The following is a 71,102-nucleotide window of genomic DNA, read 5'->3' as shown; positions in this document are numbered from 1 at the left end:
TGAAAATCACCACAACATTTCTGACAGTGTCATGGTTAGCTATGCTAAATTACCTAATCTAAGAAATGAGTGCGATGCATGTTAGCATAGCTAACGTTAGCAACGATGATTTGGCTTAATTCGAGCTAAGCTGAACTAGCATGCTAATTAGCCAAATATGGACGGCGCCACATTGATAATGTGAGCGGCCACAATTTAGCTACCAATTAATGTAGCAGGCTATTAAATTAGCAGCACACAAACCAACATGTAATCGGATATAGGTAGCTAAACGCGAGATAACTGAACTAGCTAAAAAGCGATCTCCCACTGTCTTGGGTAGCCTAAACCGAGCAAGCAAGCTAATGTTAGCTAGCCTCTAGCAGACTAGTGTTAGCTGACGTTATTTAAAAGAAACATAAATGGTGATATGAAAGGTAACGGGGGCAGAAAAGCAGCAGGTCCAGCGAAGAGTATAGTGCTGTTACCATTTATGTTATTGTTTAAACCAGTAACTTATGTAACGGTATTTTTTGGCCCCGTAACAGAATCGACTTCAGTGCTAACATTAGCTATAAACGATAAAATGTGGTTATACAGCTAACATTGAAAAGTTCCATATTCCCAAACACTTGCCAGTAGTTACTGGACATCATACGCGCTATACAGTCATTTACAAGTACATTTGTAGGCAGCTGTAAGTGAAACAAAAAGTATTCAGTAAATACCCACCATCCTGATCCGCCATAATGATTGTGTACAATTTGCAATGTGCCTGATGGGAACCTTACGCGCCTGAGCTCGGAGGTTGAGCTTGGGGGCCTCCGTACCGACCCGGCGTTGCGCAAATCAAAGGTCTTTCATGCTGGAAACATGGCAGCGTCGCTTCATGAACGCAGTGTGCGTACGGCGTTTTGGCGCTGTTTGAGTCTGCGCACTAGTGCTGCAATCAGTCAAAAAGCTTGGAGCACTTAGCTACAGAGTCCGCTGCACTGGAGTGCATCAATTTTTTATGACTAAAATCTTTTTACAATAATTTTTTCTTTACACAGTGACAGTTCTGGATGTACATCAAGTATATGATTCTAAATGACAAGCACAAAATAATAATAAAGTAAAAAAATAAAAAATATATATGTACATGGGGTATATTTCAAATGTCTCTTTAAACAAGTCTGGATTACAGCAATGATTTTATTTAACCAACATACAATGACGTAGACACCACACTCTATGACAGGCAAGCTCAAGGAGCAAAATAGGCAAGTTGTATTGGGGTCCTCATTGAAAATTCAAACATTGTGTGTGCACACACACACACACACACACACACACACACACACACACACGCACGCACGCACGCACACACACACACACACACACACACGCGCGCGCGCACACACACACACAGACCTAGAATCTAGATGAAATGGTTTTGGGTTTCAAAATTCTAAGGGGGAGATAAGGATATGTTTGATACTGAAAAGCAGCTTAATCTTGATCCCACTGAAAGGGTGGATTCAGGATGGATTCAGGGTTGATGTTGGCATATGTGGGACACATCGCACATCTTTAATAAATTGTTTCATCCAGTGATTGCGCATAAGTTAACCCTTGTGCGGCGGACATATTTCTGTTACTCAGGACCTTTTCGCAGGTCTGGTGGACCCATACCATTATTGGGGTCTTAAAACAATACAGTCATAACAATTTATGTAAAAATACTTCACAGATGTTGACCTTATCTTAATTACAATCAATATAGACCATAACATATAGCATGTGATTTTGGTCAAACAAATCAATAATAATCAAAACTGGAAGGAATAAATCATGTTTTTCTTCAACAAATATAAAGGAGAGAAGGCTGTCTTCAATATTGGTGTTTATTGATTTAAATAAAATTGAAATTAGGATACAGAACACAAATTTAACAATGAACACATGCCCACAATAAGGTGGAAAACAGCAAAGCTTTCTGGGGCCCAGCCACAAGGAGGGGGCAAATGCAGTCCAGTCATAAAAAACTGGAGGGCCCTTTCACTGGACTTTAGTTCTGAGACCCAGTCATTACTCAAACGGCCCTGATTGAACACAATATCTACACACCACATGAGGGGCACAGTCTGACAGTGTGGATCTAAATCTAAATCTAATAATCGAAAGGAGAAAGTACACACGCACGCAGGCAAGCATGCATGCATGCATGCACGCACACACACACACAAACACAATAGTCCAAGATAGGCAAAAGACCAGGTAAAGGTACACAGCAAACCTTATACTTATAAAACATATAAACCTCATACTTATAACCTTCGGGTCCAGTGGACCCGAATAGCCTGTATGTAATGTAAATGTGTAGGGGGGTGCACAGTGTGTACTCAATGAAAATTAGTTAATTTGCATGTTCTTCACAGAAAATGAGCCAAGGGTTATGAGTCAAAGGTTGAAAAAAATATTTGTTGTATCATTTTTATTTTAGTAAACATTGAAAACGGGTCCCACAGACCCGAACCTCTTTAGAGGGTTAACAGAAACCCTTCCAAAAGTAAATGGACAATTAAATATTTTCAAGAAGAACCCACAACACTAAAAGTGGTCTAAATGCTAGGGGATGTTATTTGGAAATATATTCTGTTGTCTATTCTAAAATAATTGGGTAATGGGTAGATGCAAATAATATTATAGTTCTTCCTCATAAAATGCTATGCCAGGATCCAGACAGACCAGTTGGACAGTCAAAGAGAGACACTGTAGTGAACCATTATTGAAGTAGGGTTGATTGATCAGTAAAAACATTATGCTCTCAAAACAGTTTTGGAAGTTATTTTTTTATTAGTTTCTGAAGTTAACGTGTTTTGAATCATTTATATTTGGCCTATGTATTGTGTACTAAAGCACATGAATAGGACTAATATGCAAACTGAATTACACATTTTCTATGTATAAAAAAAGGATTTCAAAATCCAGATAATTCTGATCAATCTTGGCCCAGGGGACCTGAGATTGATTGAAATTCCCCCAGAAGTTGGAAGATTCCAGCGGTTACTGGAGGTATTGCAGTTTAATAAGCATACTATTTTATGCTGAGGCAGGAGTCAGGACCTGAAACTAGTAGTTCATGCTCAAAATAAATTTTTCGGAATTAATGTAGTTCTGCAAAGAAGAGTGGGCTAAAATTCCTCCACAGCGATGTAAAAAAAACAATAATCTAATTATAGGAAACGTTTGGTTGCAGGTATTGCTGCTAATGGTGCTTCTTAAGTTCCAATGGGCAATTGCTGAGTGTTTCCAGAATTTAAAATGTGTAGTATTTTTACTTTTACTTATCTAATATTACATTGTGTCTAAAGAGCTGAAACTATTCAGTGTGACAATGATGCAATAATAGGTGAAATCAGGAAAGGGGAAAATATTTGTTCATGGCACTGTAGCCTACATGCACACACATTGATTAATGATCACAAATTTGATGACAGATAATAAGTATAAAGGATATTGAGTGCAATATGTTGTGTGCAATATGTTGAGTTAAATATTTGTTACAGTATTTAGTGTAATAATTTCTTCTTCTTGTTGTTCTTATTATTATTATTATTATTAATAATAATAATAATAATAATAATAATAATAATAATAATAATAATAAACTATCATTTCTTAAGCTGTTTAATGTTACTGTTGTTACTAGTCATTTGACTTTCACCCTGTCACTGCATTTGGTATCCTAATATTGGCTGCAGGGCATATTGCACCGTACGTGGCAGTTTGCTTCAGCCTCGCAGATACCAATTTTAAACCTCATGACATCTTGATGGATGATATCGCTTTGCCTTCATTTAGAGCCACGAACAGATTTTTGTGCGACTGCCAAAAAGATAACTGAGTATTTCTCCCTCTGAAGTTCATAACCACATGAGCTCAGTTAATGTCCCCTATCTACCGCAGTCGGTAGCGTGTGAAGAAAAAACTGTGTGTGTGTGTGTGCGTGCGCACGCTATTCTAAACACTACTACTATCTACTGTAGCCAGCTCGCTGGTTAACAGCTACGTTTTCAGATTTGGACCTGGAATCAATTCTGCTTGTCTTATTATGGCAGACGTGAGGGTGTTCAATGTGGTAATTCTGGGAATAGGATTTCTACTCATTTTCACCGCTTTCACAACTTGTGGAAACATTGAAGTAAGTGAAGTTGGGAGGAAGTGGAAGTGGCTCTGATATTCAGTGCTAGCTGCTTACTGTACGGACTGGAGCACAGCACTTAGCATTGGCTAACGATAGCTAAGTAGGGAATCCGTGTGCGTGTTTCTAACGAAACCCTGCTCATTTAGGTAGTCCAGCTAACACTGCAAGAGCTAGTCTAACGCTCATGATATTCACTGAATATTTAAAACTTTTAGCTTGTAAACTAGACGTTAGTTGTCATCAGTAACTGCCTGATAGATAGACTTGCGGGACTTGTTTTCGCTCACGTAGTATAACCAGAGATGTTGTCTCTATGCGCTTTGGTTTGACCGTCTGACTTTAATGTGGCTGAAGTCATCGTGCATATTAGTAACATAACCTACTCGTGCCATGCACAGTTTTATGCTCAGTGCATTGCGACAGTTTAACGGCTTGTTACTTTGTTACTTACTTTGTGAACTGTCATTGTTACTTTTGATAAAACAGTTATTGTTCCACGTGATCAGGTGTGTCCGTGTTACTGTGTGAGACTGTCTGCTTAGACTCACCACATTTATTGGATTTCAGAAAAGATGACCGGGCCGGGCGTTGTGAACATAGGGTTATTTGTTTATTTATATATGTCAAAATCAGTCTTTTTTTTAGGAATGTATAAATCTCGCCTGTACGGATATTTTTGGTCCCACAAACAAAAAATGTCCAGCCTAATCTAATGAGTATCATTTTTAGGCTATTTTCTTATTTTTGTTGCTTTTGAGTTGAATTCACATGTTGACATTTTCATTGCTCAGTAGCCTACATATTGAACGTTGTTGCGTGTGTTTTCCATCCCTATTTCTGTTCACGCGCAGCATTGTTTAGAAGCGGGTCACCAGCCTCCACTCGTGTTACTAATTGGCGTCAGCAGACTGAACTTTAATGCGGGACAAATGGACTCAAATTTAGGGCGGCCAGATTAAAAACGTCCTTTGCATCCTGGGAAACGATGCATCCTGCAATTATTAAAGTTAAACGAGTGGAATAATGTTAGCCTATAGCTAGTCTTCAGTGTAGTTCAGTTTTATTTATTGTCATTTCAAATAGTCATTTGAATATATTTATGCTTACCCGTCTTTAAGCTGTTGTGTGTTTTATTTTTTGTCTGATAACTGAAGCAATTGTGTCTCTTACTTTCCTAAAGCAAACTGTGATTAAAAGCGTGGAAAATAGGACCTTCGTAGGAAGTGGCTACCACAGGTGAGAGTGACACACCATGCTGTCATTGGTCAAAAAATTGTCCAGATCATTTTAAAGTTGATTGCTTTGATGTCACCTTCTATTTAAACCTTCATGTAACCATGACATGACTAAAGGAAATACATTACTGACTCTAATAATAAACATTAGCTGCCGGCTGGGTGTCTGAAGGCCTCTACTGCTCCACTTTGCTTTTCCTGCTGTCATCATTATATTGAGATTACGTGTGGAGTGTGAAGCATTACATTTAACCAAACATAGTGTGTGTGCTATGGACGGGAAGCCTGGATAAAAACTGCAGTGCTTCATCACCTTCCGGTTTCATAATACCATCTACCGACAAAGATTCAGGGGAGAGTGAGAAAACATGTTGGCCATTTGGCCCAGTGCCCCCTGTACTGTACTAGAATCGTGATCACTCCAGTTAAAGTTCTGGCTTGCAGTGGATTGGTAGCCGGTTGGGTCTCGTACCCTTAATGGCAAGGAATGTTCAAGGCAGGGTCTCTCCATCAAAATTATAATTACAAAACTGTAAATAGAATTTTGTTTCCAAATTTTTTCATACATCCTTTAGGCAGTCTTTTTGTATCAAAATGAATAAAACAGAATTTTAGACATAGTATCATGCACAGGCAAGGGGGGTGGCATTTCACAACAATAAGCCATTACTAATGTAAACTTTCACATCCCCAAAACAAGTATATATTCAAAAGCTGTTTAAAAAGCTGTTTAAACAGGGCAACATGCTGTTTTTTTTCTGTTGGAACACTGAACCAGAACAGTGAATACTGGTGGCCAAATTCTATATATTACATTAAAGTGGACATTATAACAGCTTAAAAGGGAATGTCTCATTTCAACATGAGTTATGCAAGGGTGATCCTCATTTTCACAAATTAGCAGTGAACATACAGTATCACCATGAAATGATGGAAAAAATATGTACACCTATGATTTTCCTCTGCTGTGGATGTATCACCATAATACATTTGTAAAAATTTTGCATAGATGATTCGTTTTTGTGGCATGAATCACTTATTTTGGTTGCCTTAAGAAAATAATACGATTCTTACTGCATCTGAAAATGATGCCTTTGTAAAAGGCGGTCATTTCATTTATTTCTCAATACATATTTGGTATCTGGAGCTCTCGCGGAACAGGCCAAATGGCCTATTTAATTTCCTATGGAATGACTTGTCAATGAACATTACAGTATAGTATTGTATGAAAGCTTTCAGGCCATAATTTGAACCTGTGTGGGTTCCCATTAAAGTAGCACATTTGAAATCCGTGAGTGTCGTAATATGCTTTCCGTTTGTCTTTGCAGCCTTGGGATTATATATGGAGTTTTTTCGGTGTCTAATCTGTTCGCTCCCACTGTGGTCACAATATTGGGACCGCAGGTCACCATGTTTCTCAGTGGAGTGCTATACAGGTGAGTATATGTGGTTTACTCCTGTTTCCTCCCGCATTATTACAGCATCGCAGAGATGGGGTGGGCTGTCTCACTCACTGCTCTACCTTTTCCCCCTGTATATGTATTTATATGTATATGTATATGTGGCACTATACATGGATATACAGCACTGTGCAACAGTGTTAGGCACCTGTGTAACATTCTGTACAGATAAGATTCTTTCAAAAATAATTCAATGAAAGGCCCTAAATAAACGTACTATACATTTTACATTACATTTGAGTAATTTGGCAGAATGGTTAAAAACTGAATCAAAGCAATATTTTTTGTGACCACCCTTCGGCATTAAAACTGCATCACTTCTTTGAGATATAGAACTGCAGGACAGCATTGGCTAAGACAATCAGCAGGGAGGTTGTTCCAAGCATGTTGGAGAACTTTCCACAGTTGTTCTGCAGACTGTGGTTGGCTCCTTGCTTCTGATCAAGTTTATGTAAAAAGTTGGCAATTGCTTACAGTAATATGTCTTTAAAATTAAATGCAAAAATGCCTCTGTAAAATTAAATCTTTTGGAAAATGAATATTTCGAAATCTCAAATGTGCTCTTTCATACTAACACACACAAAAAAATAAACATATATATGATAACCTTCTCTCCGAGTACAGAAAAAATGACTACGTAAATTATAAGATTATAAGTCTAGGGTGCCTAAGACTTCTGCACAGTACTGTATACAACGGGCTCCAGAATTATTGGCACTGGCAATGCACAAAAATACTTAACAATAAAAAATACAAAATATAATTATTAAGATACAGTGGGGTCCAGAAGTCTGAGACCACATTGAAAATCTGTCTCAAATATGATATCTCTTTTTTTCATGTAATCCTGCAAATATACATAAAGTTTTAGAAAAAATGGAAACAAATGAAAGTTACTTCAAAGCTTTGTAAGAACTACTCGAAGACCCAAGAAGAGTAAGGAGTGCTGGACAATCCACAGTCACCTGACCTCAACCCCACTGAACATTTATGGGGCACTTGAAGACTGACAAAAGCCAAGCATTCAGTAACATCACAAGATGCTTTTTGGAACATTGTCAAATAATGCTGGGATAACATGAATCATGAGGTCTTGCACAAATTTGTGGAGTCCATGCCAGCTCGAGTGCACGTTAAAGCAAAAGGTAGACAAACCAAATACTAAGAAAGTCCGAAATTAATGTAAATGTTTTCAAAGATTCAACTTTTCACTCAAATTGTTATGCTGATAATATAATTAGTCATGAAAAAGATTGTATTAAATGAAAAAAGAATGCAAAATAGAAACATTTTCAGTTGTGGTCTCAGACTTTTTGACCCCACTTTACAATGTGAAAAATACTGTCATTTATTGTTTCAGTGGGACCAACCAACATTCATTTAATAAAAAATAGATTTCGCCAAAATCAAAGGTACTTGCTGCATTCTGGCAAAGATCAGTATTTTCCTGTAATGCTTGATAAGGTTAAGAAACACATTTGGAGGGATTTTGGTCCATTCCTCTCTGCATCTGTCCTCAGCAACATTTGTTCAATCATAATTGAAATAACAAAATTGAATATTTTGTTCAGATACAGCGTTGACTTGTATAAATCTGGTTGTCTCGGATAGGAAGTTGAGACTTGGACATGGATAGATTGTCCAGCGGGACGATAACTCCAGACATACACCAAACACAGAAATTGTTAAGTAAAAACAACATCCATGCCCTGTAATGGCCGTCTCAGTCTCCAGACTCAAATCCCATCAAAAACCTGTGGTCTGAACTGAAGAGGACAGTCCATAAGTGCTAACCCAAGGATATCAATGATCTTGAATAGGTCTGCATGGAGGAATGGTCAAAACTCCCTCCAAATGTGTTCTCATCAGAAATGATAGGAAAAGACTCATGGCTGTCATCTTTGCCAGGGGTGGTTAAACCAGCACTGCAGTGTCAATAATTGTGAAACCTGTTTTTGGGGAAATAAAGTTTATGCCAATAACTATTATTTATTATTATATTATTTTAGTCTTCACTATTTTTTATCAGTCATGAAGCCATTCATTTAAATTGTGCACTGAAGTAATAAACTACAGCTCTGAAAGACATATTTTCATTTTGAGAAAATGCAACCTATTATGATGGAAAACATGACGAGTAGTTTTTAAAGGTACATTAAGAGTTTTGTCTTAAAACATTGTTACAAGACCATTCCTATTGAAAAAGGCTCACTGACATGTTGACTCACACTCTGCCTGTGTTTATAGTCCTTAAATTTGGGTTTCAAAATATACAGGCGATGGACTGATACTAAAAACAGTGTTGTAGTTTGAGGGTGTTTGTTGCTGCAATTCCTCTCTTGACTGTTAGATGTCCGAAATGACCTATTGTACCTTTAAATAATCATAATAATTTGTTTGTTGTTTAGCTGACGCTTTAATCCAAAGCTACTTACAGTTGATTAGACTAAGTAGGGGACAATCCCCCTCGAGAAAGATGGGGTGACGGGCCTTGCTCCAGGGCCAACAGGTGTGCAGATTTGATCATGGCTACACCGGAACTTGAACCACCAACCTTTCAGGTCCCAGTCATACACCATAGCCTGTAGGCTACAGGTTGCCATGAGGCTGGTAAATCTTTTTACCAGATTTACTTCAAAACGGAGCTAATACGTCATTTAGCTGGGGCCTATTTTCAGTATGTTGGTGCTGCGCATTTGTATACATTCAATGTGGTGGTGATTAGGCCAACTGAAAGAAGCCACTGCTTACAGGCTGTAGCCACAAGCTGAGTTTTTTTTGTTTGTGTAACTGAAAAAATATCTGCATTAGTGCACACAACGGTGTCTGTTGTTGTGTAAAAGCACACAAGTGTTAACCTGGATTAGACTGAACAAGGGAAATTAGCCTGTTAATCTTAGGGATTTACAGGTGTGCTGTATTCGGAAAGCCGTAGACATATTTGTGGTTTTCCTGCTTTCACGGTTGAACTGATGCCATCCCTGCTCTCATCACAGTGGCTACATTGCTGTGTTCATCCATCCTGCTGCTTGGAGCCTTTACACAACCTCTTTTCTCATTGGAGTTGGGGCAGCCAGTAAGTTTTCTTAAGCCTATTATTTGGCCTATATCGATGACAATTTTTATTTTTTTCTTTATTTTTCATAATGCCTTCCTTGACTGTCATTGGCACAACTCTGGTCCTCATGTTGACGGCAATCAGTGACACTAAATGCAACCAAAAGCCTAGAATCAAGACTAGATACTAAAAGCTTTCTTATACCTGCACTAAGGAAGCGACTGAATACACCTGACTAATCAGAAGTAGCTGGGAAGTGAACCGTCCAGTTACTTTTGGTCCCTTAAAATGGGGGACTGTGTATAAAAAGGGATGTGTAATATGTAAATATCCTCAAATGAATGGTGACAGTCTACAATTTACCCTCATATCCATTGTTTAATGTTTAATCCAATGTGCTGGAGTACAGGGTCAAAAGAAGTTTGACTTCTGTTGTACTACTGTCCAAATACTTGTGGACTGCACTGTAAATATTTCCCTAATTCAGTGGGAATAAACAAATGCTCTCTGAAAAAAAGGATTTCTTTGCACATTGTGGCTAAATTTTATTGAGATTGTGACTAAATTTAAATTTACAGATGTGGCTGAATTGTGTTCAGATGTGTATATACATTATACCAGCAGTTGTTGAAGTGTGTTGAGTGACATCAAAGCTTGATGAAACTGCTTGACAACAGCACTGCACAAAGGTTACTGTGATTTGCCACCAGAGGAGAAAGAGATACAAACGTTAATCATTTACATCTCGACTGAAAACATGATACAATAATAAAACAAACACCACAGATTTGATCCAGCACAGCCACAAATACCTCAGACTTCGCAGTTAATTATAACAGCACAGTTCATTGCAATTACACAAAACAAATTACCTGTTTTGAGGGACTATGCATTACATCCAATATGGATGTAAACGCGAAAAACAACCTAAAAACATTCTGTCACTTAAAATGTGGGGTGTAAAGTCCTGTTCCTCAAATGATGGTTCTTGAGGGATTGCTGGTTTTCCACCCTTCCTTTACCTGGAAATCAGGTGTGAAGGCTGGCCAATCACTAACACTAATTCTTCAATTAATTACATGGGAGAAAAGAAAACCAGGGCTGGATTTTGAGTCAAAGGCCAGATTTGATTATCTCTGGTGTACAGTATGGCATAGCAATAGCGAGAACAGTTAGTGAGGCTATGAGACAGACTGAAACGTGCTGTAGACCTGTGCTAATACTATGGCTACCTAACACACAATAATAGTTTTACTGCACAAATAAATACATGTTTGAAAAGAAACTCTTAGGATTGTCTGGAATTGTGTGTACCAGCTCTACACCAAATGGCCTTTATAATGGATATAACCATGAATACATGGAAACCGAAGCAGTACCACCTCATAAATCCACCATGTGTACCCTTCAGCATGGCAAAAAATGGTAGGAGTACACAAGAACAAGAACACAAGTGTTTGAAAAGAAAGCAGACAGCTGTTAATGGTTCGTCTGTTGGTGGTCACGGTCTGTCTGTGCTTTGGCCTGTCAGTGCTTTGGACTGCTCAGGGACACTTCCTGGTGCAGAACTCAGATGCTGCCACTATCAACAGGAACACAGGGGTGTTCTGGGGTCTTCTGCAATGCAGGTAAGGGTACAGAACGGCACCTGCACGTTCTACCACTTCTCATCTATGTCCAACTGATGTGAAATTTTGTTACGCTTGTATTATGTACTTGCACCAAAGTTTTTTGTCAAGGAATAGTCATTGGACGACGCTGTGGAATCAGAATCAAGATGCTGTGGAATCAGAATCAGATTTTTAAAATATGTTATATACAAGTTACACACAAAGAACGAAGTGCCATGATATTTTGTATTGGTTGTATTGGTGTTTTTGGAAACCTTGTTGCTAAACTGCAACATTGCAGTTTACAAAACAAATCATTGGTGTGTCCGTTTAGTGGACTACCAATCAGAAGTGAACTTAATAATTAAGAATTAATATCCATGCACACCATGTCAGATGTCCAGCTCTCTCATTTATATCAGAAGGACATTTTAATCAGTTTTGTGTTTAGAAATTTGTCCTATGAGTGAATTAACAATTTAATTGTAAGAAAAGTGACTTCACAAGGTCTTTCATTTGAATTGAAAATATATGGCTACTCAGCTCTACAGATGATTGATTGTAGTTGATACGTAGTATTCTCTCGTGTGTTGACATTGAAAATGGTTGTGATATTTTTTACATTTGACTGCGTTGCTTGGCGGTTGGTTGAGGCATCTTGTCACTCAGGGTTGCTTGTTTGTATTACACAGTATGCTGTTTGGAAATCTCTACATCTATTTTGATTGGAACGGAATAACAGAAATAACAGGTATTGTGAAATTTCTTCCCAAGCAATGCCTGCATTAACTAATGATCTCACGGTGTCTGTTTACTCAGTGGGACACGCAGCCTTTCCAACCTGAATTTCCAAAATTCATCTTGAATTGCTTTCCAAAGACATCATACACAGTTTTGACTCTATATTTTACAGGCCTGTCATTGCCCAATAGTGGTTAATTATGGATTATTATTTAGAAATTAAATTCCCCCCCCCCCCCCATCCACAGAAATATCCCAGCTTGATAACCTGTCTGCCTTTCATCATCACCACTCCATCTGTACCCACTCCAAAGCAGTTAGTCAAGCGGATTCCATTCAAAAGAAAAAACATTGGTGGGGTTCAATGTACGTAAGAGATAAGAGCTTTTGTTATAAAGGATTGTTTGCCTTCAAAAGAATGCATGCTGTTGGACCCATATGAACTATGAGGAATTTTGGTGTGTCATGCCTGAGTTCTGCTTTTAGACGGTAACCGGAGAAGCTTGTTCCTGGCTCTGCTGGTCATCTCTGTGCTGGGGACACTGTGCTTCTTGGTGCTGAGAAAACCACCCCTGCAGGAGGACATCTTGTCTGAAGAGGAAGGGCAGTCCTTACTCTCAGCTCATGTGATGTAAGAACACAACGTACTTTGTTATGTGGAGCAAACTGGTTTGCTACCATACTGAATAAAAAATAATCGAAAGGCAGGGAGTGTCAAGAATGGGGCAGACACAGGGGTGTGGGAAAATGGCAGGTATAATGGCAGGTGAAGGGGCAGACAGAGCGTAATCAAAAACAGGCAAAGTTCCAAAACCAGGAGGTCAGTCCAAATCAGGCAGAGGTCCAAAATGTGATCCAACAAGAAGAGTCAAAAGAGCAGGCAGGGGTCAAACAAGAAATCCAGAAACAAAACAAGGGCAAGGGCTCGGGAACAAGGAGGCTAGAACTGGGGGAAGGAATAAAGGGCTTGGGACTCGAAAACAGGACAAGATGAACTAGTGCAACTGAAAAGGACAGGTATAAATACACAGGGGAATGAGACAAACTAGGCGGGGCATGGGAGTGAGGGCGGTCTAACAAATAAACATCAAGTGAGACACATGAAAGGGTAATAGCACAATAATGAGGGGGAAATGAAAATGCGGACTGGATTCACAAAGACACATGTAATACAAACGGCTCCGGACTAGGGAGTAGACAATTGCACAGAATCAGGAGATGTAGAGATACGGAGAGACAGGTGTGAATACTTCGCTGAAACTAAGCAAGTAATTAGTGATAGAATAGGGAGGCGGAGTTACAGAAGAGAATTGAAACTGGAGATGCGTTAGTAAGTTAGTTACGTGATTTAAATTACAAATACCCAAAACTAGTCGATGTTGGTTTGTTAGTTTGACAACAAACTAACAAATTAGTGTGTTAGTATAATTAGTACTGTACAAATTCTATATTAGTTGGGATTAGTATATTCTACAAACATGAAACGGAGAGAAAGCAGGAAGTGGTTGATTGGAAGGAAGGTTGAACCCCGGAACTACCGTAAACACCTGAATAGTGAAGCACGCAGACAAGGGAGTGACTCGGGCTTGTGAACATTCAGACTCAGACATCACAGGGGAAGACGAGTGCAAAGCCTAATGAATATAAACAGAACACCAGACATGGTAAAAATAATTAAAAATAAATAAATAAATACAAAAATAACGATAATAAACAATGATAAACTAACAGACAGAACACAGGAACATAACAGGGAGACTCAGTACAGACTACAGGTACATCTACTCTGTACAGACTAAAGATATGAAGCTATTCAGTACAGACTACAGATAAATCTACTCAGTACAGGCCACTGATTAATCTACTCAGTATAGCCTACAGATAAATCGACTGAGTACAGGCCACAAATAAATCTACTCAGTACAAACTACAGATACATCTACTCAGTACAGACTATAGATAAAGCTATTCAGTACAGGCCACAGATACATCTACTCAGTACAGACTACAGATACATCTACTCACTATAGACTATTGATAAATCCATTCGGTACAGGCCACAGATACATCTACTCAGTACAGCCTACAGATAAATCTACTCAGTACAGACTACAGATACGTCTAATCAGTACAGACTACAGATAAAGCTATTCAGTGCAGGCCACAGATTAATCTACTCAGTACAGACTACAGATGAATCTACTCAGTAAAAACTACAGATAATGCTATTCAGTACAGGCCACAGATAAATCTACTCATTATAGTCTCCATAAATAAATTACACACTACAGATAAATCTACTCAGTACAGACTACAGATAAAGCTACTCATTATAGTCTACATAATAATATATTCTATTTATTTGTGACTATTCTTTTGTGACTACAGATAAAGTTAGCCCATGGTACAGACATGTAAGGTGATCAGCAACTATATTAGAATTGTAATGGATTTCACTCCAACCTGACTGGCTGGAAGTAGTGTTGGTGGGTCAGTAGGGGGCAGTCTTCCCTCTGATCAAATACATTCCAATGCTGTGATGGGGACACTGTGCTGTAGGAGATGCCCTCTTTCGGGTGAGAGGTTAAACCGAGATCTTGACTTGCGGTGGTCATTAAAGATCCCATGACACTTGCATTGAGTTGGGGGTTCCCCAGTGTCCTGGCTAAATTCCAAACCTGGCTCACTCCAACTGCCACATAATCATCCCCTGATTTAATTGGCTAAAAAAATGATCTCCCTCTCTGTACCTCAGCTGATTTGTGGTCGGCAGTCTGGTGCAAAATGGTTGCTGTTGCATCACCCAGGTGGGTGCTACAAATTGGTGGTGGTTGAGGCTGTAAAGCGCTTTGAGTTTTGAGCACTGGTGTATAAATGCAAGGAATTACTGACTTTAACTTTTGAAGCTAGTAAATATTTTGTCACTCGTAGAGAATCTGAATCTGTCCGACTTCTTTAAATTACAGGTACAAACAAAGAGCGGTGTCGGCTGTAAGAGAAGCCAAGTCAGACTTTGGTGAGTTGAGCTTGACTCACGAATGTTGTTTCCGTCTGTTTTAATCCCTGGTCCGGTGGGATTTGATGATTTGGCACTGAAAATGATCATGGGAGAACAGTGTGTCTGTTCCTTCCATCCCACATGATGTCTTTTCCCTGCTCAGGAACAATGCTCAAGTTGTTTCAGTCCAGAACCATTCTCCTGCTAAGCTGCTGCATGGCCTACAGCGGTAAGATCCATGCTGAATTTGAAAAATTTATTTTGAGCGAATGCGTGTGACAGTAACTTGTTAAAAGTTTTGCAAGTGCTTAGCAAACCTGGGTAAAATGCTGCTCTTTGCTGTAGTTGTTTTGAGTAAAGCAGTTATAGGTTGTCAAGGACCCGGCCCTAGGCCCGCCTGATGAGAGATTGACAGTGATGGGTTAGGCAGGAATGCATTGTTAACCCCTCGCACACGCCATTGAGGTGGTAGCAAGAACGCCCGTAAGAGGAAAAATATGCGGGCTAGAGCTAATGAGCAGCCCTAATTGTCAGCAGAGGAGTCTGAAGTCGGGGGACTTAGATTTAAAGTACTAAGGAGCAAGGTTAAAGGTCTGACTGAGGCCATGCATAGAATGAGTTCCAGCATGACCTTGGAGGAGATTCAACATGCTGAGCAAGCAGTCGGGGAATACCCCAACCCTACAGGGGAGGAGCATAATGCCTGGTTAAAGCAAAAAGATGAGGAAAACAATATAGATGATGGGGAAATGATAATCTGATAATTTATTGGATAGATTCAAAGGACTGAGTGTAGAGGAGTTGGGTGATGAATTACACTCAGCTATTAATTGGATGTCCATTGTAGATTTCTTAAGGCGCCACAAGAAAGTGCACCTGAAGAATGTATTGAGATGGTGGAAACTCCCTATTGGAGGGGTATATGACGTCAAAGTTTGGAAAGAGTCCAAGGAGAGATTATGACAGGGAGACAAATAACGATTGTTATACAAATAACAAGTGATGAATAGGCTCATTAAAAAAGTTGCATAAGAGCTAGTGTTTTCCCATTCGTACTTCTGTACAAGTTTCAGGATATATAAGGAGTGAGCTTTTAGACGCTAGAAAACAAGGTTCTGGTAAGGTATTTGTACTTGTTTTGAGTAAACTTCCTTTCTTGGTTTTTTAAAGTACAACTACTAAAGTATTTTGTAACGGCTTTCTTTAAAGCACCATTATTGGCTTTGGGTGAAGCACTTTAATGCAGCCTTGGGGACATACTTACAGAGAGGTGAACTGGGTCACGTGATATCCTCATTTTGGGGTGCCACACTGATGGCCCGTCCCATATCTGTCCCCCCTCTCCAGGTTTGGAGCTGTCCTTTTACAGCGGGGTGTATGGAACATGCCTGGGGGCGACGACTCACTTTGGAAATGCAGCAAAAGGCCTGATTGGGCTCTCTGGGATAATGGTGGGGATCGGGGAGATCCTTGGTAAGTTTGGGGTCTATGGCGGTTAGCATAATGTTGCTATTTGAGGGATGATTTTGAGGGCGTGGCACGGACTCATCTCCAGGAGTTAGTCAGAGATGTATGTGTATATTGGGGACACTGTGCTTCTTGGTGCTGAGAAAACCATCCCTGCAGGAGGACATCTTGTCTGAAGAGGAAGGGCAGTCCTTACTCTCAGCTCATGTGATGTAAGAACACAAAGTACTTTGTTATGTGGAGCAAACTGGTTTGCTACCATACTGAATAAAAAATAATCGAAAGTCAGGGAGACTCAGTACATACTACAGATATAAAGCTACTCAGTACAGACTACTGATATAAAGCTACTCAGTACAGACTACAGATACATCTACTCAGTACATACTACTGATAGAAAGCTACTCAGTACAGACTACAGATACATCTACTCAGTACAGACTACAGATAAATCTACTCAGTACTACTCAGACTACAGACTATAATTAGACTGATGGTGGAAGCCTGGCTGTGGCACATGATAGCGAGCAGAAAGCCTTCCAGAAACATCCACAGGGAACCTGAGTACATGTTATTAGTTTGAGCAGTCTCTGGCACTTGGGAGTTTCTCTTGGGGCTGCTTTAGAGAACCAACCAATTACAAAGATAGCATTAAATCTGTAAAATCTGAGACCAGGGTCGGCGGAGAATAGGTAGGGTATGCAGTAATCCTAGTTGAGGCTGCATTGAGGTCTTCCCGGACTGACAGTGGAGCAGAGCGGAGATAAAGGATCACACATCAGCATCCACCAGAGGGCCACCAGAACGGCTCTTTCAGGAAATCCAGGATTTGCCGAGATCCAGGATGACCCAGAAACTTGGAGGCGTGCGAACATTGTAGGACCAGGGGACAGACAGCAGCGGGGACAAACAGGCAATCACTGGGACCATGACCTTGAGCCGTTCCGGCTCTTTGTTCCCTGACTCAATACCCCAAGACACCAGGGCAACAATGTGAGAACTAGGAAAGAACAAGAAAGTCAGCGGAACGTGTGCTGAGACGGAGCGACTCCAGCTCCCCACGTGAGGCATCAGCCTCTACAACGAAAGGTAGCGATGGGTCAGGAGTCAACACTGGAGCTGAGGTGAATCTGCGCTCGAGTTCAGATAAGGCCGCATCGGCTGTTTCTGGAGACCATGAAGACCTGCAACTGGATTTTTTTTGTTAAGGCAGTTGGGGGAACTAGCAGAGAACTGAACCTTGTTATAAAGCGCCAGTAAAAATTTGTGAAACCCAGGACGCGTTGAACCTCTTTGATAGACGAGGGAGAAGTGCCTTCCACAGGTCCATTTTCACGCTCTCTGCAGAAATGAAATAAACCGAAGAATGAGACACGACACATACATTTCTGCCGTAAGGAAGAGTTGATTCTCCAGAAGTCGCTGTACTACCCGACAGACGTGCCACACGTGTTCCCTGAGGGTTTTTTGAAAAAAATAAGAATGTCGTCAGTGTACACGAAGATGAACCGGTTGAGGTTGTGTGAAAGTAGGTCATCAGCCAAGGCCTGGCACACAGTGTGGGATGCTGAACTGCATTACTCGGTATTGGTTGTGGCCCTGAGGCTGTTTTGCATGGGTTTCCCTCTCGAATACAAACCAGGCGATAGGCGTTCCCTAGGAGACAACCTTCAAATGACGTTAAAGGTAGAGGGTAGCCGTTCTTGATAGCTATCTTGTTTACCCCATTGTAGTTCATACCAGGCCACAGGCCCCATGTTCTTCTTGCCCAGAAAAAACCTTTGCCTGCCGGTGAAGTGGAGGGTCGAATGTTGTCCGGCCATCAGTGCTTCCTGCCCATATTTCTCCATTCTGTTTCTCCAGTGTCTGAGAAAGAGGCTCTGGGGGGAGGGGGGGTGCTGAACCCATTCGATGGCACAGACATACTGTCTATGAAGTGGTGGCAAGGCCTCCGGTGGCCAAGGTTTTCATCAGAATTCTTGTTCAGTGTAAACACTACTGTTTAAAGACAAGCTGAAAAATACACCTTTTTTTCCATGCTGGCTTCACGTCTATTTTCACTCCAAGGCTTTCTTTTTGAATTTGATTTTGCATCAACATGTACCAGTGGGGATGTATGTCAATCAAATGTCTGTCAATTTTCAATATCTTCCCCAAGAGCCATAGGCTATAGCTCTGCCCCCCCCCCCCCCCCCTCATTTGATGTGAGTCAGATCGACTGCTCACCCTTCAAAACTCATTTCACTCATGTATACATCATATCTCGGAAGCTAGTGTTTTTCCAACTTCTGTTTCAGCTCATCTTTAAGGTCAGTTGATAGTGGTTGCTGTTGTCTCCAACATTCAACAGCGCAAAGATTTATGTCCGAAGCCAAGTAAAGACAAATATACTCAACCTACACATACTCAGTAACATTAAAATGTTTTTCTTTTTAGAAAACTATATATATATACATATATATTTGAAGTGCAAAACGCACATGTGATGCATGAACCAAAGTGTCGGATTTAAGAGACGCAGGTCGCTATGAGTAAGAGTGTCAAGGTTTGGGCTAAAGTGAGGCACTGTTCTCCCACGATGCACCAGTGGCTGTTCTCTCTCCTCTCAGGCGGGGGTCTGTTTGGGCTGGTGTGCAAGAACAGCCGTCTCCGACGCACGTCCGTGGTCTTCCTGGGCATGGTAGTGCACTTCATCGCCTTCTATCTCATCTTCCTCAACATCCCGGACGACGCGCCTCTGGCTATAAACAGTGGCACGCAGCACGAGCCATACCTGCTGCCCAGGTGTTCTGCCTCTCCTTTCTTTCTTTTTCGTTTTTATCACCTATTGCGCAATGTTTCACTGCTCTCCTGAAAATGAAAATAAAACAAGAAAGAGAGAAGAGGAGAAAGCTGCTTTTTGAAAATTTGTACAAAATAAGAATGTGTTTTCGCGTGTGTTTTCCGTTCCCCAGCGCATCCATTGCCTTGCTGTGCAGCTTTCTGCTGGGACTGGGAGATAGCTGCTTCAACACCCAGCTCTACAGCATCCTGGGCTGCGTGTACGCAGAGCAAAGCGCACCCGCTTTCACCATCTTCAAATTCATCCAGGTAACAGCACCTGCCTTCACCATCTTTAAAGGTCCCACCTTTCCAGTGTTTTGTATTAGGTCCCGATATCCATAAGAAGAAGTTTGTGTGGTTATAGATATTTATCTGTGTCCATTCTCCAGCGCCTCTCACGAGCTTTACCAAGAACAGGCTGTTTTAAGTGACTCTGATATCAATGAACCTCTGTTCTGATTGGCTGGCTAGCTAGAGCGAACTGAACACCGTCTGTGCCGAGTGCCTGGATTTGTTCCAGTTGGGCCGGGCTGAAGCAAGCAAGCGTACCTTCACATAACTTCACTGGAGTCCAAGCGGCTCGTTTAAATGCACGTTTTCTTCATTCTGATCGTATGCATTTATTTGGGGACTGCGCGTATTGATACTCTCAGTGTTTTTATGACACCTTCAGCTCCTTTATAATCCACATAGCCTGGGAAATTCCATTTTCCACCAATATGGCTGTCAGACATGAATATTACTGCCACATTTTACAAATGCACAATGCTGCGAAATATATTTATTATATTTTTGAAACAGTGATATTGATTACACTGTTTTTCCATACATTGTGGTATTCTCCATATCCTTAGGTGACCCCTGGGCTTATTCTCTGAAAAATGCTCCAGGCCAGTTTTAGCAAGGAAACAGTAACAGTGCAAAGACATTCACTATGTTGCAGCTATGCTGCAAAATAAACGATGAGAAAACCTTCCGACCACCTAAAAGACAGGCAAACCGAGGAAAGACTATCGACAGTTCTCAAAAACTGTTCAAAAGCCAACAACTGGAGATTGTGCTAGGTTTCACTGCACGGTTTGCTGAGATTAGCGCAGCTGCTAAAATACATCTGTGCTCTGCGCGTGTAACCCCTGCTTTCTGCATGGCTGCTCGTGACGACAGCGCTAAACCGGTTTTTAAGCAGGATGAGAGCTGGCAAGACCACAGTCAGCTTGCGCTTAGGTCGAGACACAATGCAAAATCACCCAAAAGCAGAGGGATAAAGGTGGGAAATTATCACCAGCTACTAGCAAAATGTTGGTAAGCTTTACCTGCGGCTGGTAAGTTTGTCTGCTCTACCAGCTACTTTGGCAAGTAACCAGCCATCTCTCGGAGGTCCTGTTATACTCTAAATACCCAGTTGTCTGGTAAAACTGTGAAATCGGCTGGTGATTTTTGGGATGCAGCAGCCACTGTGGTCAGTGATCTATAAATTAGGTTCCTGCCCTGAAGGTTTTTTGTGAAAAGTTGTCCAAAACATTGTAGTCTCTTCAGTTCTACAATTTAGATGATAATCCCAGCTCCTCCAATCTTGTTCTTTGACCAAGGTTTGAGGAGAACACTCTGGCCATTCTCCACTAATGTCTCTTATTAACAAGGCGTTTCTGTCTCACTGGATTTGTTTTATTTTTTTTGCACCATTCTTTACAAAAGCTAGATAATAGTGCATGTGAAAATCCCAGGAGATCAGCCACTGACAATCATTCCACGCTCAAAGTCACTTAGATCACATTTTTTCCCCCATTCTGATGGTTGATGTGAACATTAACTGAAGCTCCTGACCCGTATCTACGTGATTGTATGCATTGCACTGCTGCCACACAATTGGCTGATTAGATAATCGTATGAGTAAGTAGTAATAAAGTAAAACATTTTCCTAATAAAGTGCTCGGTGATTGTACGTGTGCAGTATGTGTCATCTAAGGTTGCCATGGCATTGGTGTGAAGATACTGTGAAGAGAGAGGGGATTGTTTGTTTTCAGTTTACTGTCACCCCCTGTCACAATACCCAGGACGGGTGGAGCAGCTAGATGCTATAATACCATGCATAATCCATGCAGAAGGAGCTACACAGCAATGGGCTCTCTGACAGTGAAGCACAATTCAATTTTTTGACAGCCAGACCTACAGCTATGGGTTGAAATTTGATGGGTGACACAATTCCAGCGCTTAATGACGTGTTAGGAGAAAGCACATTTGCCAGTGACAGACACCACTGACAGGCAACTACTCCCAGTTTAATAATAGTTATGGTAATAATCTTAATTCTTTTGCCACCATGTGGCAAACTGTGTTTGTAAGTCAATGTGTTCCAGCTGGATGAATGTGGTATTGTGTAAATTAATAAATGTGTGAATTGTGTAAAGAGGTTCTGGCTCTGGGTGTAGTTAGCCTGTGCTAACGCTGCATTAACACCCTGCTGAATTTGCTGTGGTTCTGGGTTTAATTAGCCTGTGTTAACTCTGCATTAAAGCTCTGCTGAAGTTATAGTTGTTTTGAGTTTAATTAGCCTGTGTTAACGCTGCATAAAAGCTCTGCTGAAGTTATAGTGGCTTTGAGTTTTGTTAGCCTGCGCTAACGCCGCATTAACACAGTGCTACATTTGCAGTGGATCTGGATTTAGTTAGCCTGCGCTAACACTGCATTAAAGCTTTGTTGATGTTGTAGTGGTTTTGAGTTTAGTTGGCCTGCGCTAATGCTGCATTAACGCCCTGCTGCAGGTGCAGTGGCTCTGGGTTGAGTTTGCCTGCGCTGATATCACATTAACGCCCTGCTGCAGGTGCAGTGGCTCTGGGTTGAGTTCGCCTGCGCTGATATCACATTAACGCCCTGCTGCAGGTGCAGTGGCTCTGGGTTGAGTTCGCCTGCGCTGATATCACATTAACGCCCTGCTGCAGGTGCAGTGGCTCTGGGTTGAGTTCGCCTGCGCTGATATCACATTAACGCCCTGCTGCAGGTGCAGTGGCTCTGGGTTGAGTTCGCCTGCGCTGATATCACATTAACGCCCTGCTGCTCTCTCAGTCCATATGCGCAGCCCTGGCCTTCTTCTACAGCGGATACCTGCTGCTGACGTGGCAGCTGCTGTTGATGGTGCTGCTGGGATTCATGGGAACCCTCTGCTTCTTCCTGGTGGAGAAGATGCAGAACCTAACCGGGGTCTTGGAACAGCCATAACCGACCCCGGGTATCTCACCGCTCACTTTCCGTTACACGGGGCCAAAGTTGGATATCGTTTAACCTGGAGGATGTGCACTATTTTATATCGGCTTTAAACTGAAGTAACAGTTGCAATACACAAACAATTTTGTTATACGAGTTATTTATTTATGTATTGAGTAAATGGTCACTGGAGAAAGACATTTCAGTTTGATCTTTGTTTGGCTTTCCTCGTACACTTCTCTCAGGTTTAAATGCACGTCATAATTTTTCTGCACCAGAGACTGTTATATTCAAATAGTACTTGAACGTCAACTATTAATAGGACAATCACATAATAATAAAAATATATGGCCTACTGGACAGGAAGATATTTTTTCTTTTACTCTTAATGCATTTTGACAGGTAATTTATCATTGTACTTGGCAGGTAGGAAATCTATGGATATGTCCAGGTATTCATGTTCTGTGAATATACAGATGAAAGGAAGTCAGTTTGGCACCAAAGACAGTCAGGGGGAAAATCATTGTTAGCTCCTTTTATTACTGGAGGAAACACAAGTTTGTTCTCATGAATTTTACCGGTGTATTTGACATATACGAGACTACACCATGATACCTTTACTACACAAGAGTACATTTTACTACACAACAATAAATACCTTGAATGCCACCAAAATTAAGGTATTTTGTTCTCAGTTGTATTTTACGCAAGGCTACAGGTAAGTGTAATATAATTTAGGCCATTCATTTTGTTGACTGTACTGCCACAGGTCTAGATAAGTCTTCTGCAGCAAGTAGTATGAAATCCCGTGCAGTAAATTCTGCTTGTTATATTATGTTTATATTATCATTTCAAGCCGTTTTGTGGTTGCATTTCGTATTTACATAACATAAAAAATGTTAGTCATGTGTATTTTCTCTGACAGTATAGACTGCTTCTTAAAGTGACCAAAGTAACATTTTAAAATAGCAGAAATGTGCCTTTATGTTTTATGTGCCAGTGTTTAATTTGTTTAATATACTGACATTGGCCAAGATGGCTTATTCGTGTTTATTCATGTTAGTGTTATGTAATACTGACATTGGTGTTTTTTTAATTGTATTTTTGTCTTTTGACATTTTTATATTGGAATAAACATGTAAAGCATTTATTTAAATATGTTGAACTGTCCTGATTTGGTAAATCCACAAGGTGGCAGCATAACATCTCTAATAGCATGTTGTAACCAACACTTGAGACATTGAAACATTATTAAGCTTTATCATAGATGTAATTATTATATGAACTTCACATCAGGTACTAGTGCTGTTTGTCAAATGACTATATTTTAAATAGTACATTTTGGGTATTTGCTTAATGCATCAAGTTGAGGGCTAGTACTGACAGTATTATACAGGTCCATCATAACCCTGAGAAATGTCAGGTTTTCTTCATAGGAAAAGTATAATATAATATAAACTATTGAAATGGCTGCTGACTATTGGCTGTCATTAGTGAGAATTATAGGACTCTCCAATCATCTGTATGTTTACAGTAAGATTAAACTCTTCTAATCAGCATTCTACATGTTCACAGTAAGATAAATCTGTCCTCCAATCCTATCGACACAGTAAGATTAAACTCTACTCCAATCAGCACACTAGATGTTCACAGTAACATAAAACTCTCCTCCAATCAGCACTTTCGATGTACACAGTACTCCTCCAATTAGAACACTTACAGAACACAAAAATGGACAAGAACAGATATTGAGAAACACCTACATTTTTCACGGCATAATTTTATTGTGATCTCAAGATGAAAAAAATGGCCTTTACCAAAATCACATCTTTTTATCTCCAGTAAATATTACAGATGATAATGTTATAAAGGGGTGGCACAGATAGTGCAGTGGGTAGCACTGCCACCTCACAGCAAGGAGGTCCTGGGTTCAAATCCTTGTCGGCCAGGGCCTCTGTGTGCGGAGTTTGCATGTTCTCCCTGTGTTTGCGTGGGTTTCCTCCAGGTACTCCGGTTTCCTCCCACAGTCCAAAGACATGCAGGTTAGGCTGATTGGAGAGTCTAAATTGCCCATAGGTATGCATGTGTGAGTGAATGGTGTGTGTGCCCTGCGATGGACTGGCAACCTGTCCAGGGTGTATTCCTACCTTTCGCCCAATGTATGCTGGGATAGGCTCCAGCTCCCCTGTGACCCTGTTCAGGATAAGCGGGTTAGGATAATGAATGAATGAATGAATGAATGAATGAATGAATGTTATGATAACAACACAGAGTAGGTAAATGATGCGATTTCTGCCTGTGTTCAGTATTGATCTGTGTTCGGTACATAATAGCCTAGCAGAATGTTTGCCAGTATTGGACCTAAAAGTAAATCTGATACGATGATCCACCAGGATTGTCTGTAGGCCAGGTCTCAGTGTCAACTGAGACCTTATTATCTTGCCAAATAAAAATGAATTTGTTATCTCTACATAATAGCCTACAATGAGTTCCAGAATTATTGGCTTCATTGAATATATAAAGAACATTTACACAAAGTTTGGGCAAAATTGGAGTGGCCAACTCCTATGCCTCTGGTTGATTTTTCACGGAATGACCCTATATTGTCATTCCTGAGAAGGGTGCGAGCAAAGACATGGTACAGGCAGGCAATGGTCAACAAAACAGAAGTCAATAACCTTTGGTCAGCAAACAGGCTTGGCTCGTAACAGGTAGACAATGACTTGGTATAACCACTCAAGCGATGCACTGACAAACAGGAGGCAGACATGACATGAAACTGAGCTTATATGCAGGTGTAGACAGGTGTAGACAATTAGTTTGAGAGCAGCAAGAGAATGGAAATCAGGTGTGGAGGATTGACACGTTAACAAGGTAATTAGTAATCGTTAGTAATAAACCTATCCTGCCCTAGCATTAGTAAATTAGTAAATGACATGCACAAGAAACGTAAGGTAACATGAACACATGATTAGAATGTTAGTATTACCCAATCCTGATCTAGCATTAGAAGGTTAGTAAGCAAGGGCTAAGATAAAGAACTGTCAATTCAGAAGTGACAGATGGTAATTGACTTAATGGGGACCAAAAAATGATTCAGCAAAGCACCTGAAAATTTTGGCAGAAATTCTGGTTGTCTCTGCTAGGAAGCTAAGACTTGGTCACCATAGGTAGATTGTCCAGCGGGGCAATGGTTGCTGAAAATAACATCCATGTTCTGCAATGGCCATCTAAGTCTCCAGACTTAAATCGCATCAAAAACCTGTAGTTTGAACTGAAGAGAGGGGCCCATAAGAAGAAACGCAAGGATATCAATAATTCTTAAAGTTCTGCATGGAGGAATGGTAAAAAAAAAAAAAAAATCAATCGAAACGTGTTTTCTGGCCGTATTACAAATTATAGGAAAAGATTCATGGTTGTCAACCTTGCTAGGGGTGTATGCACAAAGTATTAAACCTGGGGTGCCAATAATTGTGAAACCTGTTTTCATATTTTTAAAATGTAAGACTTTGATTGATTCCATTGAATCATTAATGAAGCACACTAAATACACAATGGAAAATAACGCAACTTAACTTGTTACATTACATTACATTACATTAATGGCATTTGGCAGACACTCTTATCCAGAGCGACGTACAACAAAGTGCAAAGTGCATACCCATAACCAGGGATAAGTGCGCTGAAAGACCCTAGAGGGAACTACAATTTCAACTGCTACCTGCACAACAAAGATAAGGACCAGGGCCTATTTGATTTTTTAAATCGTAATACCGCAACACACTAGCCAAACACTGCTTACCTAGCCAAACTAAACATCCTAATACACAAGTAAATACCACAGAAAGACAACATTTAAGGTTTACAGGGAGGTAGGGAGGGACAGGGAGAGGTGCAGCTTGAAGAGGTCGAACTGCAGTTCTCGCTTGAAGATGGAAAGAGATTCTACAGTTCTGACCTCCACAGGGAGTTCGTTCCAGGACAGTGTAGCCAGAACAGACAGTAGTCGTGAGCGGGAGGTGAAAGTTTGGAGAGGGGGAGGCGCCAAGCGGCCTGTGGAGGCCCAACAAAGAGGTCTGGCAGGCGTGTAGGGTCTGATGATTTAAGATGATGAGGTAAGCTGGGGCAGAACTCTTAACTGCTTGGAAGGCTATCACCAATGTTTTGAATTTGATGCGAGCCATGACAGGCAGCCAGTGGAGGGAAGTAAGCAGGGGGGTGACGCGAGTATTTGGGAAGGTTGAAGACCAGATGAGCTGCTGCATTCTGGATAAGCTGGAGGGGTCTGATGGCGGACGCTGGGAGGCCAGCCAAGAGGGAGTTGCAGTAGTCCAGGCGGGACACAACCATCGCTTGGACCAGGAGCTGGGTCGAGTGAGAAAGGGGCGGATTCTCTGGATGTTGTATAGGAAGAACCTGCATGACCGGGTCACCGCCGCAATGTTCTCGGAGAGGGACAGTCTGCTATCCATCACCACACCGAGGTTCCTTGCACAGGGTGGATGGACTGATCCACAGTGTCGAAGGCAGCAGAGAGATCTGGAAGAATGAGGACAGAGGAGAGGGAGGCTGCCCGTGCGGCATGGAGTGATTCACTGACGGAGAGGAGCGCGGTCTCTGTCGAGTGGCCAGATCTGAAGCCAGACTGGGGGTCTAGCAGGTTGTTCTTAGAAAAGAAAGAAGAAAGTTGACTAGAAGCAGCTTGTTCTATTGTTTCAAATAGAAAAGGAAGAAGAGATACCGGGCGGTAGTTCTGGATGATGGAGGGATCCAGAGTAGCCTTTTTTAGCAGCGGAGTGATGTGGGCCCTCTTAGAAGATGATGGAAAACAGCCAGAAGACAGGGAGGAGTTGACAAGGGAGGTTAATGTGACACCGCTGCTACTTTGTGCTGCTTCGGCAATAGTGGGTCGAAAGGCTGACTTGGCCACTCGTCCAGGGGCCAGACACCCTGGTCATGGAGAGCCATGGGGTCTGCTGGGTTTTGTTTTGACCGGCAACCGATTCAGATCCAAGAAACCAGGCGAGGTGAGTCACAGTAACTATGTAATCGACTGCTTTAATTGATCAATCAATTGGATATCAGGCACATGTAATAATTCCTCATTCAACTTGACATAGACCCAAGTTGTGTGAATAACAAGGACCTGGTGCTCGCCTGTACCAAAGTGTGGCGTGAATGGATCAAACGTGGGTTACCAGTGTTCGATTTCCCATTTCAATCCCGGGTTTTGGGTTTGAAAGGGGTACTACTGCTGCGTGGCTCGTCCTGTCAATGCCCCATGTTGCGGTGCCCCATGATCTGGACCAGACCGGGCCGGTACCGAGGCTGGTTGTTCCAGACTACGAGAGGGTTCAGGGGTCCACGGTTCATTTCTCTACAGCAGGGGTAGGCAACCCTGGTCCTGGAGTGCCAGAGATGGTCCTGGTTTTTGCTCCGTCCAAATGTATGAATGTATCATCGGATCCGTTTTAGTCGTAATTAATCAGGTTTAATGAATGCTGAAAAACCATGTGCAGAATATTGAGGCTCATCCATCCATCTTGTGATGGAGCTCAGGTGGAACATCACTGCCACTGCAGGACCAGCACTGCCTATCGGCTGCCGTGGACTGCGTGCTAAAGTCACATATGAAAAGGTACTCTCCAACTGTGGTGTGTAAAGCAGCCAGTGGGGTTCCTCTGCGTTTGCAGAGAATCGGACATTCCAGATTTGGGCTGGAATTAGACACGCCCAAAGTATTTCAAATTCAAATAATAATAATAATAATAATAATAATAATAATAATAATAATAATAATAATAATAATTCGGTTAACATGGAACATTTTATTGTGATCTGTAAAATAATTTGCTAATAGCCGGAGAAGAGCGCACATATGTCGGGTGACACAGTGCAGCACCGCCAAGCCCACATTCCGGGAGAAATTTACCTGAATGAAGAGTCCTGGGTGAACTCTAGTAAATAAGGGTTCCAGTGGTGATCGTTTGCTGAGGAGAAATGGTGCATGTTGTGTTGTAAAGAATCAAAGTCAATCCACAAGGGCTTCTCCCACCAAGCCATTCATCAGAGACTGCCAGCGGAAAGACCGTTTTAAGAAAACAAATGGGCTGTTTTAAATCCCATCAGCTGTTGCACGTCCCACGTGTACACTGCTCGCACGTGAGGCAAGGCATGTTAAATGAACACAAGGACTTTACTTTAACGGAGAGAAACACGCGATAAACTTGTACACAGAAATGCACGGCTAGGAAACTGGGAAATAAGTGCTGAGACCACACAAAGAAGAACATGCAAACTTAAATGCAAGGAAAAGGCAGGTAAACACACTAGAACCAATGACAAAACACGTGCAGCACGTAGAGCCAATATTTACACTCGAACAAGGGACAGCACACGCACAATGGGCCACGTCTGGAAAGGTAGACTGACGACACCTATAGGTCATAAACTGGAACTGACATAACATCCGCTCATTGACAGTGCAGGAAAAAAAATCCCCTTGCTATGAATAAACCTACGTTTTTTTCCATCCACTTCCTGGAAAACAAGAGTCATCTTGTACCACTGGTCTATCAAACGTCTGTCTATTTTCCTTTTCACTCAGCGGATACTCAGTGGTGTGCCCCCTTCCTCATTTGACGTCGGTCAAATCTACTCCCACAAGATCCGATTCACTCCTGCAAACATCATATGGCGGAAGCTAGTGCCGCTGTGCCGCTCATTTCAGCGTTTCAGATTGTCTTCATACTGCCAGTCAATCCTCCATCTGATGGGGCGACATGGCTCAGGCCGTAAGAGCAGTCGTCTGGCAGTCGGAGGGTTACTGGTTCGATCCCCCGCCTGGGATGTGTTGAAGTGTCCTTGAGCAAGACACTTAACCTAAGTGCTCCTGACGAGCTGGTTGGCGCCTTGCATGGCAGCCAATTGCTGTTGGTGAGTGTGAGTGTGAGTGTGAGTGTGAGTGTGAGTGTGAGTGTGAGTGTGAGTGAGAAGCATCAATTGTACAGTGCTTTGGATAAAGGCGCGATATAAATGCCAACCATTTACCACATTATCCATTGGACGGAAAAGGTATGGCACAGGTAGGGCCTTTTCCAACTTCAGACAGTGCTGTGGATAGACTACAGAAATAACTGTAAACTTTTCATCCGTTAAAAGCCAGGAGTGCCGCCAAGCCATCAGAAAGGCTTTTAGAAAGACTTTTCAAAATTAATCCTTTCAATTTGGATTAATTACCTTGCTGGGAGTGTAAGTCAAGAGAAGTTCTTTTTGGCTTCATTTTCTAACATTCTTCAACACTTTTGCCTGACCTCACTGCATTACACTTTGCAGACACACAGTCAGGTTAAGTACTGCCTTGAATTTTCCTGACTACATGGTGCACGTTGACTCAAAAAGATTTAAATGCCGGTAATTTGCATAATTGCTGTAATGCTGCGCTGCTTTGTGTGAGCTGCTTTCTTGCAGACCAGAGCGCCGTATATTTTCTTTTAAAGTAATTAAAAAATACATTTTGTGTAATTTGTTATTGTGTTTTTTTTTCTTTTCGTTTTTGACAAAACTTCTCTTAACAGGAAGTGATCCTTGCTTTCTAAAGTGATTTTTTACTTACTTCTCTTTTGATGCGACACAGCCGATTGTGTGCTGGCATGGGCCAGATTGGATTGGAGATAAGCTTGTGCCTTGGCCGGGTGAGATGGCCAGCAGCCCCACGTTCCCCACTTCCACAGGTAAGGGTGGCCGTAGCGTAGTGGTCAAGGTACATGCCTGAGACGCGCAAGGTCGGCGGTTCGATCCCCGGTGTAGCCACCATAATATCCGCACAGCCGTTGCGTTGATACAGGGGAGGATTGTCTCCTGCTTAGTCTAATCAACTGTATGTCGCTCTGGATAAGAGTGTCTGCCAAATGCCAATATTGCAATGTAAAGATTACCATATTATCCCAAAGGAATATGACACCGTAGCACAGCCAAGATCTGCAGGTAACTGCTGTTTTACTTTAATAATAAATCATTTTAATATACAGTATATACAGTATACAGTACCACACCATGCACTTTGCACAAAAGAGCACAAATAAAGAAAATATACGAGAATATAGCCATGTAATAGACCAGTAATCAAGGTAAAACAGTTACGGTAAAGCTTCAGTTGAACCCCTCGCCATAATGACGTAACAGATTGTGAGGTACCGTTCAGAGGACCCAGACCAGGGAGTATGCAAAACGAAAACGCGGACTGGATGCACATAGACCAACACGTAATACAGACGGTGGACATTTGCATAGAGTTAGGAGACGTAGTGATAGTGAGAGACAGGTGTAAAACCCCACGCTAACCCAATGACGGAATTTAGCGAGGGCCGAAGGGGGTTTTGCGTGCTTGTCCTTCTGGTGTTGCTGGGAGAACATTAGTAGGGTTATTATTATCCTCCGTACAAGAACAGAGCACAATTACGTTTAAGAATATACTGGGTCCGTTGCCACGGGTCAGATATGGATTGACCTGCCCCATATCCCGCTTACGGCTGGCCTGAAACGGATCAGTACAATTCTTAATATTCTCCGTTCTCAAACGGGGCCATATTGTAAGCTTAGTGGTTACTATAGTTTTACTCGTTTATCTGACTCCATTTAAGATATATAATTTAGAAATTTGGGTTTGAAACATACGCATTACACTCGACTCTTACCTACGCCACCATTACTCAATATATGCTCCCGGGATTAGCATTATTGCTGAAATCTCAGTTCGGTGGAGAACACAAGTCCAGTCAGACAAGGGTCCAGTCAACACAATACATGCAAACCTGCCATGATAGTTGCGAACCCAGGTCGGCGTAGCATTAACTGGGCTCCTTAGAGCTAATTTGACAGGAACCAGCGCCGTAACACCCATCAAATTACAAGAGCCGTGCATCACCGATCCTTTAATGGACAGAAACTTGCTGGCCTCACAGCTTAGAACTACCACAAGTATAGTATTCAGTTGTAATTTAGGCTGAAAAGGTACAAGATGAATTAGAGTCAAAATAGTTTATTCGCAGACAGGTAGGTCATTAGATTTAGAATGACAATAGTCAATTACAGATACACAAATATTTTGACGCAGACTCAAAACCCACCTTTTCAAACTCTACCTTAGTCCTCCCTCCTGATTTCCCCTGCCCCTCCTTTCTGATATCCCTATCCTTATGATGACAACTATGTTTAGAACAGCATTTCATGTGTATTTTGCTAGTTCTGGATGTGATGCTTTGATTTATGGTAGAACCTATGCACTTGTAAATCGCTTTGGATTAAAAGCGTCTGCCAAATGACAATGTAAAAAAAATGTAAAAAATGTAAACGTAATAGAAGTAGAGTAAATCATCATACCTAGCCTGTGTTGGCTACACACAAACAAAGAGTATAGAATATGCCGTGTATGGGAAGCCAATTACGATCTTCCGTTGCTACACATACATAGAACGTGCTGTGCGGGAAGCCGGTTACGGTCTTCCCCTGCTACACATACATACATAAATACATACATACCCAAGACATGTTGTGTGGGAAGTCGAATACAATCTTCCCAGATTGGTCTGTCTCCCTTGCTTTTATGCCAAATCATACATTTGAAACCAGGCGGCAGTGCCATAAATCAACCTGGAGGGGTGGTCAAATCTGGAATTTAGACCGGTTCGATCCCCCGCCCAGGCTGTGTCGAAGTGTCCCTGGGCAAGACACCTAACCCTCAAATGCTCCTGATGAGCTGGTCGGCGCCTTGCATGGCAGCCAATCGCCGTCGGTGTGTGAGTGTGTGTATGAATGGGTGAATGAGAAGCATCAATTTGGATAAAGGTGCTATATAAATTCCGACCATTTACCATTTACCATAAAATCGAAATTTCATTTTGATAATGAAAAATAAATTACAAGAATTAAACAAATAAACTAACAGACAGACTCAGAAACATAACAACAGATGATGTTAGGTTATGTCAAATTATATAAAACTGGTATGACAGATGTTACTGTCCTAAAATGATCAATAAATGTATGGTAGTTGTCATTTGGCATAACCTGACATAATCTGTAATGCCATCTTGTGACAGCGGCTATGTCATGTGTATGACAGTGTTATATCAAATAATGGCTCTTTAAACGCGATTTAAGGGAATGACAAAATATTTAAAAAATGTAAAACCCCAGATAAGAACCCCTTTAGATTTTTTGCCTGTGACAGGGGGTCTTCAGATGAGGATACAAGGGAGTGTGGTGGAATGTGTGCTATTAATAGGTCAGCAATGCGGGCTTCAAAGAAGCCTGGCCATAAGTGTGCTGAATAAGGGTTTTAAATACATTTTAAAAGCAACTGCAGTATACGTGGTTTGCAGCCTTGCTGCTTAATTTCGAGCTCACTGCAGATGATAAGGAATCTTGCTCAGACATGAGTAGAGAGAAGTGTAATCATGCTGAGAAGAAATTAAAACCTTCTCAGTATGCACCACAGACATAAGAGACTTAGATATAATAATCTTAGATATAATTCTCATATAGCAGGACTGGATACACTTTTATGTGTGGGTGTGGAGATCTTAGCATAGAGAGGTTCAGACCACAAAGTGGCTTTCACGCGATCAGTGTCAAAATGCTCAAGATGGCATCAGGCCATGAAATTCCTACGGAGGGAGCGTCATCACCAGACTTGGCAGCAAAGTTAATGCCTGGCATAGTGCACAGCTCAAAATAAAGTTGTGAACAATGTTACAATGAAAACATCTGCTCTACCACCTCGCAAATCTTACAGCCCTGAAGGATGATGAACAGTGTACACATAAGGATGGCTTTTCTTTGTCTTTGTTTTGGGGTGGATGAATGCTTTTGAACGTCCAATGCTTCCTGCTCTTAAGTTGATATGAAATGAAAATTTAGAATTTTCCACTGATGTGAGTCACCACCATGAGTTAATCAGTAACCAGCTTACTGACCGGAGCTAAATATGGGCAGGAGACTGCACACTGTTACACTCTCTGGTAGGAACAGTCGACGAACATTTGAAGGCTGGAAGGAGTATTCAATTCAGAATGTGAGGGGCTTTCCGAGTCGGTTCTTGGCAGGAACTGCGAGATGACGGAATTCCCCGGTATTCCCCCTTTGCGAGCCTGAACTTGCCCAATGCAGCTCTCGGGACCATGCACTGAAAATGCCGGCTTATCCGCTTCACAAGGTGCTAGACGTGAGTGTTCTACGTGTTCTACCATGGTCTGAAGTACTTGGCAGCCTTCTTCACAGGGGGCCAGAGTGTGTGCTGGGAAATTAGCCCGGCTCTGAGCAGTCCTGCCGATCGCTTCGCCTAAGGACTCGTATCCGTCATCTGCGCTGCAGGGGAGCACACAGCCGAAAGCTTGGGTGTTCTGCAGTAAAGAATCTAAGGTGTCCGCCTTGGAGCAGGACGGATCGGCGCCCTCTGCTGGAGGAGGGCTGTCTCGTGGGCCCCACTCAAAGTCGGCGGGCATGATGGAAAGTCCTCTCAACAAATCAGGGGCGAGCAGTTCTCTGCGCAGATGTGCTAGTGGACTGGAAGTCTCCAGCAGTCCAGGTTCAGTGCAAACGGGGCAGGAGTCCGAGCTCGGGGCGGGCGGAGCAGCTGGGCTGGGGGCCCCACAGCCTGAGGACCCCAGGGAGGCTGGGCCAGGCGACCTGGGGCAGAGGATGTTCCTGTAAGCCGACTGAGAGGAGCTGCAGGAGCACCGCTCGGTCTCACTGTCCTCGCGGATGCCGACACCGCTATTTATTGCCGGCTGACCGGGGCAAACATTTTCATACGAAACGTCTCGGTCCCATTCTGACCTCACTGGACCAGCCCTGAGAGAGGAACAAAGCAGGAGCCTTTAGATAATGTGCGAAATTAAGGATTGTTTGCAGTAGCAGCAAAGTGACTGGCAGTCCATCGCTAGCCACTAAGAGCTGCTACTGTCGAAAACAAATCAGACATTTGTTAGGCCAGTTCTGTCACTGCAACCCACGACAGGCAAGGACAACTACCGTGACAATAGAACTTTCAGGATCACACTGCAATGTCTGTTGCTGTCGCTGGACTATAAACATTATCGCTGGACTACAAACTGGCCTTAAGTGTCTGTCCAAAGCTGACCCCAGTAGGCACACCACATAACGGTACAAGGTTATTTACACTCTCCCATTCCCCACACAGAGTAATGTCACCCAGCTCACCAGGACTTCTCCACAGTGTGACCAATGGTCAGGGCGTCAGGGCGGATGGGCCAGGGATCATACAGCTTAGGGGTAAAAACCTGTAACGACTGCATGAGGGCAGAATTGTGACATAAAAAACTGGAAGGCACAGAAAACTCAATTAGTATGGCTAGTAAGCTAGTACAAGCATCTCAGTTGAGAGTATATATCTTGCTGTGTCCCTAAGTCGATGGAGCACTAGGAGGCCTTGCGCCACAAGGCAAAATAACCTTTACCTTGGTATTCCCAGAAAGCATGCATTTTATTTCATTCGAGGGGGTTGGAATTGTGTCCCACCACTGGGTCTTGAGTCTGCAAAATGAGAAGACAAAACAGGGCATTCAAGTTAATATTGCTGCTGTGTTGTTTTTGCTTTATCTTTACCGATTCTTTTGCGTGGTCACACAGGCTTTGACTCAAGTTACAGATTTCACAACTTTCACAACAAATTTCACTTCCCCTCACCTGGCTCGATGACTGGAAATGGTTTAGAGGACATGGGAAAGCAGGACCGCTTTTAAAATACATTCACCAAGCACTTTATTAGGAAAATGTTTATTTTATTACACCTACTTCCATCATGTGATTATCTAATCAGACAATTGTGTGGCAGCAGTGCAATGCATACAGTCATGTGAATACGGGTCAGGAGCTTCAGTTAAAGGTACAATAGGTAAGATTTTTGTGTTAAAATATTGTTACAAGACCATTGTAAATCCCTTCCTATCATTGAAAAAGGCTCACTGACATGTTGGCTCACCCTCTACCTGTGTTTATAGTCCTTAAATTCGGGTTTCAAAGTGTACATTTGTCGGGCCATCACGCTGTATCAGAACATTGTACAGCTGTACAACAATTAAAGCACATTCATTATCCTAACCCGCTTATCCTGAACAGGGTCGCAGGGGGGCTGGAGCCTATCCCACCATACATTGGGCAAAAGGCAGGAATACACTCGGGACAGGTCGCCAGCCCATCACAGGGCACACACACCATTCACTCACACACTCATACCCACGGGATTCGAACCCAGGACCTCCTTGCTGTGAGGCGGCAGTGCTACCCACTGCACCATCTGTGCTGCCTAATTCAAGCTCATTGGATGAAAATTGCCACAGTCAATGGCGTGGGGGCTTATTCAAATTGCACTCCAGACAAGTGATCACTGAAACTCTGTATACTATTTATTATTATCCAGACTACATATCTAGTTATAAAACAATACCAGTTTGTTTTCAGTAGTGTCATGGTGGGAGGTAATTCTCACTGGTGCCACTAGTTGGCCGAGGATTATTGTTTCCACCTGTTCCTCGTTTACGCCAGGGGAATTACCTCCCGGGAGAGTATTTAAGACCAGCAGGGACTAGTTTCTGTGCTTTTGTGTTCAACCGTTCGCCCTTGGCACAAAGCCGGTAAAGCGCCCGGTAGACTCTAACCCTATACGAGTCAGGTACGGTGCTGGTGGATAATTCTCTCATTGCTAAAAAGGAGAAATATCTAAAAGGTAAGGAAGGCGTACAGCTGGAAGTGTTGTGTGTGCTGGCGCCTTCCTCAAGGGTTTTGTTTTTCTTTCGGACTCGTGTGAGTCGATGGTAGAGGGACGTTGTCCCCGGTGTTGTATTTTGGTTTGCATTTTTGTCCCGAGCTGCGCCTCGAGGTTTTTATTTTCGTGCCTAGCTTTTCTCGCTAGGTTGTATTTTCTTTTGGTTTTCACTCAGTGCCCAGCTATTTGGCACGGTACCAAAGTATTGGATCGCCCTAGTTATTTAAGGGTTGTTTTACGTTCTCTAGCCGTTTTTGAGCTACTTCTCTGTTTACGATTTCTAAGTTTGGTTTGTTTAATTTCCTTTCCTCCCATTGTTCCGGGAGAGATCCTGTTCCTAGCTGGGTATCCCTATTTCGGTTCTCCCTGGGATTTAGTGACTGACACGTTCGCGTGTCGGTTAAAAAAGGTTCTACCTTTGGTCGCCCCTGGCTCTCCGCTTAGCTTCCAACGCTACAAGTAGTTAGCGTGACGAATTTACAAATATCCACTTACAATAAAATATAGGCAATATGAACATAGTAGCAAGGGTTGTGCTTCAGGTGGATATTTGTAAATTCGGGAAGCTAACTAGTAATAACTCATTTGCTTGTTGTTACTGATAGCAAACTGGTCTTGTTTTCTAACTAGACAAGCAATAGTATGCAGAGTTGATCGCTTTGCAATTTGTCTCTTTATCTCTTTACTTGTTCAATCATCTGTGTTTAGCTAAACCTTTATTTCTCTCAAACTGTAAGTTACAGTTGCATTGTTTGTGATAGACTATCATATCTTAGATATATAGCCGGCTAGTTACGTAGCCAAATAACTTGCTTGCTGACAATATAGTTGGTTAGCTAAAGTGAAAACTGCAAAAAGACCATCTGACCATTCATCTATTTATTTTGATCTGACCACTCATTCTCTTCCATTCTCTACTCCAGTGAGGTTTGGCAAACTCCGGATGCTTGCTTTTCTTTATTTGGCTCATGCCACCCTTCCAAAGAGTTTGTTGGTATGGAGGTGCCATTTTATGGTTCTTTTTGACACTTGACCCCAAGACGCAAACAGTCTCTGCAATTATTAACTGTGATCCTTAGGTTCTTTATGGCCTCCCTTACCATCTCCCTCACCATCTCCCTCACCATCTGTGCATACGTCCCCTTCCTGGCAAGTTTGCAACCATCCCATTTGTTATCCACTTAGTCCTTACAGTGCTAAGTGGTAGGTTTAACCATTTATGTCTTTTTTGTAACCATTATCAGACGGTCAATTACCAGTTGTCTCTTCTGAATTGCTAGTTCTTTGGCTTTTTCCATACTGATGGATGCCAAAGGGATTTTGCATGTTTGTTACCATGTCACCTTTTTATATGCTAGTGAAACAGGGAGTGATGGAATGACTGATGATAAGTACCTCTGAAGCAAAAGTAATTTTCAAAAAGAAAATCAAGTAAATCAAACAATTATTAGAACTCTTCTCTTACCGAGTCCAGCACCAATAAGAAGCACAGATGATTATGATGAGGAATACAGTAAGGATGATTATCGGCAACACACTCTGATGGGAGACTGCTGGAAAAATCAGACGAGAACACAGTCTTTGTTATCGACATCAAAAGCTGGAAATGGTTCAATAATGTTTCACAGTTGTCAAAAGAACAGTCAACAGGAAGCTGCAACATTCGCACCCTGTACATTCCAGGGCAAGATCGATAACCAGGACATGGACTCTGTTTTCATACTGCCTGTATTTCTGCATGGTAACAACATTTGGCCCTTTGTCTGAATCTCACCTCTCTTAATCCCTGTGTCTGACTTACGGGCAGTCCACTCCACCTCCTGGCTCCAGTCACTGAACTGGCTGTTGTAGAGGGGGGAGTATAATCTTGCCAACACAATGTATTTGCTGCTGGGCTCTAAAACATTGCCTGGTATTTCCTGGGATGGCAGAGTGGCAGTGATGTTCATCCAAGGCTGCAGAAAGAAAAAGAATCAGCCCTACAGACGCAGGCATCTCTTATTGGAAAAACACACTATGCACAGCCTTTTTTTGTGTGAGGGTTACACAAGTATGTTACAAAACCACAAAGTTCCTTCAATTTGCCTTACATGGCCAAAATATTATACAAGGTAGTGTATGACACAGCTACTATGAGAGAGCTAGAATTATAAAGTTTAGATGAGAGAACTAGTATTAGGGAAAGTCAGTGTTAAAGAGCTAGTATAAAAGGAGAATTTGAGAGGTAATATTACAGCTAGTATGAGAGGTAGTATTAGAACTAGTATGTTAGAGCTAGTCAATATTAAGAGAGCAAGCAGAGGTTGTGTCTGAGCTAGCATGAGAGAGTTGGTATTACAGAGATTATAAAAGAAGAGGAATATCAAATTATTTGAGAATTATACAGTAAGTTAGCACTGAAGCGTATACTATGTATATAGTATCAGCTTGCTTACTGCATCTGCTTCTCCTATCTTTCTGTACTTCAGTTGAGTCTGCAATTGGTCATACAGGAAGGTATGCTCATAATGGGTCTTGCATGTGATGTTGTAATTGCCATTCTCCATTAAAACCACAGACAATATCTCAGGAGCTTGAGGCTTGACTGCAGAGGACAGGGTAGAGACAGTTAACAGCACAACTGCAGGTATAACAGCATACACAGCAAAACTCTCAATGTTAATGAACTCGTATAGATCTTACATGATGATCTTATATGATATTTAATACTGAATGTTTTTTGTGTCACACAACCAAAGCAGTGTCCAACACTATAAAACTGTTTTTTTTAAAAAGATTCTCCTGATATTTGCTGCTACAGTTTTTCCAGATGATAACCATGGTCTTGAATAGTCCAAAGAACAACTGAGTTCATTAATATCATTGAGATTTCAGCTTCTGAGTAATTCATTACAGGAATTAGACATTAAATCATACTCACTGCTGTCAAGTGCAGTGATAATCTTTGTATTTATTACTCTCCCTCCTTCCAATAGGTTTCTTGTGTAGTTTTCAGTGTTTATCATCAAAAGCTTTTTAATTGTGCATCCACATCTGGACAGGGATTTTGAGTTTCTGCTGCTATCCATGTCCATGAATGTACACATGAAGTGACTGTGGAATGATTATTGGTGCGAAAAACAATAAACATCCAGTTAGCAAAAGGCAAAAATACTTTTAATGAGAGAGGTCAGAGGAGGAGGGCCAGACTGGTCGAAGCTTACAGGAAGGTGACAGTAACACAAAATGCACAACAGTGGTATGCAGAAGATCATCTCTGAACACACATCGCATCATAACTCTAAGTGGACAGGCTACAGCAATAAGTTTAAATAATATGTACTAATAAATACCTAAAACTCAGTGTATATAAAAATTATATAATAAAGTAATATTATCACAAATGTAAGAAGAGTCTAAAACAAATATGTTAATCACAAGAAGAGACAAAGATAGATCGACTGAACAGAGATATAGGTAGATTATGGATAGACATAGAAATATAGATATACACATGGATATAATATACTTTTAATTCTCAGGAAACTTTTCCCCCCACACATACGATTTTCCAATAGGGTGGAAGCAACTCCAAAGAAACATCTCTGCTTTTTTTCTGAAAAGTTTTATCAACAAATGAAAAAGGAAAAACTTACTTCTTATGTGGTGAAACTAAGTCTAAGCTGTATGCACTACAGTTGAAAGGCCAGTCCTCTGACTCGCAAACCATTGTGTCTTTATAGTCATAGGAGCAATTTAGGTTGAAAATATTCAAACGTGCTGTAAAAAAGAAATAATAGTAAGCAGTGTTAGATAATCCCCTTGGGATCCTTGTAAGATAAAATAAAGTAAACTTTGAATTCACCCTTGACGATAATGAGATTGTTTTAAGGAGAGGTTAATGGATTTTGAAAAGAAAGATGGTACTGAAGCTTATTTCAGCTAAAACTTTTCCTAGGAAATGTACAGTATAGTATAGTTGAACATTGCAATGACAATTAAAATAGAAATGACTCACCATAAGACAGTGAAACTAACTCAAGTAAAAACACCAAGATTTTTACTAGCATGTTTGAGGGAGATGTGACGTTTGTTGTTGAATCTAGAAGACAAAATAGGACAAAAGTATAGCCTCCTCAATTATTATTATATAAACAGGGGAACATCATGGTGTCATGTAATTCTATAAATGTGTCTCTCAATAATGTTCTTTACACTAAGCCAGGGCACATTATTATATATTACAGTACAGTAAAATATATTTGCTTTTTTTATTTTGTTATATAGTAGGCTGTATAGACATTGCAGTAGCCTATTGTATATAATGTATTTGCTTATACTCAACGTTTGTTATACAGTATAGACTAGCATGTCACAGTACATATATTATATCATATAATGTATTTACTTTTACTCAGTTTTGTTATATCGACGCATATAGGATATTATAGTGCAGCACGCTACAAAGTTTTTGCTATAGGCTACATAGTTTTGTTATATATAGTAGGCTATAGTGATACTGAATGTAGCTGTTCACTTTTAGTTTTGTTATGCTACATATACATTGACTATTCATATTGCAGTACAGTAGCTTTAGCCTGTATATCTGATTATGAGCAGTTTTGTAAAACAGCTAATCTAACCGACACGCTAACACATACTCTGACAACAACAAAGAGAACAATTTACCTTAATTTTGCTCCAATTAAAGTTTGGAACGGCTTCGCTAAAGTTTTGAATTTAGTATTGAATTGAATAAAAAATCCATGAAATGGTCATTTCTGCTCTTACACTAGCAAGAGGCTATCTCGCTGGCTTTAAGCTGTCCACTGTGGTTTTCGGGAAGGAAAAGGGAAGTGTTGCGCTGACCGAGAGTGGGCGGATTTACTCCATTACTGCGAAATTACTGCGAATACTCAGCCCATCCCAGACCAGCCTCCAAATATGACATAGGCATAAACCTAGCCTACTTTATGCTCATTTCAGACTGTAAACGTGTCTAAGAGGCTGGACACAACATGTCGCGGGAAATGTTTAGGGTAGGCTACGTGCGGTTAGAATCAAGTTTGCGGGATAAGCACGGAATGATAAATTACATTTAATATTTTACAAAAAGACAGTATAAATTAGTAAATTTCTTACTAATGCATGTAAAGACGTAACCACTTAGTTTACGAAAAGCACTTAACATTAAATCGGACTAGATCAAAGGTGCGGTTCTTTGCTTTGTCTCCTTCGACTCTTCACCATTCCTACCAGTTGTTGCTGAGGGGAATGGAGCACTCCAAAAGTATGACATGAGTGAAATGTGTTACTGAGTAATGGGTACTGAGTCATACTAAGGGCTACCAGTTTGTTTTGTCACGCACAATACTGACCTTTGAGCTAGAGTAGGTCAGAGTTCACCTAAACTTATCTAAACTTCATGTATAATAAACATATTTGTGATTTTAAAAAAATAGCAACAGAATAAAATTAAATTTTAGATGCAGCTCACTAGTGAGTTGTGCTATTTTTAGAACAGGCCTGCGGGCGACTCATGTGGTCCTCATGTGGGGCGACCTGGCACCCATTTTCAGATGCAAGGTTTTGTCACAGACGGGTGTTAACTGTAGCTCAGGTGTTTCCTATTGTGTGGATTGTGAATATATGTATAGTCTTGGTTTCATCCTTAGTTTTCATCTCATTGGATTTTTGAGCCATCTCATTGCACATATAATGATATGTGCAATCTCATTGCACATATCATTACGAAGACCAGAGAACTATGGCAGAGAAGCGACTCATCTGTAATCTAGACAGGACAGAAGAATTCATTAAGAAGGATAGCACAGAAACTGGGTATATCAATTACAGCTGTTTGGAAAATCCTGAAAATGAAAGAACCACTGATAGACTCAGAAATGAATTCTGCACAGGTGGGCCACACATCTGCAGCAGATGGCAGACAAAGTGCTGTTCAGAAAACCCCCAAAACAATGTGGCCTCACCAGTGGGCAGGGGTGGAAATGTCAGAAGTCACTGTGTGCAGAAGACTTTGGGAGCAGAATTACAGAGGCTAAACTCCAAGATACAAACCGCTCTGCAACAGCAGGAATCTAAAGGCCAGATTAGAATTAGCCAAAAAAAACAAAAAAAAAAACATAAAATTAACTAGAAGAGTGCTGGAAGAAAGTTTCATGGACAGATTAGGCCAAAATAAACCTTTACCAAAGCCAAAAGTGTCTCGAAAGGATCAATCCACTATCACAAGCACCGCGCTCATATGTGAACAAGAGCCATCGAAGAGCACAGATCCGATGCAGACCCCACACATTGCCTACGCAACCAAACCTCTCAAGTCTCACCCATTGACCGTGAGACACACGCATTTCAACCAGTTCACACGCTCACATGCCACATCTGTCTTTTCTCACGGTGAGTCGCCGAGAAGGGATAAAACCCACTACACGGAAATAAACATGATTTTAAAAGCAGTCTCGTTGGATTTGGAGCCACGTTTGGACACTAGAGGATCTTCTGACATTTTTTGGTGATCTTTACCCGTCTGGCCGGTAGGCGGGGTTACTGTGAGGATCTGCCGCGTTTGTCCCACTCTGCACCTGCACGCTCAGAAAGGCGGTGTGCTCTGATGGGTAGGTATACTGTGAACAACGCTCCAGTAAGTTTGTACGTTTTAAATAGTAAAATATTATTTCAGTTGAAAACTTCGACATATTTCATGTGTCACGTCATTTTTTTCTATGAATTGTAGTGTTTTTAACCTCCCATGTCGAAGAATTTTATGCAAACTCAATGTTAGCTACTAGCTGCTATTGGCCTATGTTTGGGAACATTGCTTAAATATGTGAGAATATGAAAGTTTAAATGCAATTCCTTATGTTTTGCTTGTGCAGCCAATGAAAAGATGCCCCTGCGAAAATGATAGAGATAATTGATGTTAATTTGAATTTAAATGTTTACTGAGAGGGGTTTACAGTCTACCAGACAATTTTACAAGAAAAACTCAATTTAAAATTCAATTTACTTGACACTGCACCAATCTACCCCAATCTGCCTAAACCTTGCGAGGGGCCCCAGAGATTTTGCGTTACGCCACTGGGCAATATCGTGCAATATCGTGATATTTTGAAGATATCCTATCGTATCGTACCGTAAAATTTCATATCGGTTCATCCCTACCACACACACACACACACAGTCAGTCACGCACGCACATACACACTCAGTCACACACTCAAAGTCACACCCTCGCACAAATGCTCACAAAGATCACCTCTTTCGAGCTATTACATTTTTTTCTTACATGTGTAACTAAATCAATTTATTTTATTCAGCTGAGTTTGTCTTATTGGTTTGGCCCGTCATTTTCAGTTCTATTTGTTTTATTTGTGCTGGTCAATTATAAACTTAATTATAAACTAAATTATAGTTTATATAGTTTATATAAACTCAATTATAAACTAAATTTGAGTGGATTCGGCCAAGGGGCCTCTGCGACCAAAACATACACAATGTCGATTTGCTCCAGCCCTGATTTGCAATCTCACTGAGTTTTTCATGAGAGCCCTGTACGCAACCCAAGCATTCAATCATGGAAAAGTGTAAAGTTTTGGACTGGCCAAGGCAGTCATCTGAGTTAACCCTTGTGCGGTGGACATATTTCTGTTACTCAGGACCTTTTCGCAGGTCTGGTGGACCCATACCATTATTGGGGTCTTAAAACAATACAGTCATAACAATTTATGTAAAAATACTTCACAGATGTTGACCTTATCTTAATTACAAGCAATATAGACCATAACATATAGCATATATGGTTAATATGTGCCATTTACCCCTGCTAAATCACATTCATTAGTATTCGTGCCCACAATAAGGCGGAAAACAGCAAAGCTTTCTGGGGCCCAGCCACAAGGAGGGGGCAAATGCAGTCCAGTCATAAAAAACTGGAGGGCCCTTTCACTGGACTTTTGTTCAGAGACCCAGTCATTACTCAAACGGCCCTGATTGAACACAATATCTACACACCACATGAGGGGCACAGTCTGACAGTGTGGATCTAAATCTAAATCTAATAATCTAAAGGAGAAAGTACACACGCACGCAGGCAAGCATGCACGCACCCACACACAAACACACACACACACACACACACAATAGTCCAAGATAGGAGGAAGACCAGGTAAAGGTACACAGAAACCTTAAACCTTATAAAATGGGTCCCACAGACCCGAACCTCTTTAGAGGGTTAAATGAAATCGAGAATGCATATGAATTTTGCTGAAGGAGACAGAAGACAGAAACCCCCAAACAACAAGCGGAAGTCATAATTTCCAAAGGAAATACGAGTGTGGTGATGTCAATGGGTTGTAGACTTGATGCAGTTATTGCATTTAGAAATTCAGAAAATGGGGGCCTCAATACAAAGAACAGCTGTTCCTGAAAACTGTAAAAAATATATATGTGTAAAAAGCCGATTGTCTGTAGTTTATATTGTGTCTCATATTCATGTTTTTATCTCAAATCCAAATGCGAAAATAACATGTAACTCCACTGTTCCCACACTTTCGGAGGCTGTTACAGGTTACAGTTCACTGGGTCGAACTGAAATTGAGTAGTTCCGCCATTTACTGCGCATGCCAAGATGGCCGCCCACTCAGTTTCGCGGCAGTCTGGTAATTTCATCATAGTTGCTTCTGTCTGGCTGTAACCATTTAAATCGTTATTGGCAATAATAGATCGAGCTCAAGTTTGGGTAAGACTTGTGTGCGTCGTTTCGTACTTCTCAGACTTCACGGCTAATGTAGCTAGGTGAGTTAGCCAACCTAAATTTATGTGATACTTATAGTATCAGCATAGCGAGATGTAGCCACTGTCCGTAAATTACGGAGCTTGTGAAGCGAGGTTGCCTGCGACTTCTAACGAACTTTTAGTTGTAGTTTGCTGAAGTGTTGGTTATTTTGCTCCAGGTACGAACAGTACAGTCAGTGAAGACTGGCTGTTGCTACCTTCATTTAGCTAGAACTGCAGATTAGCCTGATCTATGTTAGGATTATCTCCCCATGAATCTATGAACAATTCATCATTGAATTAAATTTGTTCTAATTAAAATGTAATAAACTATGCAGTCATATAATTAGAAAAAGTATGTACTGACAGAATGAGTGGACTTATGCCAGAATCTGTAGAAATTAAATTGTCATTTCTGAGGAGAAAGTCTGCATATTTTTTAGGGCTATCCATTAGGGGTGTGTCAGAATAACCAAATAACCAATTATTAATTCACGATGGTAAATGCATCCATCAGAATGCCCACATGCATGCGTTGAGGTATGCGTGCTTGATTCCAGTTTCAAACCCGTGAAGGATAAGTTGCGCAGCGGCAACACGAAACATCCACTGGGCTCCTATCCTGAAGCATGAACAGACCAATGACAGACCATCACCGCAGGTTTCTGCAGACCATGATGAGCAGCGGGGTTATGGAGTCCTCCAAAGCCAACGCTCTGTACCTGAATTTCTGCGGGGACCAAAGTGGTGAGAGAGCGCACCTGTACATTGTCTCATTGGCTACAGTATTCCAACAAGTACTACAGCTCTTGCCCAATACACAAAATACTTGTATTTGTACCCTTTCTCATGCATTAAAGTGATTTTAAGAATGCCTTACCAGTGGCAACTCCAGTCCAAATACAACAGTGTTTTGAGAGTGGAAGCAGCCTGCCAGTACTGCCTCTATGGTAAAGCTTGGTCACAAGCACTGGTGACTAGCTGCAGGGTCTGCTTGTTACTGTTAAGTCTTCACCTTAAAATCAGCAGCCAATTTAGGCACCAATAGGGGTCAGTTACCTGTGTAAATGGCTTCAGCTGATCAATTAAGTGCCAATTGAAACCCAGCAGACCCTGTGGCTATCCAGCACCAGAGCTGGGCACCCCAGCAAACCCTGTGGCTCTGTGGGACCCCCCTTAAGGTAAAGGACATACCACCTGATGGGCTGCTGCTTGTTAGGATCATCTGGCTGTACTTCCCTTTCTAGAAATTGCTATAGCAGTGGTGCCCAAACTCGGTCCTCGGGTATGATGGTTTTCATTCCAACCACAATTGCAGTCCCAGAACTTTAATAAGCTGCTGTTTTTTTTCCTTGAGAGTTTGTTTTCCAAAAGCCAGAATTACTCTAAATATTACTCAAACACAGTGCCCAAAAAACATGTTTTTTTTGTATTTGAGTGGATACAGATGCTCACGGTTGTGGTTTAGAATCACATTGCAAAACACAGCAAAAACACTGGACAAATCCCTTTAAAATTATGACAATATCACCCATGATATTATGGGTTGTGTATGAGGTGTAAAATACTCTAGATTGCATACTATATTTTTTCATTTTTATCCTAAAACATGTGTTCTCACTTTCCCCTGCCAGTCACTCTTTCCCTACCTCTCCCTCGCAACATCCCTCTCCCCAAAATGGCAGCAACAGGTCCAGAATATGGTTAAATAAAAAAGAAAATACTAATACTGTACTAATATATTGAGGTCAACTGACTGAAGATACCCAACCCCCAACGACAAGTCAAACACAGCCCCACAATTTCACATTCCATTTATTATTCAAAAGCAGGCCTGCTTTTGCTATGTCTGACAACATGTGGCTTTAGAGGGTAAATAATCCCTCTGAACACGAAGAGCACATAATTAAGAAAAAGTTCTGGGATTGCAATTGTGGTTGGACCGAAAACCAATATGCATTGGGCATCGGGACCTGACGAATAAACACATTTAGGAGTGTTTCTCTGTGTAAGTTGTAAATGGAAATACGGTTGTGTGTTTATTTTGCGTGACGTAGCACCTGCCCAGCTGGATGAGTTCATCGATGTCATCAATGCGCAGCTGCAGCCGATGTTCATGAACATCAGGAAAGGGACGTCTGAGGACAACGGCCTCGAGTACTACGCTCTGGTCAGTGGAACAGCTGACAAACGCAGTGACAGACTCCAAAGGCAACCATAAGTTGAGGGCAGGGATCGCCAGGTCCGAGAACTGCTGGTTTTCCACCCTCCCTTTACCTGGGAGTCAGGGGTGAAGACAATCAAATTGTTCAGCCACTTACCTGGGAGAAAAGACAACCAGGGCTGGATTTGGATTTGAGGTCCAGATTTGATGATGGCTGGTCTAGAATCAAGGGCTCATTCCAATAGCTTATTTTTCTCCTCTTTTTTTCCTTTTTCATGGTCCTGACCCGGATATTGATCAAGGTCCGCCATTTAAAAAAAATATTCCAACCCCTTAAATGTTCCTTCTCGGAGCTAGAAGTAGACCTGAGGAACTCCCAATCTTTCCTTTGAGCAAGAAAATATCTTTGCGGAAGTATTTTTCTGGAAAGCCTGATGTATAAATGATTGACTTGTGGATCCCCGTTTGCCATGTCTGTAACTGACACGGCCTCGAAGTGACGTTGGAAGGAGCAAGGACATTCCATTTGCAAGTTCTCAATTTCCCTGTCTTTATTTATTTTTGTTACTTTGCCTAACCTCTCCCAATGGGTGGAACTAGGAGTAGATGGAAGAGCAAGAAAAAGAAGAGAGATAGTGATTGGAATGAGCCCTAAAAGTAGATACTGAAAGATTTCTTATTCCTGCACTAAAGAGCTGAGAAGCCAACTGTCCAAATACTTTTGGTTTCCTAAACTTTCTGATTCCTACACAGGTCACCCAATATGGATGTAAATGCCCTCAAATGAAAGGGTGCAGAAATTGTACCATTGTTTAAATACTTGCGGAATGCACTGTATTTGGATGGGTAGACAGGAGTGGAAACACTCTTAAATGTAATTTTTGGATACACAAAGAACCAAGAATCACAAAGAATCTGAACTGCCATTTATGCCGCAGGTGAATATGGCAGAGACGGACATAACCCGAATGTCTTCCGATTATGCAGACAATGAGCTGGAACTCTTCAGAAAAACAGTAAGTGCCCCAGTCCCTAATGTATCTGGTACATGAATATATATTTAACTTCATTCAGCTTTTTCTTTCAAATGCAGTTTCTTGAAAATATTCTTTGTTATAATGATACGAATTTTATATCATCACATTTAAATGAACCTGCTTTTGACAGACCTTTAGTTTACGTGGGGAAAAATAATGACACGCACAGTCCTGTTAATATCCTTTTAATGTTACTAATTATTGAGCAGACAAATTTGTAACATTTGACTAACTCTTCCCACACAGAGGGCCAGGGTAATGGGGGGGCAGGAAATAAACTTCTGCTCACAGCATTCAGAAAATATCCCCAGACTAAACTTGCCTTACAGTTAAGACAGTTTTTCCTGTATGTTGCAGATTATAACACAGAAAACAGACATTTCCGGCAGCATATCCAAGATGTCAATTTGAGTAAATTTGACCGATCGGTGAAACTCCCTCAATCGCAGATGGACTTGATTGTGGAGTCTGAGAGAGGAGCAGCTAGCTCCACGGACATCCTCAACTGCGGTGACAGGCTTCAGACCAAGAAGATGAAGAAGAAAGACGTGGAGAACGTGCTGGACAGGCTGGTCCATGATAAGTGGCTGAACGAGGTGTGTAGATACGGCCAGACGCACCAGGCTTTTCGGAAAAAACGCTGAACGGCGTACAGGAATATTCAGTCCCGCTGAGGCTTTTGGCATGTAACTGAGACGGGGGCTGCTGGAGAAGTGTGCCTGTTCAACGTTTACGTATTCTTCAAGGGTTCTGAATCTATCTGTATGGTCATGCTAGCTCTCGGAACCGTACCGTCCTCTAGGGTCCTCTTCACACCTGTTCCTGTGTTCAATCTGTGCTTCATTGTACGTCGCTCTGGATAAGAGCGTCTGCTGAAGGCCTTGTAGTGTAACGTAATGCGTTTGTTCTACAGAAACATGGCGAATACACTCTCAGCACACGCTGCGTCATAGAGATGGAGCCGTACATCCGGAACATGTACCAAGACCTGGTCAAACCCTGCGCCATGTGCCACAGCCTCGCCTTCCAGGTAAACACCCTCAGCAGACAAACGGAAACGTTTAGGAGCATAATGATGCGTCCCAACTGGTGTGTGCTATTGCGCTAAACTATTTTTTCCAGCTAGCCCACGTCAATTGTCAAACTGATAGCACTGTAGACTCTTATTGCTGTGCTCATGACTGGTGAAAATGATGCACTGAAAATAAGAGGTTCAGTTCACCGACTAAGCTACTTTTTCAAAATGACATTTTCACATAATTTACAGCCTGGTGCAGGTACGTTTCTTTACCGTAATCGGCCATAACTTTGGCATTGGGTCGATACTGATATTACACAGATACCGTTGCTGACGTAAACTTTGCCCCTCTGGCATTTATTTTTGGTGGGGGTAAAATAATAAAAATAAAATCTTAAATTAAACCCTGGTGCTCATGCTACTAGGTAGTCCTAAAGGCATCCACAGCTCATAGTGTTCATGTGACAGAAACAGACTTCATAGAACAGCAGTCAAACATTCTCATCGTACATCCATTTTGTATGTGACTGTTCTCTTTCCAGAACACAGCGCTTTATAAGGCCCCGGTTACACGTTAAATGAATTGCAGGGTAAACTGCTCACACTTTCCCACCCCGAGAAGCCCGAGGCCGCTCTTAAGAGTCCAGCCCATTGAAAACCTGTCAGCAGCATTTGACTCATGGGCTCCCGTTTCTCAGAGGCGCCTGCCTCTCCGGTCCCGTGACATTCGGCAGCACACCTTATCACGCTTTCTGTCCGAAATTCGTCGAAGGGAGCAAGGCCCTTAATTGAATACGCCAAACTAATGCCTCTTCCCTTTTGGAGACGAAATAGTTTCCCCGTTTCTGTTTCTGAGCCTTGGGAAAGGCAAATAATCTGGCTCTTCTGTTGCGGGCGGAAAGCGGAATACGACTGTGTAATGCGTTCCTTTACCCCGCCAGAGCCAGACGTGTGAGAGCTGTGATGTCAGAATCCACCTGCCCTGTGCTGCCAAGTACTTTAAAAACCACGCTGACCCCCAGTGCCCCTCCTGTAAGGAGTACTGGCCACACGACATTCCAGGTAACGCGCCATTTTATTGCTCTGAAACGGACCTAAGTCAATGACGTGAATGTGTTGGATTGAAATGCCTTTTCTGCACTGCTACGCGAGGTGTTGCATTTAGGGCATTATCGCTAGCGCTTTGCTAGTCTTAGCAGCTGCTAACTTGTGATTTCATGCTTCGGTGCTCCTCCTGGGCAGGTGTGTAATTGCTACAAAGAACGCTCCGCTTTAGGATCGCTAAATCCTTTTAGCGCCTCGGCACCAGTAAAGTAATTACACGCACAGCAATGCACACGAAACAGCAGGTTTAGTTGCTCATCGAGTTATTAAATCTGAAACTGCGTATAATAGTCCTGTTAAATTTGATTCACAAAAAGGAATAAAAATAGTCCTTGTCATTTGCTTAGCAGTTCAAATTTCTTCCTGCAATCCAGTGCAAACAGTGAGGAATGAAAATGTCGGTCTGAGCATCTAACGTAAGAAATGTTTGTTCTCAGTCTTCCCGTCAGTCTCTCTCAGCCAACCAACGTCCTCTCAACCCAACGCTGCCCCGGTATCTACAGCCTCCCGGAGGCTCAGGAAGTGATGTCACTGCGCTTCAGTCCCTTCATTTGGCTTCTACGCCCTTTCCTTTCAGGCGTCACCTACTTGGGGCCGGAGGATTGTAGTTCTTGTCGATTCGTTTTACATTTGGAAAATATTTTTTGTATGTGTTCATATTTCAAAACATTTTCTTATTAAAATAAATTAAAAGCTTTATATGGAAAAAATGGGTGCACCTGAAGTTTATTACACTGTATAATTTAATTCCTGCTGGCACAGCTTAAAGGCACAATAGGTAAGATTTTTGTGTTAAAATATTGTTACAAGACCATTGTAAATCCCTTCCCTTTTGGCTGGGGTCAGTTTCCCCACTCTTTCAACACCACTTTGGTATGAAAGAACTGAAATCAACTGTCTACGTACAAAGCCAGACTATAGCTATATACACTCAATAAGCACTCTATTAGGTATTTAGTGGACTTCTACTGCTGTAGCCTATCCACTTAAGAGTTATGTGTGTTCAGAGATGCTCTTCTGCATACCACTGCTATAATGTGTGGGTATTTGCGTTACTGTCAGCTTTGACCAGTCTGGCCATTCTCCTCTGATGTCTCATTAGCAAAGCGTTTCTGTCTGCAGAACTGCTGCTCACTGGATTTTTGTTTTTGTTTTTTGCACCGTTCTTTGCAAACTCTTTGAGACTAGTCTGTGTGAAAATCCCAGGGGATCAGTAGTTTCTGCGATACTCAAACCACCCTATCTGCCACTAACAATCATTCCATGGTCAAATTTTTTCTCCATTCTGATGGTTGATGTAAACATTAACTGAAGCTCCTGACCCGTAGGTACGTGATTGTATGCATTGCAGTGCTGCCACACAATTGGCTGATTAGATAATCGCATGAATAAATGAATGAATAAAGTAAAAATGTTCCTAATAAAGTGCTGTATTTAGAGTGTATATAAACATAGATATAAATACACGTACCCCAGTATCTTAACGTAAAGTACAGTGGGGGTCAAAAGTCTGAAGACACTATGGATGGATTGTTTTCATTATCAAGATCCAATACAAATGACACTGTTTATGCTTGTAGTTCAAGAATACCTTATTAATACAAGTTAAAATGTATGTAGGTATTTACAGCATAATTTGAGCACTAGCAATAGCGATATTAAATGGGTAAAATGGCAAATTCATGCAAGGAATAGACTATCCCACACATTTTCATATTCAGTTTTAGGAACACACATTTGTAAATATTTGATGGAATAAAGGTTGTGATAAGCAACGGATATGCTTACCATTTGGTGGACAAACCAGATATTCACAGTTCCGCATTTCACACGAGCGCTTTGGAAACGCATCAAAATGTAGGTTTGTAGCTGTTGTAATGTATTCTTGAATAAGAAGGGTACCTGGAGTATCATCATTGCATTATTCCTTGATAAATAAAGACGACCAGGACTTGGTCATGTCCTCAGGCTTTTGGTCCCTGCTGTACATCAGGTCCTAAAAATAAGGTGCAACAGTAAGTGGTTTGACGGGAGAGCTGGATTTGTTTGCCGGTCGCTGGGTCACGACCACCAGAAGCTGACGGAGAAGCTGAGGTCCAGGGCGCGGACGTAGTGCCAGTGTTGTACTGGGATGAACAGGACCTCTCCGGGCTGCAGGACACACTCCTGATAGGGGGCCTTCGAGAAGTCCGGGAAGCGCGCCGCGTCGGGACACTCCACGTCCACCTAAGCCCCACAGAAACGCATCACCGGATCAGATGAGAGGAACTTCATTTTTATCTTAAGGATCTCTGTTGAAGCAACAGAGCAGAAAAGCTCTTGCATACCTGCACTAAGGAGGTGATTAAACACACCTCTGAAGCCATTTATCCCAAATATGGTACCCTGAAACGGGAGGACAATGTATAAAAAGGGCTGTAATTTCTACACGGATCACCTCATATGGATGTAAATGGCCTCAAATGAAAGGTGACTGCCTGCTATTCACCTCATGTTTCATTTCAAATTCAATGTACTGGAGTACAGACCCAAAACATCAAATTCTACTGTACAAATGCTTATGGCTTGCACTGTACATATAAGGTCACATTATATTAAAAAAATACACAATTCTGCAATTCAAGCAATGACACCAGTTGCTACTGGTATAGCCCCAGCAGATGAGGTTAGAAACAGTGCTCTCGAAACCTGGCTGGTGTTGTAGTCCCAGTAGATGGGGTCAGAAACAGGAAGTGCCTGATGTTCCTGGCTGGTGTTGTAGTCCCAGTAGATGGGGTCAGAAACAGGAAGTGCCTGATGTACCTGGCTGGTGTTGTAGTCCCAGTAGATGGGGTCAGAAACAGGAAGTGCCTGATATTCCTGGCTGGTGTTGTAGTCCCAGTAGATGGGGTCAGAAACAGGAAGTGCCTGATGTACCTGGCTGGTGTTGTGGAGCAGGTGAGACTGGTGTGGGTAGAGCTTGTCGCTGTCCTCTGGGGAGTAGAGCCGAATGTACTTCCTGCCGACCACCTGTTTGGACAAACCACCCAGGCATGAGGAATGGGAAGACGGGTCCGGACCATGGCCCAACATGCTTCACTGTGAAACGGACTGTCACCCGACCTGGGCCAGGAAGTTATGCTGGGGGTCCTGGTGAAGGGGAGACACCGTCCCTGCAGGCCCAAACCAAGCATTGATGGTGATGTCATCTTCCTCTCCCTCGCCAAGGCAACAGTAGTCAGGGATGCGGATGTCTTCTTTCAGTTCTGGAATCTTGGAAATTTCATTTTGACAAGAGGTTTTTGTTATTTAGTCCTTGGGCCAAACCCCAAAATTGGACGATTTGGTACCATCTGGGTGGGCAAATTCTAGATGTGATTTTTTTAGTCCTATACATTCCTAGATTATGTTTTGATATGATAGACCTTTTGGTTTGGCAGCTTATTAGTGGTTATCACCTCTTAAAGGTATGGACTGCTTTTGTTCATTGTTCACCGGAGTTTTGCCAAAAAAAGTCCCCTGCCATATTTTGCTCCCCTTCGCATGATTCGCTTGTAGGTCGGGCTGTGGGGGTGCTAGAGACATGAGCCCTGTTATTTTTATGCGCCTGAGTCTCCTGAACATGTAGAGACCAACCCCAAGTCGATCAGAGCTTCCTATGCTGAGCTATGGTAACTTTCCCGCACCTACCGCACAATACCTCTGGAAAACCGCAAAAATGAGGCATTCACCGGTAGGTGCGGAAAAGTGACCATAGCTCGGCCTAGGAAGGTCTGATCGACTCGGGGTTGATCTCTACATGTTCAGGAGACTCAGGCGCATAACAGGGCTCATGTCTCTAGCACCCCCACAGCCCGACCTACAAGCGAATCATGCGAAGGGGAGCAAAATATGGCAGGGGACTTTTTTTTGGCAAAACTCCGGTTTTGAACAAAAGCAGTCCATAACTTTAGGAGGTGATAACCACTAATAAGCTGCCAAACCAAAAGGTCTATCATATCAAAACATAATCTAGGGATGTATAGGACTAAAAAAATCACATCTAGAACTTGCCCACCCAGATGGTACTGAAAAATGGTTTGGCCCAAGGACTAATTGGGGCATGAGAAAGGTCAGTGTTCTGTGGCCAGTGTGGGGGTGTGCAGGCAGGTCTGACCTGATCAAAGAGCTGATGCTGAGCCAGGTATCCCACAGGACCACCCTCCTACACACACACACACACACACACACACACACACACACACACACACACACACAGAAAGGTTAATGACAGATGATCATTTTACACTGGCAATGTGGACAGTTAGACCGTAGACATGAATGATGTACCTACTGTTCCAGTGATATAACGGTCTATAAACTCATTGACCGTGATGAGCGACTGTGACCATTCTTCATCAGTGTACCGGGAGCCCAGTTCGACAGGAACGGTCCGGCAACCAGCTGCTCTCCTCAGATAGTCTATGCTTTGGACAGAAAGGCCCGCAGATCACACTGTTTACAGAGACTTGTATGCACAGGACCTCAAGTGCTTGCAGTATCCTGTGCCAGAACTCAACATTATTTTTTTATGGGAGATAAAGAAAAACAAAGGGAAAGGGGAAAACATTCTTCAATATGGCTCAACACATACTGGATGGAATAATATTAAATAAGGTGCTTGATTCAACTTAGTCCTTCAAACTTGAAATATGTCTACAATATTATTAGCATATTGTGTGAAATGCCCTATCAATACATTTTGGCATATAGCAGATGCTCTCAGTTTAGCCAACAAACATGGCTCATGCTAAGTCAACAGTGTTGTAACTGTCACTACATAAACCTACAGCATAAACATGGCTCATGCTAAGTCAACAGTGTTGTAACTGTCACTACATAAACCTACAGCATAAAGCACCACAGTGGGTGCGAGAGGGAGACTGAGGATTCAGTGCTTTAAATAGTTTGAGGGTTTCAAGATACGTCGTTAGATGTAGCATACATAGGGCTAGTTAATCCAGCCCCAGCGAACACAAAACGTTCTCACAATGTTAGTGGAATGTTTTGTCGACTGTTTTGTACATTGCCACTGCACTGTAGCAACAGTGTGAGAACGTTTTGTGTTAGCTGGGTACCAAGTGCTCTGGCTGTGGTAGGTGATGCCGTTTCATCACAGGTTGAAGCAGGCAATTTCGAGGACTTCAAGGAATACAGGACTCTGCCTTTCTACATGGGCGAAGGGGAAACATTACCTCCAGCGACGGTCCTTGCAGGCAGGCCAGTGGTCTATGACGCCCTGTAGTATGACAGGTTTGTGTGGAGTGAGGTAGTCTGATCTGAAGCCCTCCAGGGAAGGACACTGCATCCTGGGGACTGCCGTTTCTACACGGACCTCAGACACGGAGGCACACACCGTCCGTAATCTCTGTCGTAAAGGGGGAAGGAAATGGCTGTCAGTGGTCACTCACCACAAACTCACAGAGTGGCTGTCAGTGGTCACTCACCACAAACTCACAGAGTAGCTGTCAGTGGTCACTCACCACAAACTCACAGAGTGGCTGTCGGTGGTCACTCACCACAAACTCACAGAGTAGCTGTCAGTGGTCACTCACCACAAACTCACAGAGTAGCTGTCAGTGGTCACTCACCACAAACTCACAGAGTGGCTGTCGGTGGTCACTCACCACAAACTCACAGAGTGGCTGTCGGTGGTCACTCACCACAAACTCACAGAGTGGTTGTCAGTGGTCACTCACCACAAACTCACAGAGTGGCTGTCAGTGGTCACACCACAAACTCACAGAGTGGCTATCAGATTAACCATCAGCCAATCAAACAAAGGTGTGGGAAAACACCAGGAATCCTAAACCTTGGAGAGCTGTAGCTTGGTTTGCTTTCGGTTTCCGCCTTGAAATCAGTAACCAGTTCAGACCCAAGAACCCAGGGGTCTGTTTCATGAAGCAGGAAGAGTCAGCTGGATAAGTGCAATAAGTAAAATCCAGAACCTTCCCAGATATGTAACATGGACTGAAATAAAGAGCTGCTCCAGGTTTTACTCGGTGCAGTTATCCAGCTAACTCAGCCATTCTGCTTTGTGAAATACCCCCCAGGTGAGCTGAGCAGCATGTGTAATCAACTGATCAATTAAGTACTGAGTAACCATGAAAACCAGCAGACCCTGTGGCTCTCAAGTTAGAATATCGATAAGCAGATTACACTTTCACAAAAATTACTTTGTGGATAAAACCCACAAATGTTCAATCTTGTCAGACTGTAACCCCTTCCATGAGAGGAACATTTCAGACATAGTGCCAGTACACAGTCACTCTTTTACCACCTGACCCCCCACACATTTCAACAATGAAATTAACCTTCATATCTGGCCCTTCATTGGAATTCTCCTCTTCTGAGTGCCTCTTCCTCAGTCTGCTTTGCAAGATTCCCACCACAGTCTGCAGTACGTTATCCAAGATGGCCGCTCCCATAAGCAGTCCCATATCACATGACCTAATGGCCTCCCGCAGGGTGGCTTCAGAGGCTTCTCCCTGGCAAAGGCTGGCGACTCTGAACAGGCAGCCGTAGGAGTACACGCGTCTCCACTCCTTGTCCACGTCCCGCCAGGTGCCCGTGTTGAGCTTCTCCCAGGCAAAGTCCAGGACGACCTGGGCGTTCTGGGTGAGCAGGGAGGGCTCCGCGCCGCTGTACAGCTGCCGCCGTGACAGATTCAGCACAGACACCACACTGGGCTCCACCTTCTCACTGAACTGCAGTGGAAACTCTGCCTCGGTGCCAGGCAAAGCAGCCTGCAACTCTGGCCATATGTGAGCCGTTGTCTCAGACATCCTCCGTCAAATACAGCTAAAAAGACAAGAAAATATATTTAAACGCCATACATTTATTATTTTTACTGAGAAAGGATTTTAACAATTTAATTAAATAAATGTCCGGCACCAATGATTGAAATCTCCCGACACATCTGTTCCACATCTTTCAGAGAAGTGGCATAACGTAACTATGTTATATATTTTTCATGCAATGAAGTAGTGCACAAGAAATCTATAATCTCAGTAATAGCGCCCACTATTGGCAATTCAACGCAGGACACTTGAGGCTGATAGTACATTATATGAAACAATTCCATCCTGGTTATAACCTTATGCAGGTATAATGCAGTTATTACAATTGATAACATTGACTTGATATCTTTTCATCCATGGAGTTTTTCTGAACTTTGCCTTGCTTTTGCCAGTTTGGTGCACAAATTAGCTAACGGCTTTGATATGTAGCCAAGTAAGACCCAGGAAGAAATTAAACAACGTGGGGAAAATGATAAGCACATATTGAAATCCAGAAGTTAGCTAAATTGTAGCTAGCTAGCGTTATTCTAGTCATCTATGATGAGGTCGTTAGCGATAGCTAAATCTGTGGCAGCGGTAACGTTAAGCGACCAGCAGCTTCGTTTTCTATCTCAAAAAACCCCCTACATGTAATCTATTCCAATGTGCAAGCATATCGCGGATCGATATAGGAATAAACTTACTCTGCACGGCTAGCGACTAGCTAGCTAGTAAACAACAACATTTCCCAGTGCATTTCAACTGCGTCATGCGCGGACCTGAATATTGTCCGTGCAGAAAACTGTGCACCCACACCAGGTGTTCCAACTAAAATATTATCCGAATTAGGGCGGAACTTGCAACGTGCGCTTTTGAGAAACAAATCGACGAAGAAGCTCAAGAAGTCATTCTGTTGTAGAAAAATTTTCTATTTGGGGAGTTAATAAATTGCCTATAGGAAAAATGTCAACATGATGTAAAATTCCGAAAGTCTTTGCAAATTCAGAGGCTAAACAAACCAGTGGAAGCCCTCCCACGTGGAAAGAAATATTGCCATATATTGTCATATATTTAAAATACATGCCAATTTATGTTCACCCTTCCTCGAATATATATATATATATATATATATATATATATATATATATATATATATATATATATATGAAAACTGCCCATTTTTTTATATTTTGCATAATACATGCAAGTGGGCTGGCTGCAACTTTGCAATAAAGACAATGCCAATGTCGGTGTAAATTAAGAAATGACATGGAAATCTGAAACCAAAAACATTCCTGCAGTTATATTTGTTAAATTTGCTGGTGAGGAAGACATAATGTGACATTACGTAGACATGACAGATATGTAGGAATTACAAAAGTAATCAGACAATTGGCTTCTCAGCTGTTTCTAATTAGTCAGGTGTGTACATTTGCTTCATTAGTACAGGTATAAGAAAGCTTTCAGTATCTAGTGTTGATTCTAGGCTTTTGATTGCCTTTGGAGTCAATGATTGGTGTTTGTCAACATGAGGACCAGATACATAGGCCGAGCAATAGGCTTACCGAAACAAATTGTTTGGAACATCATTAAGAATGAGAGCATCATGCAGGAGATCTTGTGCACTCAGCATTTCACCATTCAGAATATTCAGGCTCAGACTTAATCATCCATCAAACTCTTGTGATCCTGCTCTGGTGAAACAGAGACCAGAAATGTCACTGGAATTCCAGGACCAGGGTTGGGTACCCCTTCTTCAGACAATACTGCAGCCTCTTTCTTCTTCTACTTCAGTTTATGGTGGTTTTAAAATAGCTTTATGGTGCATTAGCACCACCTTCTGAACTGGATTGTGGGACAGGACCTTTATTTCCTTCTGCATTAATCATTACAAGTGTTGTGTTTAAATTATATGGACAAGACCTGTATTCTTTAGAAAGTGAAATATGAACTTAAAGCAATGGTCTCAGCGCTTTTTTTTTATCTCAATAATATTTAACCACACTTTGTTTACAGACAAACTTGACACCAAATGCCCTCGGTTGTATCCCGGTTGTATTTTAGACAGTTAACCGGTATGTACTTGGATTCTTGGAGGTTACAATAGTCAGTAGTCTCCCACTGTTGTGTTTATTCATTAATAAATGTGCCGTTTAGCCACTTGCGTCCAAAAATCATTTTGTTTATACAGTACTCAGTATTCCCTTCTGATCTTCTTGGCCAGTTCACTCCCTTTTAATTGATATAAAAATGATGTTCTTTCGTCATTGAATTGCTTTTTCCACCTTTTATAAGTTTCAGTTTTAATTTACTCTTCACCTCTCCCTTGCCATCTAGTGTATATCAGGGGTGTCAAACTCCAGTCCTGGAGGGCCGCAGTGTCTGCTGGTATTTATGGTTTCCTTTTAATCAGCAGCCAATTAAGGCCATGAGAACAAGGTGTCTGGACTCTTAACCCAATTTGAAATGTATCTCTTGTGCTGAAACACACCAAAAACCATCAGACACTGCGGCCCTCCAGGACTGGACTTTGACACCCCTGGTCTAGATAGTATTTAATGTTCATGTCCACCATTTCACTTGCCCATTTTGTAAATGTATCAACTAATTTGTTTCCTTCCATGTCCCTTTTTACTAGAATCCACACAAAACTCAGTCCCATCAACTGGATTCTAAACAATCTAAAAATCTCATGTAGAATATCTGATCAAGTAGCAGACTGGAAAGATTTATTTGGTTCTGAGCTTGAGTATAGCACTAAAATTCTCAGTGGCTCACTGTAAGGGCAAGAAAACAGCTGTAATACACTGATAATTTATCATTTATTCTCTGTTTTATTTCAAAATCAGGCACAAAAACACAATGTAGGGCCATAGGCAGGTGGAAGCAATCAGGCTATTGGAGGCTTGTTATGGCTGAGCTCAAAATCACCAGGGAAAGAGAGAAACATTCAATAAGATTACAAGCAGGGTGGAGTAAAGTCAGCAGTACATAACAGGGACCCCATGGGGATATTGATTGTAATATGAGTTTAAATCTCTTTGGGCCACATGCTTCAGAAAAACTGGTTACACTACTCATAGCACAGGGAAGAAAGAGGTGTGCAACAGGCCGAACATGAGAACCTGATGACTCGTCTGGACTGTTCAATGACCCATGACAATGAACATGATGACATACATATTTTAAAACTATATTGATACAGCTAAGCCATTGTTTTTCCTGAGGCAGACTGATTAATTATCTGAGGCACTGACCGACTCACTAATTCACAGAGGCACTCGCTACCTGACTCACTCATTCTCTGAGGCAAACACTACTGACTCATTCATTCTCTGAGGCAAACACTACTGACTCACTCATTCTCTGAGGCAAACACTACTGACTCACTCATTCTCTGAGGCAAACACTACTGACTCACTCATTCTCTGAGGCAAACACTACTGACTCACTCATTCTCTGAGGCAAACACTACTGACTCACTCATTCTCTGAGGCAAACACTACTGACTCATTCATTCTCCAAAGCACTCACTACAGACTCACTCATTCTCTGATGCACTGACCAACTCACTAATTCTCTGAGGCGCTCACTACAGACTCACTAATTCTCTGAGGCAAACACTGACTGACTCATTAATTCTCTGAGGCACACACTGACTGACTCATTCATTCTCTGTGGCACGCACTGACTGACTCGCTTATTCTCTGAGGCACACACTGACTTACACACTGACTGACGAGCTTATCATCTGAGGCACACACTGACTGACTCATTCATTCTCTGAGGCACGCACTGACTGACTTGCTTATACTCTGAGGCACACACTGACTGACTCGCTTATTCTCTGTGGCACACACTGACTGACTCATTCATTCTCTGTGGCACACACTGACTGACTCATTAATTCTCTGAGGCACACACTGACTGACTCATTCATTCTCTGAGGCATGCACTGACTGACTCGCTTATTCTCTGAGGCACACACTGACTGACACACTGACTGACTCGCTTATTCTCTGAGGCACACACTGACTTACACACTGACTGACGAGTTTATCATCTGAGGCACACACTGACTGACTCATTCATTCTCTGAGGCACGCACTGACTGACTTGCTTATACTCTGAGGCACACACTGACTGACTCGCTCATTCTCTGTGGCACACACTGACTGACTCATTCATTCTCTGTGGCACACACTGACTGACTCATTAATTCTCTGAGGCACACACTGACTGACTCATTCATTCTCTGAGGCATGCACTGACTGACTCATTCATTCTCTGTGGCACACACTGACTGACTCATTCATTCTCTGAGGCACACACTGACTTACACACTGACTGACTCGCTTATTATCTGAGGCACACACTGACTGACTAATTCATTCTCTGTGGCACACACTGACTGACTCATTCATTCTCTGAGGCACACACTGACTTACACACTGACTGACTCGCTTATTATCTGAGGCACACACTGACTGACTCATTAATTCTCTGTGGCACACACTGACTGACTCATTAATTCTCTGAGGCACACACTGACTGACTGACTCAGTCTCTGAGGCACACACTGACTGACTGACTCAGTCTCTGAGGCATGCACTGACTGACTCATTCATTCTCTGTGGCACACACTGACTTACACACTGACTGACTCGCTTATTATCTGAGGCACACACTGACTGACTAATTCATTCTCTGTGGCACACACTGACTGACTCATTCATTCTCTGAGGCACACACTGACTTACACACTGACTGACTCGCTTATTATCTGAGGCACACACTGACTGACTCATTAATTCTCTGTGGCACACACTGACTGACTCATTAATTCTCTGAGGCACACACTGACTGACTGACTCAGTCTCTGAGGCACACACTGACTGACACAGTTACTGACCCTGAGGCCAGCAGAAATCCCTGCAGTGTTGAAGAGTGTATCTAGGTTTTATGGGTATGACTTTATCAACCCTTTGGTACATCCTACAACTTTTACATTTTTGACCAGTACAGGTGTATTGACATAAAAGAGCTCATTTAAAAAAAAAATGCTTGGGTTTGGGTTTTGAAATGACAACATCTGTTCTGCTGTAATTCATTACTGATTGATTCCTCCCTTGATGATCGGGGTGGATGTTAGGCGGAAACGCACCAGCTGTTTAAGGCAAACAGTAGTAGATGCAGTTTGCTGATCTATGAAGGATTTTCTGAGACGAGGTCAGAGTAATGGAGTCACGGCAGCTGTGGCTAATAGATTCTCCTAGGGGCAAATCACCGGGACAGTAAATCACCAGCACTTTGTGGGGAAAAATGGCTGTAATGACAGGTATTGAAATAATAAATAAAGACAATGAAATTACTGCAGCGTCAGAGTAAACGCGCCGTTCGGCAGTTTGGATATCCACATCGAAGGGGAAATGAGGCGAAGGTCTCATTTGCATGCTGGGTAATCTCAGCTCTCCATCCCCTCATTTAAAATAAATAGTAATCAAACGACATTCTCTTGCCTTTAATGTCTCCTTTGCCGCATGTATCATGAGGAATGTTGTTATTGAAGACGCACAAAATGGATGCCTGCATCAATAACCTCAGTAACTGGATGTTAGTCAGAGAATTGCACAGTAGAAAATGCTCATGTTGTGGGTGTCGTCTTTTTTATTTTCAAACAGGAAGGAAAGCTGACAGCCACCTGGGTACACAGTATCCTGCTTTTGGTTTCGCTGGAAAAATCTCATAACTGTCAAAAAAATATTAGCCTTTATTTTCGCCTCTGAGAATTTTTAATAAATCCTGCATTACATATAAATGTGAAATTGACAGGCCAGACAATAGAACTGGAATGTTGAGCAGCAATTTCCAATGAATAAAAAAAATATCCTTTCAAAATACCAATGCGCCCAAGAAGATAATGTTATAAAATGCAATTGCATTACACATTTGAGTTATAAGCCGAGAAGTCAGTCACATGGGCAATATAGCACATATGTGATGCTTATGACATTTTAAATGAATTATAGAGGTGGTAACACAAAACCAGGAAGTCCTGGCCCACTCGTTCCGAGTGTGTGCAGATCGTGAGAGGTCTGAACGTCCGTTTGACGTCCGTTTCCCTTCAGAAGCAGCCATTTTCCCTCCCCTCACCATAACAGTGACAGCGTGTCAGTCATCGTGCAGGGGATGTGGCAGATATAAATTCTGTGTCCGTGCACTGACACGCCGAAGCCTGGAGGTGACTGACATGTCTGGACCTGGCATGCTAACCCGCTAATTCCACAGGACAGTGCCCGCTGCCCACACTCTGTCAGCAGAATCATCTCCTGCACTAACAGGGATTTCCCACTGGTCTGCTGCTGTTGACCATTTAGAGATGGGAGCCTGCCAGCTGTCAGATATAACTGAGCAGTGATTCACACCCCCACAGCGAGATTACACTCAATATATGTGTGGCAGAATTCACTATCGAAGGCAGTTTTTCCATTTCTACTGGAAATTTACAGCCTTTGTTTTGGTTTTTCTTTTCTGAGATGTCAAACAACTGTTAATTTTCCTTTGGGCCTGATATCTGCATTCGGTTCAAATCCAGGTTCTTGTGATTGGATGGAGAAACAGTACTACTTAAATTCAAAAGCGCTAGACTATTCACAACACTGAGCAGTTGTGTGCATGTGTGCGTGGTTTTGTGTGATTGTATGAAATGCATTACTTAAATACTGTACGCATACTGTATGAGGGAGAGAGAGGGAGATGCTAATTGAGCCAAGAGTGACAGTAGCTCTCATTCTTTCTGTACTGTCAATACTGACATCACCTTCTGGATCTTTCTCTCTGCTCCGTCCTCTGTCCTTCAGGAAAGATGAATGATTTTGAATAAACCTGCTAACAGCAGCGATGCATATTTACACTATTTGCAGGAACAAATGGTTCCTCCTCACCAGAGAATTGTGTCTTTAAAACATCCATCCATCCATCCATCCATCCATTATCTGAACCTGCTTATCCTGAACAGGGTCGCAGGGGGGCTGGAGCCTATCCCAGCATACATTGGGCGAAAGGCAGGAATACACCCTGGACAGGTCGCCAGTCCATCGCAGGGCACACACACCATTCACTCACACACTCATACCTATGGGCAATTTTAGACTCTCCAATCAGCCTAACATGCATGTCTTTGGACTGTGGGAGGAGACCCACGCAGACACGGGGAGAACATGCAAACTCCGCACAGAGAGGCCCCGGCCGACGGGGATTGGAACCCAGGACCTCCTTGCTGTGAGGCGGTCTTTAAAACAGTTAAAAGACCGCCGAAAACAATAATTTTATCTGCAAGTCTATTCTAGCATGACTGAGAATAACTTATAGCTAAAGGCTACGCAGCTGATGCTTGTTCTTTTCAAGGTGGCTTCACAGCAAGTAAATTAACACGTTACCGTATGTAGGCTACCTTATGTCATTCAGGCTTTGACTCAGTTAAGGTAGCAATGATGACAATCATCATTATCAACATTATTCCAACCTTTACAATCAGCATTGGACACGACCCCATAATCTCCTTTGGTCGATATTGTGCTAATTGCCCTAGAGTCACATTCCAGGGGCTGTGTGACTGCGCCTATGGGGGGGGGCGCACGGAGCTCTGGGGGGGGGGGGGCAGTTTAATCCTGATACAGTGGGTTCGCCTCGAGACAGCGGAAGTGTAAGTGAGAGGCGGGGATACCTGCCTTTGAAGCTTGGAGCGTCACAGGGCACGACCATAAAACAGCAGCCTCCTGGACCTCTGGATGTGCCACCATGCTACAGGCACCGCTGAAAAAAATATGAAAATGCAAAAAGTGCCATGTTTCCTTCCTCCAGCATGAATAAACCTGTGTACTGATATAAAGGCTACCCAGCATATCTAGGCTACCTTGTGAATAGAGAGATGTCAGAAACTGTCACAAACTCCTGGTATCAGTAGCTCTACCGCAGCGTAGAGGCAATACTGATTCTTCGGGTCTAATTCCTCTGGTTTGGAGACACCTGGGTGGTTGCACATACAGTATAAGCTCTTCTAAGTGACCTATTTTATTGAGTGGAAATTGTGCCTTAATGGCATAGTGAGGGGTCCTGTATGTGGCAACACTGTATGTGTGAGTGCGGTACAGTATGTGTCAATTCTGTGTGTGTGTTGTATGTGACAGTGCTGTATGTGTGTGTTATATTTGACAGTGCTGTATATGTGAGTGCTGAGTGTGTTGTATGTGTGAGTGCTGTACAATATGTGTCAATGCTGTGTGTGTGTGTTGTATGTGACAGTGCTGTATGTGTGAGTGCCATACAGTATGTGTCTGTGCTGTTTGTAATTGTGCTGGGTGTTACTGCTGTGTGTGTTGTATGTGAGTGCTGTATGTGTGAGTGTTATATTTGTCAGTGCTGTATATGTGAGTGCTGTGTGTGTTGTATGTGACAGGGCTGTATATGGGTGTTGTATTTGACAGTGCTGTATGTGTGTGTTGTATGTGACAGTGCTATATGTGTGTGTTGTATGTGACAGTGCTGTATGTGTGTGTTGTATGTGACAGTGCTGTATGTGTGTGCTGTATGTGACAGTGTTGTATGTGTGTTGTATGTGACAGTGCTATATGTGTGTGTTGTATGTGACAGTGCTGTATGTGTGTGTTGTATGTGACAGTGCTGTATGTGTGTGTTGTATGTGACAGTGCTGTATGTGTGTGCTGTATGTGACAGTGTTGTATGTGTGTTGTATGTGACAGTGCTATATGTGTGTGTTGTATGTGACAGTGCTGTATGTGTGTGCTGTATGTGACAGTGTTGTATGTGTGTTGTATGTGACAGTGCTATATGTGTGTGTTGTATGTGACAGTGCTGTATGTGTGTGTTGTATGTGACAGTGCTGTATGTGTGTGTTGTATGTGACAGTGTTGTATGTGTGTGTTGTATGTGACTGTGCTGTATGTGTGTGCTGTATGTGACAGTGTTGTATGTGTGTTGTATGTGACAGTGCTGTATGTGGGTGTTGTATGTGACAGTGCTGTATGTGTGAGTTGTATGTGACAGTGTTGTATGTGTGTTGTATGTGACAGTGCTGTATGTGTGTGTTGTATGTGACAGTGTTGTATGTGTGTTGTATGTGACAGTGCTGTATGTGGGTGTTGTATGTGACAGTGCTGTATGTGTGTGCTGTATGTGACAGTGTTGTATGTGTGTTGTATGTGACAGTGTTGTATGTGTGCTGTATGTGGGTGTTGTATGTGACAGTGCTGTATGTGTGAGTGCTGTATATTACTGTGCTGCATGTGTCAGAGCTGTGGCCCTGTATTTGTACCCCATCTTCAAACTGTCAGTTGCCTATAAACAACGGTCACAGTCCCTAAGTGCTTCTCCAAATGCATGCAGATGTAAAGCTATCAAAGGTTAAGATCCCTCCCATAAAATCCTGCTGACACGTTTAATGGGTGTGGTGAAAAGCACGGCTGTAATGAATGGGGATGCATAAAGTTAAACACTCTGTGTCGTCTTATGGGACCTTATGGCCAGCCAGTATAATAAACTGAAAATAGCACTCATTTGCTTTAATGCTTGGGGTCTTCTGCCTTTGATTAATAAAAGGCCACCACTGCATCCTCACAGAATATGCCGCGCTGCTTGTCCTTTTGATTTAAGGAATTTTGCAGCAAAATGCCAGTGAATTGAGAATTTTGCAGCATTAAATGTAATTTGAAATGTACAGAGTTACAAAATGTGAAACCTAAATCTGCTTTCTTTTTCTGGATTGAGAGGAGTGGATTTCTGCCTCAGTGTATAATACCACATTATATGGTTCTCTCCTTAGCACATTATACAGTGCTGTGAAAAAGTATTTGCCCCCTTTCTTATTTTCTCTATTATTGCATATTTCCCACACTGAATAGTTTCAGATCTTTAGTCAAGATGGCCACATGTTCAGGCCAGATGACATCTGTATATGAATTGGACCATTGCTGCTTGAAATTCGATTCGAACCATACGGGCTACAATCGGCCTACAGAAATGTACAGAAAGATATTGGTAATAACACTGTTCACAGTATTCTTTTAATGAAATCAGTGCTGGCGCACAGATAGGATATCTATTATAATGGACATATGTGATTATCTTTTGAGCTGCGTCCCTGTACAAAGCGGCACACGGAATGGCGGTTGACATCAGGTGCTAACAGGACTGTCACGGGGCGTCAGGTTCCTCCGTCAGCGTAACGCACTGGGGGGATGTTCAGTTCGCGGGGAAGTGGAGAATAATTGGATTAACCTACAGTAAAGAATCCAATTTGAAAGGGGCCAAGAGGAATCGAGAGCAGAGAATGGCTCTGTCAGTCGTGAGGAGCGGTCCTCGCTTTCCGCACGTCTAGCCGCGACCGCGGGCTCCCCGCCGGATCATACCTCGTCAGGGACATTAGCAGGACTCAGAGCCGCGGGGGAAGTGACGCGGCCGCGATGACTGCACGGCGGGTTATTAGCCGCGCGCTCTGCGCCTCGCTCCGGACCGGGCGGCGAATGAGTCGACCGAGCGTCTCATTCCTATCGCTTATTTTTTTCCCCTTTTTTTCCTTTTCCATGCTCCCGACCTGGAAATCGACCGAGGTCCGCCATTTTTAAGGACATTCCAAGCTGGTAAATGTTCCTTCTAGGAGCTAGAAGTTAGGAGCTCCCAATCTTTGAGCAAGAAAACATCTGCACATCCATTGCAGAAGTATGACATTATTATTACATTATTGGCATTTGGCAGACACTCTTATCCAGAGCGACGTACAGTTGATTAGACTAAGCAGGAGACAATCCTCCCCTGGAGCAATGCAGGGTTAAGGGCCTTGCAGATCTTATTGTGGCTACACTGGGATTAGAACCACCAACCTTGCGTGTCCCAGTCATTTACCTTCACCACTACGCTACAGGCGAAACCTGTATGGTTTCGCCTGATAAATGATCGACCTGTGGATCCACCTCTCCCCATCTGCCAGGCATCTGCCACATCTGTAATTGACGTGGCTTCAAACTGATGTTTGAAGGAGTCCAAGTCAGGAGCAAGTTTTTCATCATCCTAACCCGCTCATCCTGAACAGGGTCGCAGAGGGGCTGGAGCCTATCCCAGCATACATTGGGCGAAAGGCAGGAATACACCCTGGACAGGTCGCCAGTCCATCGCAGGGCACACACACCATTCACTCACACCTACGGGCAATTTAGACTCTCCAATTAGCCTGGCATGCATATATTTGGACTATGGGAGGAAACCGTAGTACCCGGAGGAAACCCACGCAAACGCGGGGAGAACATGCAAACTCCACACAGGGATTGGAACCCAGGACCGGCAGTGCTACCTACCGTGCCGCATCAGGAGCAAGTGAAAAACATAAAAGAAGAGAAAAAGAAGCAATAGGAATAGGAGGCAAAAGCCTCTCCCGATGGGTGGAGCTAGGAGTATATAACAGAGCAAGAAAAAGAACAATGAGCAGAATAAGGGATTGGAATGAGCCCCCCTGCCTGCGCCGGCCCTGAGACTTCAGCTACTGCCTGGGTTACAGCTTCCGCATGGATGGACGCACGTCAAACTGCAACGAACGATGTTCTGATGAACGCGCGTTTGGACCATTTACTCTCTTTGCAGTTGTGTCTCCAAAGCAAAGCGATAATATCCCAAACTCATATTGTGCTGCCATTATGTTCGCACATCTTTTAATATTTGTAGCGTTTGTAGATCGCCATTATCTACTTTGTAAACAAAATTAAGTCTGATGCGGGGCTGCAAGCGAGGGAGATCATGTCGGTCAGCGGCCACAGATGGGAGACCTCTCTCCAGAGCTATTGCCAGCTGGAGCAGCATCCTTGGATCAAAATACCAGCAAGTCCACCAAACGCCGGTGAAGCAAATGATGACTCATAACGACGCTATACGTTATTTCAATAACTGCACGTTATCTGGTCGTGCCCAGATAAACACCTACAACAAAGACAAGACAAATTACTTGTGTGTCAGTGTCATCAGGTGTAATGTAAACTAGCAAGCTAGCTAGCTAACGTTAGTGGGGATACATTATTGCAATAGCGTTCCTTAGCTAACGTTAGTGCAGTGGGGATACATTATTGCTAGTAGCTAACATTAGTACCATTGTTTAGCTAGTGGAGTGGGGATACATTAATGCTAGCCAACTTTAGCAATATCATTGCTTAGCAACCAATAAACTACTGTTCAGTGGAAGACTACATTTACCATAAAACATAGTTCCATTATGAATACATTCAATTAAAGTTTGTCTTGTCTTTCTTTTGTGAAATTTTGAAAGATAAAATGTGGTAGAGAAGCATTGTATAAAAGTGTTATGGAACTTGAACCCATGCTATATCGTGGATATTGTCACAGCTAATGGGGGGCACCCATCCTGGATTCTCCGGGACTGTCCCGGATTTTTGTTGTCTGTCCTGGAAAAAATAATGAAACGAAATGTCTAAGTGTTTTCGAGGGTTGCATACATTAGTATTGCTTAATGAAATGCAGACAGCGTATCCAGTGTTTGTTCCTAAATGTAATGTAACAAATGGTGCAGAGACGTTATTAACCTTCACAAATTACACTCTTTATTTTTGTAATGAAAGAGGAATTGGCACCAAGCGCAAGGTAGTTGCGCACCACATTCCTTCAGGCTCACGCACCCTCGAGAGCGATTGACAGTCCGGCTTACTCAGTTTGCCAGCTTCGTATGTGTCCAGGATTTTTACAGGACTGAGGTGGCCACCCTAAGCTTTGCCAGTATTCACGATATATACCACGGATTCCCATTCCATAATGCTTAATTGACCCAGGTCTGGTGCTAGTTCCACTGAGGCCAACTTGACCTCTGCTTTCTCTTAATTAACACGCGTGGGGAAGGAGCTGAACTTGAAAGCAGAGGTTTTGGGCTTGAATCAGATGCGGGGCGCTACAGTTCTGAAGCAGCACACACAGAGCCACCCACATCCCAGCATTCCGTCCATCGGCCCTGCAGCGGCTGTGCACAAGAGGAAGTCCAGATGAGGATCGGCTGTTAAAAGCATGCAAAGCATTGGCTGCATTGGTCTCTTTGCTCCCGGACCAATACCTGGCACTGATGCCCGTCCTACAGGTGCTCGCTTGCTGTGTTACATTTTACATTTACATTTTACATTTTAGTCATTTGGCAGACGCTTTTAATCCAAAGCGACTTACAAGTGCATAGGTTCTATCACAAGTCAAAGCATCGCTTTGTTACGCCTCGCCTGATTACCTGTACTGCCCCAAACATATAAATGAATAACAAAACAACAAGACGGCCATGCATAATATATAAACAAGGCATCAGGTACGGTTGACATCTACTGTTCATTCACGTTACATCTGCAGAAGATGGTGGTCGTGTTCACAACGGCCGCATACTGATTACACACCTTTGTTGTAGACGACGTTTCAAACTCAGTGGATCTTCGTCAGGTCTAAACAGATCATGTGCTACCACAACCATACATATACAGTCCCCTCCAAATGTATTGGAACAGCAAGGTCAATTCCTTTGTCTTTGCTGTACACTGGAGACAATTGAGTTTGAGGTGAAAAGTTGTCCCAGATGTAAGGCCAGTTTATAGTCTAGCAACAGCATCACTGTGAC

General features: G+C 42.4%; 5 protein-coding genes across 10 annotated transcripts in view; 2 read left to right on the top strand and 3 right to left on the bottom strand.

The window, feature by feature from the left end:
* ubfd1 (ubiquitin family domain containing 1) overlaps positions 1 to 879 on the bottom strand; it is a 9,114-nt gene extending 8,235 nt beyond the window's left edge. The window contains exon 1 of the mRNA XM_061224455.1: positions 712 to 879. Within this exon, the coding sequence (XP_061080439.1) occupies positions 712 to 727 (16 nt within the window). The 5' untranslated portion in view covers positions 728 to 879. The remainder of the gene's footprint in view (positions 1 to 711) is intronic.
* Positions 880 to 3,964: 3,085 nt separating this feature from the next.
* Positions 3,965 to 23,917, top strand: LOC133115268 (UNC93-like protein MFSD11). Its single transcript, XM_061225094.1, has 13 exons — positions 3,965 to 4,165; positions 5,349 to 5,404; positions 6,732 to 6,839; positions 9,860 to 9,939; positions 11,453 to 11,549; positions 12,224 to 12,282; positions 12,759 to 12,903; positions 15,239 to 15,288; positions 15,434 to 15,499; positions 16,618 to 16,743; positions 19,347 to 19,521; positions 19,692 to 19,827; positions 22,624 to 23,917. Exons 1-13 carry the CDS (start codon positions 4,076 to 4,078, stop codon positions 22,774 to 22,776), a joined length of 1,341 nt encoding a protein of 446 aa, XP_061081078.1. The 5' UTR covers positions 3,965 to 4,075; the 3' UTR covers positions 22,777 to 23,917.
* Positions 23,918 to 30,742: 6,825 nt separating this feature from the next.
* LOC133115375 (uncharacterized) lies at positions 30,743 to 41,418 on the bottom strand. Of its 3 annotated transcripts, none has more exons than XM_061225253.1 (10): positions 41,216 to 41,418; positions 40,545 to 40,628; positions 40,183 to 40,306; positions 39,468 to 39,640; positions 38,983 to 39,131; positions 38,322 to 38,502; positions 38,013 to 38,100; positions 35,241 to 35,316; positions 34,984 to 35,072; positions 30,743 to 34,614 (listed from the first exon to the last, which is right to left on the bottom strand). In XM_061225253.1, exons 2-10 carry the CDS (start codon positions 40,594 to 40,596, stop codon positions 33,771 to 33,773), a joined length of 1,776 nt encoding a protein of 591 aa, XP_061081237.1. In that variant the 5' UTR covers positions 40,597 to 40,628; positions 41,216 to 41,418; the 3' UTR covers positions 30,743 to 33,770. The 3 variants fall into 3 exon arrangements, with proteins under 3 accessions (XP_061081237.1, XP_061081238.1, XP_061081239.1); XM_061225254.1 differs by having other exon boundaries at positions 38,013 to 38,097; XM_061225255.1 differs by lacking the exon at positions 38,983 to 39,131.
* A 3,734-nt stretch (positions 41,419 to 45,152) lies between these two features.
* Positions 45,153 to 51,352, top strand: nsmce1 (NSE1 homolog, SMC5-SMC6 complex component). 2 transcript variants are annotated; one of them, XM_061224486.1, is made up of 8 exons: positions 45,153 to 45,284; positions 45,880 to 46,066; positions 47,377 to 47,489; positions 48,422 to 48,499; positions 48,970 to 49,116; positions 49,434 to 49,550; positions 50,480 to 50,600; positions 51,080 to 51,352. In XM_061224486.1, exons 2-8 carry the CDS (start codon positions 45,949 to 45,951, stop codon positions 51,166 to 51,168), a joined length of 783 nt encoding a protein of 260 aa, XP_061080470.1. In that variant the 5' UTR covers positions 45,153 to 45,284; positions 45,880 to 45,948; the 3' UTR covers positions 51,169 to 51,352. The 2 variants fall into 2 exon arrangements, with proteins under 2 accessions (XP_061080470.1, XP_061080469.1); XM_061224485.1 differs by having other exon boundaries at positions 45,189 to 45,340.
* Positions 51,353 to 58,232, bottom strand: kdm8 (lysine (K)-specific demethylase 8). 3 transcript variants are annotated; one of them, XM_061224481.1, is made up of 9 exons: positions 58,144 to 58,232; positions 56,975 to 57,461; positions 55,856 to 56,028; positions 54,955 to 55,087; positions 54,778 to 54,825; positions 53,745 to 53,894; positions 53,559 to 53,651; positions 52,970 to 53,027; positions 51,353 to 52,868 (listed from the first exon to the last, which is right to left on the bottom strand). In XM_061224481.1, exons 2-9 carry the CDS (start codon positions 57,443 to 57,445, stop codon positions 52,639 to 52,641), a joined length of 1,356 nt encoding a protein of 451 aa, XP_061080465.1. In that variant the 5' UTR covers positions 57,446 to 57,461; positions 58,144 to 58,232; the 3' UTR covers positions 51,353 to 52,638. The 3 variants fall into 3 exon arrangements, with proteins under 3 accessions (XP_061080465.1, XP_061080466.1, XP_061080467.1); XM_061224482.1 differs by lacking the exon at positions 52,970 to 53,027 and having other exon boundaries at positions 53,445 to 53,651; XM_061224483.1 differs by lacking the exon at positions 52,970 to 53,027.
* Positions 58,233 to 71,102: the final 12,870 nt, after the last annotated feature.

This window comes from Conger conger, chromosome 16, assembly GCF_963514075.1.
Source record: "Conger conger chromosome 16, fConCon1.1, whole genome shotgun sequence".
Lineage (NCBI taxonomy): Eukaryota > Metazoa > Chordata > Actinopteri > Anguilliformes > Congridae > Conger > Conger conger.
Note: the sequence above shows the minus strand (reverse complement) of the source record. Positions and strands in the feature narration are given on the sequence as shown.

Coding starts and splice junctions, on each gene's coding strand:
- LOC133115268 (XM_061225094.1), top strand. CDS start 4,076: ATGGCAGACGTGAGGGTGTTCAATGTGGTAATTCTGGGAATAGGATTT. Junction 15,289..15,433: donor AGAAGCCAAGTCAGACTTTG/GTGAGTTGAGCT, acceptor TTCCCTGCTCAG/GAACAATGCTCAAGTTGTTT. Junction 15,500..16,617: donor CTGCTGCATGGCCTACAGCG/GTAAGATCCATG, acceptor CCCCCTCTCCAG/GTTTGGAGCTGTCCTTTTAC.
- LOC133115375 (XM_061225253.1), bottom strand. CDS start 40,596: ATGCTAGTAAAAATCTTGGTGTTTTTACTTGAGTTAGTTTCACTGTCT. Junction 39,132..39,467: donor TATCACTGCACTTGACAGCA/GTGAGTATGATT, acceptor TGTCCTCTGCAG/TCAAGCCTCAAGCTCCTGAG. Junction 35,317..38,012: donor TCTTATTGGTGCTGGACTCG/GTAAGAGAAGAG, acceptor CTCATTTTGCAG/ACTCAAGACCCAGTGGTGGG.
- kdm8 (XM_061224481.1), bottom strand. CDS start 57,445: ATGTCTGAGACAACGGCTCACATATGGCCAGAGTTGCAGGCTGCTTTG. Junction 56,029..56,974: donor ATGAAGGGCCAGATATGAAG/GTTAATTTCATT, acceptor CCTTTACGACAG/AGATTACGGACGGTGTGTGC. Junction 53,895..54,777: donor AGCATCAGCTCTTTGATCAG/GTCAGACCTGCC, acceptor GAAATTTCCAAG/ATTCCAGAACTGAAAGAAGA.
- nsmce1 (XM_061224486.1), top strand. CDS start 45,949: ATGAACAGACCAATGACAGACCATCACCGCAGGTTTCTGCAGACCATG. Junction 48,500..48,969: donor TGGAACTCTTCAGAAAAACA/GTAAGTGCCCCA, acceptor CCTCAATCGCAG/ATGGACTTGATTGTGGAGTC. Junction 49,551..50,479: donor GCCACAGCCTCGCCTTCCAG/GTAAACACCCTC, acceptor TTACCCCGCCAG/AGCCAGACGTGTGAGAGCTG.